At 27.8% G+C, this 51,829-nt stretch overlaps 7 protein-coding genes across 19 annotated transcripts in view; 3 read left to right on the top strand and 4 right to left on the bottom strand.

The window, feature by feature from the left end:
* The first annotated feature begins 6,033 nt into the window (after positions 1–6,033).
* On the top strand, positions 6,034–7,573 carry LOC111040325 (ubiquitin-conjugating enzyme E2-17 kDa). The gene is made up of 4 exons (XM_022324199.1): positions 6,034–6,287; positions 6,391–6,471; positions 6,534–6,738; positions 7,112–7,573. The coding sequence occupies exons 1-4, from the start codon at positions 6,244–6,246 to the stop codon at positions 7,235–7,237; spliced, it is 456 nt and encodes a 151-aa protein (XP_022179891.1). The 5' UTR covers positions 6,034–6,243; the 3' UTR covers positions 7,238–7,573.
* A 1,156-nt stretch (positions 7,574–8,729) lies between these two features.
* Positions 8,730–17,656, bottom strand: LOC111040321 (condensin-2 complex subunit H2-like). Its single transcript, XM_022324191.1, has 14 exons — positions 17,595–17,656; positions 17,394–17,521; positions 17,159–17,322; positions 14,720–14,853; positions 14,473–14,632; positions 14,292–14,403; positions 14,099–14,220; positions 13,906–14,035; positions 12,310–12,475; positions 12,212–12,235; positions 12,094–12,132; positions 9,285–9,460; positions 9,003–9,227; positions 8,730–8,931 (listed from the first exon to the last, which is right to left on the bottom strand). Exons 1-14 carry the CDS (start codon positions 17,623–17,625, stop codon positions 8,797–8,799), a joined length of 1,746 nt encoding a protein of 581 aa, XP_022179883.1. The 5' UTR covers positions 17,626–17,656; the 3' UTR covers positions 8,730–8,796.
* Positions 17,657–18,418: 762 nt separating this feature from the next.
* LOC111040324 (ADP-ribose pyrophosphatase, mitochondrial) lies at positions 18,419–23,417 on the bottom strand. Of its 4 annotated transcripts, none has more exons than XM_022324196.1 (2): positions 23,008–23,417; positions 18,419–19,393 (listed from the first exon to the last, which is right to left on the bottom strand). In XM_022324196.1, exon 2 carries the CDS (start codon positions 19,380–19,382, stop codon positions 18,528–18,530), a length of 855 nt encoding a protein of 284 aa, XP_022179888.1. In that variant the 5' UTR covers positions 19,383–19,393; positions 23,008–23,417; the 3' UTR covers positions 18,419–18,527. The 4 variants fall into 4 exon arrangements, with proteins under 4 accessions (XP_022179888.1, XP_022179887.1, XP_022179890.1 ...); XM_022324195.1 differs by lacking the exon at positions 23,008–23,417 and adding an exon at positions 22,880–22,928; XM_022324198.1 differs by lacking the exon at positions 23,008–23,417 and adding an exon at positions 19,466–20,220.
* Positions 20,402–22,813, top strand: LOC111040322 (trimethyllysine dioxygenase, mitochondrial). Of its 2 annotated transcripts, XM_022324193.1 has the most exons (7): positions 20,402–20,531; positions 20,632–20,757; positions 20,856–20,977; positions 21,061–21,269; positions 21,942–22,117; positions 22,219–22,449; positions 22,522–22,813. In XM_022324193.1, exons 2-7 carry the CDS (start codon positions 20,687–20,689, stop codon positions 22,781–22,783), a joined length of 1,071 nt encoding a protein of 356 aa, XP_022179885.1. In that variant the 5' UTR covers positions 20,402–20,531; positions 20,632–20,686; the 3' UTR covers positions 22,784–22,813. The 2 variants fall into 2 exon arrangements, with proteins under 2 accessions (XP_022179885.1, XP_022179884.1); XM_022324192.1 differs by lacking the exon at positions 20,402–20,531 and having other exon boundaries at positions 20,594–20,757.
* Positions 23,418–27,679: 4,262 nt separating the features above from the next.
* Positions 27,680–33,503, top strand: LOC111040290 (SCY1-like protein 2). Its single transcript, XM_022324143.1, has 12 exons — positions 27,680–27,975; positions 28,079–28,283; positions 28,346–28,640; positions 28,709–28,924; positions 28,979–29,092; positions 29,158–29,300; positions 29,369–29,528; positions 29,588–29,824; positions 30,262–30,394; positions 30,452–30,662; positions 30,756–30,917; positions 31,798–33,503. Exons 1-12 carry the CDS (start codon positions 27,849–27,851, stop codon positions 32,189–32,191), a joined length of 2,397 nt encoding a protein of 798 aa, XP_022179835.1. The 5' UTR covers positions 27,680–27,848; the 3' UTR covers positions 32,192–33,503.
* Positions 33,504–35,291: 1,788 nt separating this feature from the next.
* Positions 35,292–40,360, bottom strand: LOC111040291. Of its 7 annotated transcripts, none has more exons than XM_022324149.1 (2): positions 40,250–40,360; positions 35,292–37,360 (listed from the first exon to the last, which is right to left on the bottom strand). In XM_022324149.1, exon 2 carries the CDS (start codon positions 37,349–37,351, stop codon positions 35,414–35,416), a length of 1,938 nt encoding a protein of 645 aa, XP_022179841.1. In that variant the 5' UTR covers positions 37,352–37,360; positions 40,250–40,360; the 3' UTR covers positions 35,292–35,413. The 7 variants fall into 7 exon arrangements, with proteins under 7 accessions (XP_022179841.1, XP_022179842.1, XP_022179840.1 ...); XM_022324150.1 differs by having other exon boundaries at positions 40,240–40,341; XM_022324148.1 differs by lacking the exon at positions 40,250–40,360 and adding an exon at positions 38,611–38,694.
* Positions 40,361–44,837: 4,477 nt separating this feature from the next.
* Positions 44,838–51,829, bottom strand: part of LOC111040284 (monocarboxylate transporter 10) — a 31,981-nt gene continuing 24,989 nt past the window's right edge. For all 3 annotated transcript variants that reach the window (XM_022324134.1, XM_022324133.1, XM_022324132.1), the window contains exons 5-9: positions 51,375–51,585; positions 51,154–51,294; positions 49,473–49,698; positions 49,180–49,371; positions 44,838–44,966 (exon numbers count right to left, since the gene is read on the bottom strand). In XM_022324134.1, coding sequence (XP_022179826.1) covers positions 44,947–44,966; positions 49,180–49,371; positions 49,473–49,698; positions 51,154–51,294; positions 51,375–51,585 — 790 coding nt within the window. In that variant the 3' untranslated portion in view covers positions 44,838–44,946. The remainder of the gene's footprint in view (positions 44,967–49,179; positions 49,372–49,472; positions 49,699–51,153; positions 51,295–51,374; positions 51,586–51,829) is intronic.

Here is a 51,829-nt window from a genome sequence, read left to right as displayed (position 1 = left end):
ATTTACGTAGAACTGTTGAAGTTTAAATCTCTGAATAATATTTTTGAGTTGCAACAAAATAAAAAAATCGCAGTTATTTTTCGTTTAAATATTCAAATTTCACCTTCAAAGTTCAAACCTTTAAAAAAAATCTAACGTACCTATTTTTAATGCTTTTAAATAGCTATGAGAACATCTATAAGAAAACATATATTACATTTTCAAGTTATTTTCGATCAAGGGAAATGTTTTTTTTATTGTATTTATTGAAAAAAAAATTTCAAAAATCCAAATGTCTATAAATAGCTATAATAAAAAAAATGTTAGACTGATAAAAGGGAGGTTTCTATAAACTGTTTGCTGAGAGACCAGGACTGCGCGGTGGACGAAAATTCGTCGATCCCCACCACTTTTACTCGTAACGGCTACTCGCCACCTGGCATACAGTGTCATGTTTTTTTGTAGTAATTTCAATTCATATGTTCGAGGCGTTCGAGCTCGTTTCGTGTTATTTTTAAATAGTTAATAAAAAAATGTGTTGTATACTTGTATGTACTTTATAATAGAATATTATAATATTATCATTGGTATTATACGCGTAGCATATTATTATAACGGCCGACTACACGAACATTTATTTGAACTCACTACGTATGCACAATAGTTTTAATCGTAGACTGTAGAGAGGGGATATTTGACGGAGCGCCCGTATGCGCGAAACGGTCATAGTCTCTCGACGAACAGAATGTATTATTGATTTTAAATACTCTGTGTTAGCCGCTGGGCAGTAACTTAACAAAAGTAACGCATAACCGCAGTTTTGGGTACTATTTCGAATAAAGGGTAACATGATTTACGAGTACAGTGTTTTTTTTACTTTTAAAATACTTTTCTCAAAAGTATTCTGAATAACTCTTTAAAATATTTTTTAAAAGTATTTTTTTGCTATAAAAAAAAATACTTCTTATTCACAATAATAATCATTGTTTTCCTTATTTTTCTTAAAATGTTTACAATATAAAACAAGTTTTAAATCAAGTACCACTCAAATTATATGTGTAAAATGCGGTTATCAAGTATACCAATTTAAATTATATATTTAATTTTAACCTGCCGCAATTCAGTTTTCAATGATTTTGACATGTTTACTTGCTCTGTAATTATGAGTTACGTTAAGTAAATGTATTAGGTATTCAATGCGATTTCTCTAAAATACGACAATACTCGTAGGTGCACACACTGCAGTACTGCACAAAGCGTTTTCCATGAATATCTATTATTCAGGTATTCTAGTGTAGACTGTTAAGTTTTTAATTTATATACGTTCCTATTAATTATTAATTTCAATAAACTATACTTTAACACTATTGACACTACTACACTAATAATCATTTAAATGCAGTAAATACAATTTATTTTTCTTTGTTATTATTATTATACCTACTATAATATTAATTTTCTGACAAGTATATTTTTAATATGGCAGTATGTAATATGTAACTGATAAATTAAAATATTTATAGGTACATAGCAGAGTTATAAATTATATAATTAATGATTATACCCTTAGAAGAAATGATTCGTTTTTATAAGTTATTATATTATTTATAAACAATTATTATGGTTTTATTTTTACAAATAACATATCATGATTGACAACCGTAACGTTTATTCATGTATAATATTTTTTATGGATCATTTTTTTTCACATCTTTTTTAAAATTATACCTTTTAGTTTTCATAATAGTGTATTTCTAGTTAGGTTGCTTGTAGAATGACACTAAATTGGTTAGCAATTAAAAAAATAATAATTCTTTTTTGAACGAGAAAGTAACGTAATTACCTACCTCCTTTTCTATTTTAAAAGTAAAGTGAATTTTATTGAGTAAAGTAACTTTATTACTTTTTAAAAATAATTTAGGCAACACTGTAAAATACTATTTAAGTATTAAATAAATAATAATACTATTAAAGTATTTATAATCAATATTCAATGCAATTAGTCATAACAGTTACAAAAAACTGCACTGCAGTCTACAATATATGCAATATATTTCGAATTAGAACTTATTGATTTTCGAATTAATGAATATATACATGTATTATACATGCTATGATGTATATTATATAACTAATGACTAAAAGTCTATTTCATGATGCTATATTCAATATTCCTGTAATAATGTCCTAACGGCCTTTTTTCTGAGGATTATTTTTTTTTACCTATTTAAAAAAGCACACATATTCGAGCGTGGTCACTCGATTGCTACTCTTGCTCGGACATTAAAATCGAAAATATTCCTCAACTTGTGTAAAATCACACTTCACAATCGTTTTCAATGTACATTACAGCATAGGTTTCAGAAAAAAAGGCGTCCCGTAAAGTACAAATAAACCAAAAAAGAGACTTTAGCAACATATGAAACCTTGCTAATGCCTAAAAGGTAAAATTGGTGAAATAGAAAAAGAATTAAGATACTAGCAGGCATTATAAGCACCAATTTCGAAGAACTATATAAAAGTATTTTTTTTTTTTTTGTCATATTTATTTTTATTTGTACAATCTGTATAAAAAAATATTTACAATAAGTACAATGGAGATAATGATAGTATATATTGGTAATTGGACATGGTTGACTTGTTGAAGAGACTATTCATTAATAGCACTTCATGGCAGGATGGTGGACTAGTCTACTAGTCGATTAGTAGGTCACGGCACCAGCTACGCTTTAAACGTCGGCCAGGGTCGCCCGGGATTGTTCGGCAAGATAGGTTTTGGATGAGAGGGTTTCGGTGATTTGGAAGTTTAAGGTGGAAACGTTTATAGAGGGTTTTGGCGACGTTTTTTACTGTCGGAATGAGGAGGTCCCTGTGGAGGGTATCATTTGTAACATTAAAAGGGGCTTTGGTTATCTGCCTGAGGCATTTGGATTGAAATGTTTGGATTCGGTTTATGTTGGAGTCTTTGGCTGAACCCCAGAGTTGGATTCCGTAGGTCCAGATAGGTTTGAGGAGTACTTTGTACATGAGGATTTTATTGTGTAGTGAGAGATGTTTGGATGATAGGAGGAGGCGAAGTTGTCTTTGACGATTATTTAGTACAAGTCGTTTGTTACGTATGTGGGTAGCCCACGTGAGTCGACGATCTAGGCATAAGCCTAGTTAACGGACATTTTGAGCGGTCGGGAGTGGTTGGTTGTTGAGTGTGATAGAGGGACAGCTTATTGGTCTGAGAGTGAATGTGCAGTGAATGGATTTGGATTCATTGAGTTTGAACCCCCATTCTTTGTACCATGTCGAGAGGATGTCAAGGTGGGTTTGGATTCTGCTGGATGCCTCGAGAGGGTCATGGTGAAGAGCCAGGATGGCTTTATCATCGGCGAAGTCACCGGATTTAAAAGTATTAAAAGAATTAATAGTTGAGTAGGTATCGAAGATACCAACTTAAAATAGAAAAAAGGTTTGGGTGGTTTACTATGAATGAATTGCACTCTACAACCAACCCTATTGTACCTACACAATGTAACAAACATTCAAATTAAAAAAAAGCGGGTAAGTGGATGTCGCTCTGCTGTACATTATGTGTCTAAGAGGTCGCTGTAATGGATGGTATTAAATTTGAATTCAATAATGATATCAAATCATTGTATACGAAAAACGATTATGAGAGGAGATGGTATGTCAGTTTAGGATATTTTATATCGTTATTCGTTACTACTTATTATTAATATGCAGGTAGCCGGTAAGTTGAATAAATATTATTCTTACATTTTCAGTGAAAATGGAAAAATGTTAAATATACCTAAATGTAAAACTGGGCTGTTTTCGAACCGAATTACAACAAAATGATAACCGTTATTATTCTTGGTGTGAATTTGCAATTTTGTCCAAATTTGAATTTAAAAAGTATAAAAAACCTGTGTTCATATAATTTTTATATTTCTTAGTAACGGAAAAACTGCTTAAGTGGAACCTTATTTAACTTTCAATCTTTAGCTATAACAGTTGAAAATTGTATACATTTTAAACTATAAAATAGTTTTCAATTTGATAAATATTGTCCAAATTTGAACTTAAAATGCTTATAAAAAAAAATCGTGCTTATGTGTTGTTAATATTTTTCAACTGCTATTGTAAAGAGTTATCAAGAGTCTTGTATTAATTTTTCATGCTTTTTGACACAACCAATACAATTTTATTGACATTTATAGAAAAAAAATGAAAATTGAAAATGTCCGTCAACAGCTCAAAACGTGTCAAAATATTTTTTAAATTTTATCGATTATCTGAATTGATGAAATAAACATTTAGTGTAAAATTTCAAGTGTTTACAGTTATTCATTTTTGAATTACAACAAAAGAAGAAAATCGCTAAAAGAGAAATCAAGTGAATATCCAATGTCATAAAAATTTCAACTTCAAACGCTCATAAAAATTTAATGTGACTTTCCGGTAGAAATTTATTTTTTGATTAAGGTAGGCAAACCTGTAAGGAATCTTGTATTAAATTTTTAAGTCTTAGATATAAATAGAAAAATTATGATGAATTTCTAACTAAATATAATATGCTAATTTTTGTGATTTTTATGAATTTTGTCAAAATTCAAGTTTAAACGCTCATAAAAAATGACTGAAGATTAACTCTTAATTTTTTTTTAAATTTATATTAACAACAACTATTAAGGAACCTTGTACTTCATTTTCAAGTTTTTTGAAGTGACGAACATTTTTTTATCAATATTAGTTTAAAAAAAAGAAATAATATTTGAAAATTTCATATATGCCTATAAATAGTTCACACAAATCAACCACGATGACAGACACAAAAATAATAAAAATAAAAACACACATCATTGTAAAATCTATACATTCAACTCTTCGCTCAGAATCTAAATTGTTGATTATCACAAAATAAATGTGAAACCTATAAGAAAATTACTAAAATTTTGATCATACTCAAAATATTACTGTTGTAAGTTACTACCATTTATTTCTAAATCAAAGTGTATGAAATGCAGTGAATAACACACACACAATCGCCCTAAGTTTGAGAAATTAAAGCCGAAATGCGCAAACTGTTGTAAAGAATACACCGAAAATTGGAAAGTATGCTTTGCGTATACAAATGCAAAAGAAAAAGCTCATACAAAAAATCTATTGTTAATTGTGATTTATAGATTCATCACTTATTGTTTTTAGTTTTAAGTCTGAATGTAGAGAAAAAATTCGAGACGTAAGGATGAGGTGCATTTGTTAACTTTTTTAGAGCAATGTTTTGAAATGCTTCAATTACGTCATAGCTGCATACAGTATGTAAGCAGTTTGATACCTTGGAGCATAGGTGGAAATCATACCTATGAATGGACAAGCATTAAGATTTAAATAATATGGGTAATATTAGTATTACGTTTGCTTCTGCCTATATTTTTATATTTTATACACTCCAAACTTAAAATATAAATTTTATTTAATATTTTATTACAACGAGGAGAAATACAGTAGAATACAGTTGGTAGGTGATAATATATTAATACCTACCGCAGTACCGCTACTATACCTATTCTGCAAATCTAGTACTAAAACTATTAAAATGTAGATGTTTAACTTATCTACCATTGATTTTAAATACTTTATCGAAACTATATTAGTAGGTACATACAACATACTTACATACTACATAAGTTATTGAAATTTCTCCAACAAATAATCGTACCTACTAAATGATTTTTGTTAAAATAATGTCGGTAGTTTTTATAATGTTCAGTAATTTGTATTGAATGCTTTTTTACAAATATTTATAATTATAGACTTGCAATATATTATATATATCTAGTAATCATTCGTTGTAGGTAATTAAATATTAGTTAAATAATAGCTTTAATAGCTTAGAGTTTGTAAGCTGGTGGAAAGGCGGTATTTATTATTCCCTGTTATACCTACCACAGGTATCGTGGTATTTGGATGGATCACTGTCAGCTTGGCAGACTACAGTTTGCAGCACTGTAGTTGTTAGTTTCCGATTTATGATAAGTACGGGTGCGAAGTCGCGAAGATGACAATAACAACCTTGGGTCGTTTCCAAGTCTCTCATTACTTTTGTTGGGAGAAAAAAAAACGCCAGTGTTTTTAATAGACAGTTCGACAAAAGGATTGCGTAAAATGAACTTTTGGAGTTGACCGTATCGTCGCCGTTTGACCAGTGTTATTCTTCGTTAGTAATCAATTGCTCATCGTCGTACGTTTGTGTGGAAAAATCTATCAACAATGTCCACGCCAGCTAGGAGAAGATTGATGAGAGATTTCAAAAGGTAATAACTTTATAGCGACCACATCATCGGGCGACTAAAAATAATCTCTTTGTTTTTACCCGATTTGACGGTCTTACTTGTTTCTAAAACCTATTGATATTAGATTGCAGGAAGATCCGCCGACTGGTGTAAGTGGAGCACCTACTGACAATAATATTATGATTTGGAATGCAGTTATATTTGGGTAAAGCTATATCTACTGTAGTGTTGACAAAGACAAACATTCCAGCTTAAAATGTTTTCTAGGCCACATGATACACCATTTGAAGACGGTACATTTAAATTAACTATTGAGTTCACTGAAGAATATCCAAATAAAGCACCAACAGTGAGATTTGTATCAAAAATGTTTCATCCAAACGTGTATGCAGATGGTGGTATATGCTTAGATATATTACAAAATAGATGGAGCCCTACATACGATGTATCTGCCATACTAACTTCAATTCAAGTACATACTTACTAATTAAAAACCATAATTTAATATAGCTACATCTACTCTGGGCATCTTTTTTAATGTCATAAAATATATAGATTAATAATTGTAGACCATATTTTATCTTGTAACTTAAAAAAGCATGCTTTATGTTATTATCGTTATTAGTTGTGACTATTGTAGGCGAAGATAAGAAATACCATGGTTGACTTTGGTAAAAATAATAATAAATTAGTCAACAATTATTTTTAGCCATTTGATAATTTTTTACCTACTCCTAAATAATTTTAATTAATAAATCATGATTCTTATTAAAAAAAGGTGCCTAATTATGTAGATATTTATTACATAACAGTATTTGATATTTTGTATCATTTTTATTATTTAGTCATTACTCAGTGATCCAAATCCAAATTCGCCAGCCAATTCAATGGCCGCTCAGTTATACAAGGAAAACCGACGGGAATACGAAAAAAGAGTGAAGGCTTGTGTAGAACAGAGTTTCATTGATTAATTTTTTTTTGAAGTGCTTAACATTTTCATCTTTAGTATTTATCAAATATGAAGAAAAATAAATATATTTATATATATATGTATATGTATAATATGTATTTACATTTCCAAAAATTCAATATTTTTATTTTATGAATTTCATTTTTCTTTTATTTGGTAAACGATTGTTATATTTTGTGGCTTAAAACTAACATAATACATATAAATATATAATTTAATTTAAAAATAAAATGATTAAACATGTTTGAAATGATTAATCAATTAGAAACATAAAATGAATTGAGTTTAATTATTAGTTCCACAATTCTATTTACTGATATATGTCTAGTCTTGATAGAACTGTAAGTATTATTCATTTAAGATTGTTATTTACAATTATATTTTAGAATTTTTTGTTAATTAAGAACCAACTCGCCGAGTGATAATTAAAAATTATAATTAATAACACAAATGATCAGTGATCATATCGATTTTTTAATTTTTAGAATGGAACTAAACTACTTTACCTAGTGAATTTTTTTTTTGTTAGAACTTAATTTTGGACAGATTTTGATTGCTCAATTTTACTTAACTTGCTAAAATATGTAAAAAATCATAATTTGTGTTAATAGTATACTCAAGCATTGTGTGTGATCGTAACTAAAATTACAAACTTTAGAAACCTACAACTAAAAACTAGAGAGCACCTCAAATTTTCTTTTGTACTATTGTTCTTAATTCATTACTATACATTAGATCCAAATAGTAAGTTCGCTCGGTAAAGGAGTTTCATACCAAAATAATAAATTCTTCCTGTTTATTTAATATTATCTTATAGTCCAAAGTATTGACAAAGATGAGTCACAATAATTCATAATTTGTGGCTAATATAGGTTTGGTTTAAATTTTAATGAGATCATACATTTATTTAATATTTTTTATTCTCTTTGTATGTTGATGTTAATTTACTATAGTATTATTAAAAAATTACATTGGCACAGAAGTACAGGCTCTAGAGGTTCTTTTAATTATGTCATATGTCTTACATTAAATAATATTTTTCCATCCATTTTTAATTTGTGAATAGTTTCTGATCTTTAATAAGCTTATTTTTTTTTTTGAAATTGTATCATATTCTTTGATCAAAATAATACATTTTGACCCAACAATTTTATAATAGAATTTCGATTGGTAAAATACTTCTAATAGATTATATTAAATTATTCTCCAATATTTGGAATAAATACACTACCAAAGTTTGAATATAAAATATTTATTACTTATACTAATTATTAATGCAATTTGTTTTATACTTTTTGTGTATGTAAAATATTATAATATATAATTTATTTTAAGGTAAGTTCGCTCAAAATGTAGTTTCAAAAATAATAATAATTTAACAAAGCTTTCAAATATCTTATAAACAATAAGAACATAACATTGAATTTAAATAAGGTGAAAAAATGTACCACCAGTCTTTATACTTATGTGTGAAATTTGTGCTGTCTATGATTCTCGTGAAACATAAATATTTTAAGGGCAGAATTATAAAATAATTTTCATAGCATTAAATATCCATGATCAATTTTGTTCTTGATTTACTTGATTGCCAATATTAACTTGAAGTTCTTCATGATGTCTTTCTTTCTTTAAAAGTGTAATTAATAAATCGTTTTCAGAAATGTCATTAGATATTTCCAAATTATATGTATTAACCTAATTCAAAAGAATTTTATTGATTAATTTAGAAAAAAAATAATTATGAATTTATGAGTATAGGTAAGTACCATCATTAATAAAGATAAAAAATATCGAGCAACTTCTTCTTTGTCAAGTCCTCCAACTAATTCTTTGAATAATTTTTTTTCGCCTATGAATTCAAAGCAGCTCAATATACGTGTTCCATATTCATGTACATCAAACTCTGTTCTTTTTTCTTCTTCTTCTAAAATTGGACGCAGGTTATTATGCCATTCCTGTACTCGTTGTCGCATTTTAAGTTGTTCATTCATCTAAAGTATTAAAGAATAAAATAACATTTCTTTTATTAAGTGAAAAATTTAAATCACCATTTCTATTTGATTTAGTTCATGTTTCTGCATTTCTATTGCATTTCTCTGATATGATTGGAAATTTTCAATATTGGCATCCTCAATCGGTTCTTCATTTTCTGGTTGGTCAATATCTCCAAATAAATCATTGTCATCATGAATTGGACTGTCAAAGCCTATAAATCCTGGTTCATCTGCATCAGTTCAACAAACAAATTTTAACTACACACTTTTAATTGTGACAATCTACTATAAAACATATATATATATTTTTTTTTAACATTAAGATTTATTTTTATTTTTATTTAAATTAATATCGAAAGATTACTGGGCCTCACTGAGGAAAACTCGTGTGGAGGCCCAGAGAGGTCACTCCCTCACTTCGCTTGCGGACAATTTAAATTGAAAACATCGCTCGATTTTCTACGATGTAAAACCATTATAGGAAGGTCTCAAAGTAACTTAACCTAACCTTGCTTCGAGAACCTATTGAGATGAATTTACATTTGAAGTTGAAACTTTGAAAGGAAGCTTTCGATTTAAATGATCCGAGCGAGTGAGTGATCCCTGCAGAGTCTAAATGTACTATGGGGATGGTATTCACAATTTTTCTATGAAAATTTATTAATAAGATGTTAAGTTTTTTGGACAAGCAATGTTAGATAAATGAAATAATAAAAAGCAGGGACCAACCAACAAACGCATTCTTTCTTCCTTATTATTTTTGCATAATTTAAAATCTTAAACTTTTGATACAGTAGCCATAATTAAAACCAAATCTAATCTTTTTTTTCAATTATTTGTAAAAAGTGATTTTATCCGTACTATATACTATGTAGCAGCAATTCTAACCAGTGCCCAAGGACACCACAGCTCATACGAGTATTAAAAAACATTATTTACAATTTATTGTAGTTTAAGAGAAAAAATTGTTATGTTAAGTATGTGCATTCAAGAAAAAATGTATTACTGGACAGTGTATTTTTAAAAGAGTGATTGAATGTTATCTAATAATGCAGACCTTTCATCTACGAGATTTCTAAACACCTCAAACAACTGAATTTGAGCAATATTGAAATATTTCGTTACAGCTTGAAAGGTGTTGTTGAAAGACCATGATTGGGTCCATTCTCAGTTTATGAAAAACCCTCAAACTTATTTTAAATAGAATACAAAAGTTTGATCAATATCACTTTAGAGTCAATAGAAATTCATGCATTGGATTTTGGGTATCTTTGAAGAATAAACGTTTTGAAGATTTGAGACAAAAAGTAATATTATTCTCTTTCCACCATTTGCTACGACTCATTAATAATAAGCAGGATTTTCAGATGACACTGTCACTAAAACCAAATACTAGGTTTCAAACTTTGCCAAAAAGAGCAACCACAAAAATCTCATTAGTTATTAATTTTACAGATAAGTTTTTCATTGTTGAAGCAGTTTTTGTCTAGAAATATTTTTTTTTTTATATTTTCAACTACAATTTTGTGATTTGATAGTAATATGTGAAATACAATTACTTATTAAATCGGTTATTAATGAGAACTAGTTTTCATTTTTATCAGGTTCCTCATGGTATTCACAGAAAGGCACCACTAGGTAAAAAGGTTGGGAATTTATAGAATAATATATTCATACGTCCTAAAATTTTAGATTCTGAGCTGAGCAATAAATATATTGATTTAAATATTGTTTTTTTGTACACTTTCAATTTGAAAAAAAATCTGAAATTCTAAGCATGGTTGCCAAAGTTATTTTTAATTGATACTAATAACTATCAATATAAAAAAGAACATTAGAAGCTACTAGATGTAATAGTAAAAAAATAACGCTAGGCACTAAACTAATTTTGTATTCTAGCATAAATAACAATAAGGACAAAATTGTACGGAGAAAAATAACTCTTAAACTAAACAATTTTATCACATCTCATGTAAAAATATCTGGTAATTGGTTCAATTAGCTCTAAGTTTGTTGGAATATCTACTTTTTGTTTCCCAATCCTACTCACTGGAATAATCAGAACTATAAAAACCCGTAAGCAATTAATAGTTATAAATTCAATCAAAATAGTGAATGACACAGCAGGAGGGTGTCAAGCTAATAGAAAATATAATCTTAAATACACTAATAACAAAAAAAAAAACAAGTCACTCTGCTGTACATTCATGAGCTTTGTCATTAAGTAGATCGCTGTAATGGATGTTTTAAATTTGAAATCATTGCATAAATAAAATAATTTTATGCAGAGACGGATATTTTATAAATTATTTATTTATTGTACTAACATATCTTGAACTGATTTTTGCCAAAACAATGCATATTATATTATAATTATTTGAACATTATATAATTTACCATTATTATTAACTTATAACCAGTGTGAAATTAAAATGAATCTATAGATTGAAAATTGAATTATGATACCAAACAGTTATAACTAGTGAACATAACAGAGAAGTATCAATTTCTTATAAATTATATTATTTAAATTGCAATATGATAAATGAAATCATTATTTTTTGTTTCGTTTAAATATCCCAATCGCATAGAATTATGAACTTGAAATGTCTATAAGCAAAAACTTATACATTCAATTTATTTTTTGATTCCAGTAAGAACAATTAACGAGGAACCTTGTATTATATTTTCAAGCTGTTCGGTCAAACATAAAAAATTTTGACATGTCAGCCCAAAAATAAAAAAATTACTTAACATTTCGGCTCTATAAATAGATCAAAAAGAGCAAAAATATTTTAAAAATTAGGCATTATTAATATAAATGTTTAATGAAAAATTTGAATTATAACAAAATTGAACATACCACCATTTTTCAATCTTTCTTCAATTTCTTTATCATGATCTAAGAATAATTGGTAACATTATTAGTATTAATTATGATAAAAACTGGTCATGCATAAACTCAAATTTAAAAAACTTACAGCCAAATCGTTCTTTTTCTTCCTCTGCAAAACCAATGAAAAAATTTGTATCAATAAAATTTGAAGTAGGAATATTTATGAAATATTTTAACATTTACCTATAGTGCGTTTTTTTTTAAGTTTAACTATTTCAGATCTTTGGACTTCCAGTGCATCATGGACAAGTTGTCTAAATACAGTATCAGCATATAAACCAGATTTTAATCTAAACATTTGACATGTTAATTCTGCTACAGTATATGTTGGTAACCACATTCCACCATCCTAGAAATTTTTCATATCCAAAAACACGTTAAGAAATTGTAGTTTAATCAAATCTGCCTAATATTAGCCAGCCATTGTTTGAGTTGGCTTGATATAAGAGATATGTATATTTTAAGACTGATATTATAAAAGGAATTTATTTTTATTTTTTGGTATCTAGGATAATAAAAATCTTTAATATTATTAGCATTAGGATATTTATGGCATTTTTATTTTCATAGATTATCTAATCTATCAATTACAATATAATATTTATTGAGAAAATATAATACTTGAAAATATCCCAACTAACAAAACAAGAAATTATACATACATAATATACACACAAGTTGTTTGCGGTTACATAAGCAAAACCCATTATAAACTTATTTGAAAATTAAAAATAAATAAACAAAACTTTCAGGCAATGGACACTCTAAAAAAAATCAATTGGTAGAGTCGATAAATATAATAAACCAATAGTACCAGGTGAAACAATAATATTAAAGAAGCAATGAAAATAAGTCTAATCATACCAAAAAAAAAAAACTTTGAATAAGAATAAAGTTCTTTATAAAACATTGTGAAAAAAACATTATGGAATAATTACAAATCTACTCTCAATGCATAAACCAAGATTGCAGAAGCCTAAGATAAAAAACGAAGAATTAAAAGGATTAAACTGGAACCACAACATAATATTATCAACAAACAAATTAATAAAACCATACAAGCAGAAGTAAAAGATGCCCTACGTAAATTTTTACATGCAAATGTCACCAATAAAATATACAAAATAGAATTTATAAAGAAAGTTAATATTTAATGTAATAAATGGAAATGCATCAATTTGAATATTAAGCGGAGAAAATCAAGATAAAATTAGCATACACCCACCAATGATAATAGAAAAAGTAAAATATATACTCAGAAAGTGTAACAATAAAAGCTATGGTGACAGAATCACTTATAGCCTTAAACTAAAAAATAGTGAAGAATTTTTTAAGTATTTACAACTATATAACACAGAAAAAGGGAAATATAATATCTATTCTAAAGTAAGGAAAACATAAACACTCAATTGAAGGATTCAAGCCAATCATTATAAAAAAATAATTGAAAAATTGTCAACGCTTATCGAATAATATGATTTTTGAACAAAAGGAACTGGACAAATGTATTCCTAGCACTTTAGATGTGGCCTTGGGACTAAATCCAAAAAAACAACTGAGACATTTAAAAGCAAAACTAAAGTGTATGTCATAGTTATATTTATAATTGTAAAACAAACAAATAGTCTATGATGTGAATGTCACATTTATGATCAAAAAAATAAAATATACATACAAAAAATGTTGTAACACATTAAGCATTAGTGACTTTTTAAGAGTGAAATGAGCACAATGAACCAAATACTACAAAAACTATTTGTACTATAAATGTTTACATACTTCTTTTTTAGATCCTCTTTTCTTTACACAAGGTTTGTCTACAAAATTATTATCCTTGGCATTTGAAACTGGATCCCATACATCATCATTCATTTGAGGAATTTGGCTAACATTTAATATATTTTCTGGACTATAAAATAATATAAGCATTATCATAAAAGTGCAAGTTTATACTCAAAAGTATTTTATTTACTTTGGCAGCATAGCATTAGCAACACAAACTTCGTCAGTAACAGTTTGATCAAAAATTACTGGGTCGGGAGTACTCGGTAATATTTCATCGATTTCATCGACTTCCATTAAATTCACTGGCAACTAAATAGTTATAATCATCCAGTTAAAAAAAAAACATGGTTAAGCTATTTAAATTGATAATAATAATATACTGGGTCAGTGCTCTTTCGATAATTGAGAGGAGTTGCAGATTTTGGATCTTCATTAGTGGGACAATCAAATTCTTCATTTACAGCCAAATCGCGATTTAAAGGATAATTTATCCTTAAAAAAATAATTATAATCAAAAAAAATTCAATCCACATACGTTATTCTTTTCAGTAATATTCTTACATATAGTCGTATTTCTTTCCAATATTATCTCCATTTCCAATACAGATATAAGGTAATATTTTACTGTACTTATTATCTACTTTTATATTAGCATTGAGTACAATTCTTTGTACAGGTGGTTTTTTACTCAAATTTATAACTTTGCAGTCATAAATTTTTACTATGAAAGAATGTACAAGTTTATATTATTCATTGACAATTAGACAACATTTACATTGGAGGTCATAATTTTGGCAAATAAACTTACATGTTCCAAAAATGTGCTCTTTAATTGGTTCAAAAGAAGAATAAAATTTCACCTTTTTTTCTTTCTTTTTTTTTTTATTTCCTGTTTCGTTCTCAGTGTCAAAATCATCTGCATTAATATTATCATTTATTCGACTGTTATAACAAATAAATATTTATTATTATTTACATTTATAATCAAATCATAATAATGGTAAAAATATTATAATATACACCAACTAGAACTTAGATTTCAAAAAATTTAACTTATAAATCAAAACATAAAATACTAGTAATAAGGAGAAATTATTAATTTATTAAACCAATACCTAATATTGGTATAGTATTGAAAGTTAAACAGTTGTATGTATGTGGATGCTACGGCCACTTGGCTACCATTAAAAAGATAGCACAATAAGGTACACACTGGACACTTATTGTAAAAGAAGAGGACAATTAAATAGCTCATTAGGTATAGCAAAAGAAAATACTTTTGTGGCTTGGTTTAGCATAGTGTTCAGTCAGGATTCAGTCACAAACCTTTTCCAAGTGCCAGAAGCAACCACTGTCACAAGTTCCAAGATGGGTGGCCACCCTGGTTCTTGGTGACAAATCCTTTCATACACGTGTTCTGAACCAACAGTACCTTCCCCCACAGTTAAAACCATCTAATAACCATGCAGTTAATCAGATGCTATCAATAAAAATAAAATTCCAAAAATCATATTTTTACTTCCGTTTGGAGAATGGCTGTAATAAAAAGTAGGGTTTCAAAAATAGATAGTTATAATAAATTATAATATAACTCATAACTAAAGACCAAATTTAATTGATAATGCAACTTTTTTTGCAGTTAAGATAAACCAAATCTGATCAAATGTATAGCACAGGGGTGGCCACAACGAGGCTCTTAAATCAATTTTGTGCGGCTCTTGAACTAAACTTAGGTTAGGATAAAATTAATAAATAAATAACTAACTAAAATTAATAAATATATAATTTCATTAGAACCTTAAGATAGTGGTTTTTATTGCCGTCGGTTTTGTTATCATTTCAGTCGTTATTAGTTAAAGATTGTCACTGTAGCGACGGTGACAGAGCTTTTAATATGTGTAGGTAGCCAAAAATAATCACTGTGTGTTTCGACCGCGCCAGAGTTCCTCCGTTTTACAAACATTGCTTTACAATGTGGCTCACCCGAATTAATTTTAGAAATTTGCGGCTCCCAAAATTAAGGTTAGTGGCCACCCCTGGTATAGTAGATATATACTTTATGTGTTATGCCTATTCAATTTTAAAAAAGCAATTTTTTACAATTTTTTACTATTTCGTGTATTTAAATGAACAAAATATTTAACTCAGCTAAATTTATTGTATAAAAAAGCTATTAGGACATACCAAGTTTTAGTTGTAACTTGTAAGTAGATAATCTATGGTTGTACCATAAAACCATTATTAAGAGTCATAATCAATATACAAGTATATACATCATTTTATTATTATCGGTACCTATTATCCGATATGGATAATTTTAGTTTACTAGAATGTTCGGCGTAGCCACCAGTGCGTCTATCGTGTGCCGGGTACACCTTTACCTCTCAAACCTATTATTACAAGGTGGGGAACATGGTCAAATGCTGCACTTTTCTATGCAAATAACTTTGAAAAATTTCAAAATGTGATTGAAAATTTAAAAGTTGATACTATCAGTGGGGAAAAGCTGAAACAACTTGTACAAAATAAAACAGTAAAATGTGATTTAGCATTCATAAAATTACACTTATCCGAGTTATCCATTAATCTTAAAAACTTGGAACATCAAATAATGAATTACTTGAAAGCATGAATATGTTGAGAAAAACTGAAGATATTTTAACAAATATTACTGATCCAGATAGAAGAGAAGTTAAAGATAAAGAAGTTAAAGATAAATTTATGTATATAAATGAAAAAAATGAAGGCTATAAAACTATTATATCTTATTACGAAGTTATGGCACTTGTTAGGTAAAAAAGATGTAAATTTAGAAATAACGCCTACCTTATCGAATTGTTTTAAATATGTACCAATAACTAATGCAGAAGCGTAAAACATAGTTTTTCTTTGTACAAACATATTCTAAGTAATAGAAGATTTAATTTTAATGAACATAATTTGGAAATGTATCTAGTAATCAATTTTAATTAAAAAAAGTAACATTTATCTAATTTTTTTACATAACTCGAATTTCTATAGTGCAATTTATTATGCAATTCTTACTTATTTTTTTGTGCAATTATACAATTTTAATATGCAATTTGTGAGTGTTTTCAATGCAATTAAATCCAGTCTCTATTCATAACGTATATTTCCCAGGGCCGATCAATAAGGAATTAGAGAGAAAATGTATCTATGATGTTATAAAGTTGGTTGGTACAGCGAACCAGATAATATACATAGTGAACATGAAATTAAAACTTACTAAGCTCGGAATTTTCCAATAAGTTTCATCATAACATCAATTAATTCATCAACTCTTTTTTGATAAATAAGTATGACATTTTGAATCATTAATGCAGCTTCTACAAATACTAAAGAACCTCCATCAGTAGATAATCTCAAGTGATGCAAAAACGAATCCAGTTCCTGAAATGAAAACACATTATACATACCTACATGTGAAATATTATTTTCTACATACTGAGGATTAGAATTACCTTAATAAGATCATATTGAAGAGGTTCACATTGTTTTTTTTTTGTGAGTGATTCGATAGGCCGTAATAAATTTTTGAAAGCTTCATCAAAATCACTATCGTCTTGATATTTACGTACAGAAATTTCAGCTGAAAATAAAAATATTTATGATATTTACATTAATGGTTTTATTAGCAGAAAATTAATAAATTATTAAAGTACCATTTGATTCATTTTTTGAAAGATCGAACATTGTCGTATATTGTATATGTTATCCTGAAGAACTAAAATATAAATAGTACAAGTTCTGAAATTTGAAATATTATTAATAATTAGTTTATTTTTTATAAAACCTTTAAGTAATAAATTAAAACATAATATTATACAAACACTGGATAGGCATCTCACATTACTCATCTGGTTTCTGTCAATATTGTGTTATTATTTTTAGTTTGAAAGATAAAATATCCAACAACTATTTCTAGCTGTATTTTCTAGTGTATAGAATGTTTTGAAATTTAATATTTATACAAAATCTATAATCAGACATTTGTTTTTAATTATAGTATGCCTAATATGGGATAATGCTAAACAATAATTTATGATAATTTCAGTCAGAGACAACATAAGTGAGTATGGGAACTTCTTACCATTAAAATTTTTTTAAATATTTAATAATACGTAATTTAAAACAATAATAAGCAAACACTGACTTTACCTTAAGTTTTTACCTCCTTACAAATGAGTCTAATGAACTTTCACCAGTTTCCAAACTTTTTTTAAATCATCATGTGTAGTTGTTTTGTAAAAAAAAATATATCTTTTATACTAATACACTATTATGTAACTAATAATTAATATGCTTTTCTTAATTTTTTTTTTTATTTGCATATTTTATCGATTTTAACTTAAAATCTTAATAATTTCATAACTTTAATAATAGATAACAAATGTTTTGAATTGAAAAATAAAATAAAAGAAACGGCATCATTCAAGTTGTATATATAAGTTTATTAATATTTATTTATTAAAATTGTTGATTAGTATATATCTTAAATTGTACAGGAAATATTTTCAAACCATTGAATATTATTAACTATGTACCTATGTATAAGTATTAATTAATAAGAATATAAGAATATGAATTCAATTAAATCACCAATGACATTTTAATCTGGTAGCAATTGCCTCTAAAAATGATACATGATTGGCATATAATTTCAGATTTCTATCTAAATCTACCCATTTCACTCCAACTGCATCATCTCCGGCGTGAAGTTTTAACATTCCTACATGATCCCCTTTCTCATCGTGAAAAAGAGTTGCAATGGTTTCCATCCAAGCATTATCGGTGTTTCTAGGATCATCGACATATCCAGAAAAAACTTCTACACCTTCATTAAATATTTTCTCTATTTCTTTTTCTATTTTTACAACATCTTCTTTAGATTTTTGCAGCGAGTTCATAGCTTCTTCCATGAATTCTCTCTTCAAAGTAGTTGAAATAACTTCTCCAGAATCAACCATACCACCAGGTAATGCCCACTCACCAGAATCTTTTCTTTGAATAGCAACAAACTGAAGAATAGGTTTATCACTATTTTCATTAAGTACATGTTCATTTTTAGATTTTTTCCAACGAGTAACAATTGGATCAGCGGCATGATTTGGACCCCAACGACCAAGAACTCCACGGCCAATTACACCAGTTCGACCACAAGGGTTCAGGGGATAACCATTTTTAATTTCATACATTCCAGTCAAACTAATTCTATTAACATAACCATCAATGGAATTCCAATTGGGTTGGAAGTCAGATACATTCAAATCTAGATCAGCCCACGGTTGACCAACAATACATGTTGATGTAAACAATGTTGGATTATATGAGGGGTATAGAGAATGCCAACTAACTTTATCATCTGGCACATGAAATCGAACAATTTTTCCATCTGTTTTAGGATAAATGTTGTTTCTACATTTATAGTGGAACATGATTTTGGCGAGCATTTGCTTTTCTTCTAGTAACAATAAAAACAAATAACTCATTTGGAATTTATTAGTATATTTATTTATTTTATTAAAATAAATACTTCAGGGCTCAGATAAGTAAAATAAAATGCAGATGATAACCAGCTCAAAAACTAATCTACATGTCATTCAGTCATTGTATATTAATTTTTAAGAGGACGCCACACCTCCATGTGTTGTTTCTATCTTACAAACGTACAACATAACAACAACTGTTTTGAGCAGGTCAATTTTACTCCCTCTGTATTTATAGTAGCATTACCAAAATTCTACAACACTTAGGGCCAGTTGCACCGTCTACGATTAAACTATGATTAAGCTTAATCAGCTGATAACAGATATTTAACCGGACAAATTCGGACGATTAAACTCCGGTTAACTTTAATCAGAGATGATGCAACTGGCCCTTAGGGAAGAACTTCATCTGTATTATTGAGTTTTTTTTTATTTGGATAACATAAATACAATTAAAGTTATCAGTTTAAGAATATAAGTTATTTTATTGTTTTTTTCATTCAATTATTAAAAATGATTGGTTAGTGCTAAGTACCAAAATAAAAAAAACGCTATGACACAGATAAAGTTTTTCTCTATGCATTAAGGAATTTTGGTAATTCTACTATAAATACAGAGGGAGAAAAGTTGTGTGGCGCAAAACAGTTTTTGCTATGCTGTAAGTTTGTAAGACGGAGACAACACATGTGGGTGTGGTGTCCTCTTAATAGTTGTGGAATGAAATAAGTGTATTTTGAAAAATGGAAAAACATATTATGTAATATTAAATATTAAAGTTAAAACCATTAAAATTAAAACTAAGTTTTAATCTTTATTTAGATTATATTTATATAGATTATATATATAGTTTAGGTATTGAAACTATTGTAAAAAATATGAAAGAATAGTATTAAAATTAATTCAACTATGTAGGTATTTTATCTATAATTTTATTTTATTGATTATAAAGTATTTTAACCTTAGAACCTAATTATTTATTGCACATTATTACTTATCAAATGTTTAAATTAAGTGTTAACTCTACAGTAGGAACATATATTTATCTATTGTAACTACTACTACTTCACTCTGAACTAATGATAAACTCAAATAGACATGGACATTGATGATTTGGTAAATTATTATGTATACAATTAATATATTTGTATAGAGATTATACTAGTAACATTATTTATTTTTACTATAATTGTTATATATACAACTTGAACTATAGCATATTAAAACTAAATAAAGAAAATATTACTTCTACATTTTAAGTAATATATAAAATGACTGTTCAACTTAAAACTGGCAATGAAAATATTCTAATCAACATAATATGGTTACGAGACAATTGCAGGTAAAAATAATCATAAGCTAAATTCTATTAGTTTTAAATAGAAAGAAAAAATAATTCTTATAAATATAATAAACCTACTCATATCAAATTTTTTTCAGATGTTCGGAATGTTATGATCATACCAATAATAATAGAAAAATAACTACTCAAAAATTCCTTGAATCAATTAATATTAAAATCCAAGATTATACACAAGCAGATAATAATTTATTCATAAAGTGTTAGATTTTTATATTTAAAAATAATTTTAAGTATCTAGATAAAATTTAAACCATATTTAAAATATATATTTTTTTATCTTAGGGTCTGATGGTCATAAATCTAAATATCTTACTAAGTGGGTGATTGACACATGGACAGGAAATAGAATAAAAATTGAACCAAACCTTTGTTTTGGTGAAGAACTTGAGAAACTACCATCAAAAGTATCTTATAATGATCTAACTCTAAAAGAAGGTCAAAAAGAATTGATAAAATCAATTTTAAAATATGGTGTAGGAATCATAATAAATGCAAGTATATATTATTATATTATTATAACGTTTTATTTTAATAAGAGTAAGTTGGTCACTTGAATTTTATAAGTACCTACAAATTAATTTGAATAAAAAAATAAGATATTTAGTTAAATATTATTCTCTTAAAAAATAATAATAGAATTAATAATAAAAATTGAAAATCACACGTACAAATAAAGTAGTTACTAAAAAAAGTGTAAAATGTATTAAGATATTATATATTTTTTTGAATTCATGAATTGATTTGGTTTATTTTACCTAACCTAAATGGCTGATAGGTGGGTGGCATGACCACTTTGCCTCCCTCTATGGCACCTTTAATGAGTACATTTCATTGATTTTATTTTTAGTTTTTTACCTCAATAAATTATACAAAATCTAAAAAGAAACTCAATAAACAATATTAAAGAAATAGTACCACGGGTATGACTTTAACAATAAGGGAGGTAATGGGGATAGCATAATACGTGATATCAATTATGTATGACGAATGTATACATCATAATATAAAATTCTGAGATTTTCAGAGGGACACATGCTTATATGTTAAATAATGTAGGAATATTTTCTGACTATAATACTATTATGAGTACTAATTATTAATTATCATGACTTTTTATTACTTTGGAAACACACTACATTTTGTAAATTATTATATTAACTTAGGTAGAACCAACATTGGAAGCTACAGAAAAATTAGTTAGGTTCATAGCACAACCACAAGAAACCTTATTTGGAACAATGTGGACAGTTGGAATTAATGAAAATCATAATGATCCAGCATATTTAAATGGTCCATTAATAGTACACAACGATAGCACATACTTCAATGAAAGTACTGGGTAAAAATATAGAATGAATAATCTTAAAATTAATGACTCAGATTTTTCTAATTTATATAATATAAGACCTCGTAAGTACCTAACATAATTTCATATTTCAGTCTCCAAGTATTTCATATGTTGGAAAGGGACATTAACTGTGAAGGAGGTTTAAGTACCATAGTAGATGGGTTTAAAGTAGCAGAAATATTAAAAGAAGAAAGTCCATTACATTTTAAATATCTTACTGAAATTGATATAGAATCTGAATATATAGAACCTGGTTTTCACTATAAATGTACAGGACCAGTCATAAAAATTGATCCTACTACAAAAGAAGTATATCAAATAAGGTAAATATTATTATTATTTAATATTATATAAGTAATTGAGCAACAATAATTATGACAATGTTAAAAAAACAGATTCAATATATACGACCGCAGTGCACTACCACCATCACGTGTTAATGAGTTTTACGAAAGTTATGCTCATTTTATAGAAATATTAGAGAGAGAAGAAATGTATTGGAATCATTGTTTGCAGCCCGGAACTGTAATGATTTATAACAATTGGAGAGTGTTACATGGCAGAACATCTTTTACAGGGAAACGGATTTTTGGTGGATGTTATGTATCAATGACTGAATTTTTAAGCAAAGCAAGGTCATTACAATTAATATCATAATATTTATCAAAACATAATGTAGTCAAATTATTTAAACATTGACACTATTGAGTGTAACCTATAAGTAATTATTGAAATATTGGTAGATGTACTTACAGTTTTATTATTGTAATTTGTATTTTGTAATATTTTCAGAGAATTATAGCAACATAATAAACAATAATTTAATTTCTGATAACTTGTTATTACTTATTATAAATGTTTATGAATACAGTATATCTTACTTTATTTTAATCAATGACTACTTTTTAGCGGTAAAAAGTCATTATCAATATTATGATAATTTACCATTAAATAAAATAATTATCAAAAATAATTGTGAATACCGTTATTAACTCGTTAATTTTACGATACGCACTATTCAATAATATTTCGATTGTGCTTAAATTTTAAAAGTTAAAACTAAAATTTCGATCAAAAGTCAAGAGTTCGAGACGGTTATTTAAATCATTTTCAACTACAATATGGAAGTAGCTATTTCAATTTTCAGCACTGATTACAGAATGATTTCCGACGCGTATCTACCAGCCTGCTATTTTAGCGTCCTATGCTGTGATTGTACCAAATATTGATAAACATATTTCTGGCTTCGGCGGTAGTAACAAAAATATACTTCACTCCTTCAATATTGTATTATATATTTATATATACTTATAATAAATGAATTAAATAATAACAAAATGCAAACACTCGAAATCATTAACCTCTATTATCTTTGAATTAGGTTATGTCAAATACCCTAAGCAGTAAGCTCCTGAGATAACTCAAAAAATCATGTAAAAACGATTTTACAATAAATCCATTTATTATATTATGTTGCGCGTGGGTCTGACAGAGATAGTGACATATTATGATAATATACATTCATGTCTAGGAATACTGAAGCATAAACCTTTTACCTAACTAACTCTTCCACAATACCTCTTTTTAGTTTTTATTTATTAGATATTGTCGATTGTCCTAGTTATTCTCTCGGTTGGGGGTGAGGAAGGCGCAGTCTATTAGTGAATAGCACATTGTTCTGTGTTAATACTTTTAGGTCTATGGACTGAAGAGAGAAAACTAAATATATTGCGCGGGTATTCCTAATTTTTAACAAAAACCATAGACCTTATACTAATAATATATAATAATATAATATAATAATTATAAGGTCTATGACGAAAACATATTTGGCGCTTATCGTTATCACGGAGGTACATAATAATTATTTATTAGTTATTGACTTTTGATCATAATTTACAAATTGTATAATAGCATAAGACAATAATATGTATGATAGAAGGTCGTTAGTCGTTACTATTAGCATGAACCATCGAGAAATATAAATTATTGTATTGGTTATCTATCTCGATGGCATAATATCATTTAAAGCATCAACATTCTCTAATGTTCATGAATTATGACAATAACTTATTAGTGAAAACACGACTAAATAAATTAATAATTATATATCATAATATTATAGTATTAGCTATTAATCCTTTTAATTCTAAATTATCTCCTCTCGTTTTTCTTATTAAATCTTATATTGATTACCCCAACCAGTCTTACCGAACAATTCACTTATGTGACCTCCAACTTCTACTTTTTCATTGTCCATCCTTATAGACTCTAAACGCCAAAGTTTACTCAATTCCCTTAGTGCCTTCAATATCCCTCTTAACCTTACCTCCATTTTCAACACCAATTCAGAAATAGTCTTCAACAAAATAATCAATTTTATTTTAGAGGCTAGTTTTGCTATTTAGCAAATTTAGCATTTTTTCTCAATGTAATTTTTTGTTTAATTAAGTTATATACTTATATGTAATTGTTGAGTCGTAATAGTTGTTAACTGAAAGCTAATAAAAATAAAAATAAAAAATAATATTGTTTATTATTTATTTAGCCGTATTAAACACCGTGATATAAATTGCGTTCGTGCTTTTAATTGTCCCAAATCCACTTAGTTATTTTTTTCTTCAAACATTAGCATAATACTCACTTAGCCATATTGTATAATATAGTCAGTAGAATCTAAAAAATAATAATAGTCGCTAGCCAGTACTCAGTAACTAAGAGCTAAGAGCATTATGAAATATGGCTGAGAGCCTTAACAACTTGTTGAATTCTGAGTTGTACGCTGTAGCTTTATCTATTATAAAATATGATCTAGGTAAGGTTTCAGCACAGAATAGATTTAATCTATTCTGTGGCTTCAATTCACGATCGTGTGTTTCTGTGGAAAATATTTATCTCACTTTGAATTGTATACATACCTAATGTATATGTAGGTATAGCTGCATTAAGAGGACGTAACACTTATCACTTTCTCCGTCTTACAAATTCGTAACATAGATCACGTGTAGCTTCATTATAGCTTAAAAATTAGAGTGAATCAACCTTGTATGAAACTTGATGGTAAGAAACTACCTAAGAATATAATCTGAGTTTGTATATTAGTTATTTACGATAGGTAAATTTCTTAGCAAGTTCTGCGTAATATAGTGTGAATTAAAAATGCTCATAACTCATTTTAAAACTGAACTATCGTGAAAAACCAACACAGAAACGCAGATAATGTTATTACCATTAAGTCTTACAGTAGGTCAATTCAATCTAATTTTGAAACTAACTAAGCTAAACGTGATCTGCTGAGCGTACATTTCTATGTTATGCACTTGTAAGCATGTTAGCATACTTTTTCATTGAAGCAAAAAAAAATACTAAGTAAAAATTGTATTACCTGGAATAACATATTTTATTATTTTGAAATGGCTTTATCATTGATCCAATACGGCATAATAGTTTGGGGTGCTGTAACCACCTTAAAATATAATTAGTCAATTATACAAAAGAACCTAATAAAAATAATCTTAAATAAACATAAAACATTCCCTTCTTGACAATTCTTTGAAACGTTAAGCGTAGGTGTACTTGATATTAATAATTTATAAAAAAAACAATGAATAAGTTTTATTTACAAAAGCAATTTATTTAAAACTAAAAAACAAAAATATGACTTCGGAAAAAATAATCTTGAAATTTGATTCGTCTCTTTGACAAGTTGGTTTAAGATTTCAAAACGTGATCTGTTCAAATTATTCACACATTAAATATAAATTTAAAAAAATTGGTTTTATAATAATCTTTAAATACTTATTTAGGTATTTTTTATTGTATTATTAAAATTATTATTTTTATTTTTCTCTCTTCTTTATTGTTACTAAATTCAAAATTAAATAAAATAAGTATACTGTTACTTCGTGACACGAGTTCGCCTCAGTGTTGAGTAACTTCTAGTAATAATCCATTATAATAATATGTATATTTGTATATTCCTCGAACTAGAACTTTAAGTAAATAAAATAAAAAATGTATCAAAGAAAAAAACTAAAAAAATTGAAAATGTCCGTTAACAGCTCAAAACTAGTCAAAATAATATTTTGAAAATACAATCGAGGCATAGAAAATGATAAAATAAGCACACGGTCTACATTTTGAATATCTGCAGTTATTTGTTTTATTTTTATACGAATTACAACCATGGTTGCGCGGTCTACGGATAAAAAAATAAAAAAATCGCTGCATGAGAAATAGAGTTAATATCAATTATTAGGTAGGTAATGTTGTAAAAATTTGAACTTCAAATGGCATTTTGATAAAGGTAGACAAACTTATGAAGAATCTTGTAGTCAATTTTCAAATTTAAAATATAAAAAAAAATATAAGGCATTTCAGGTATATTTGCATTTCAAACTCAAAATAATTTACGAACTTACCAACCCTCAACGACTTAGCCAAATCCTATTACTCAAAATTCCACTCAACCCTCCGCGCTCACTCAAACCCTATAATTAAAAGTTTATCCTCTGCCTCTATTATTCCTAGAAGGTTAAAAAGACAATGGCCAAGAGATCTGCTCAATACCTAATTAAAAAAAAAAAAAAATAAAACAAAAATAAAATAAAAAAATAATTATGATAAAATGAATTCAAATAAAATTCAAACCGTAATTTCTTGTCAGGTGGCATTGCTGGGAGCCTTCCTTCTCTTTTAATTGTTATATTCTTTAAGTCACCACACTTACTTATTATACACTGCTGTATGTATAGATTGTAAATACACTTTTATTTAATAGAAAAAAAAAAAAAAATAATAATTTACAAATTTTAGTGATTTTTACGAATTTTGTCAGTATTCGAACTTCAGATGATAAAAAATTATCGTGGATTTTCACTCTTTTTTGACTCAACAACAAATATTCTTTCTCTAGAAATGAAACTCATAGAAATAAACTCATAAAAATGTCTTATATTTATAAACAACTCAAAATTAATTAAAAATATTTTGAAAATGTCATGCGTCTACGGGCATTGTTTTTAAAGCTACACCAGAGATCATAAAATTCCCCGTTCTTCCTTAATTTTTTTAAATATTTTTTTGGCACTTTTGTAAACTAAGCAAATACTGGGAATTTTAAATTTTGAAACTCCCGAATACACCAACTAGATTCCAAAAAAATATTGAACTACTGAAGTTGAAAATCGAAGCATTATTTCGACTAGTTATCGTGTACACAGACACAAAAATCACACATCATCATTGTAAATAAGAAAATCACTACATCCATCACTCAGCTCCATAGACATATTATATAAACTTTTTTATATGTTCAGAATCTAAAAAGGGTTTTTATTAAAACCACAGATATATACAATGATATGATTGTCTTTCTGTGGAAAAGTTCTCCTAAATCCATCACAGATTTCTACATAGGTAGCACAGAAGTAGTATAGAAAATTAGAAAATAGAAATCTGTGATACCCATTGACCATTGACTCATGATCTATATTTTAAGATACCTAGTGGGTACAGTTATCTTAAATCGTGCAAAGATTCTACATTATCTATTCTCTATCTATTCTTCGACTTGATTTCTTACTTCCATTATCACAAAAAATTTTATCAATATTTTTATCAGTTTTTAGTGTAATGATTTTTTAAAGATGTGGATGCCCAGTGCTATGTAAACCCAAGTTAAAATTTTTATTTTCAATTCTGTTTTTCAAACACCTCAAAAATGGACGTACTCAATAAATTTCGCTCTACAGTTACAAGTACAATGTCACAATTGTCAACAGTTCTACCTGGCAATCCTGTTACAAGAGAGTATGAAGCTACCAAACATATTGCAAGTGCTGGTGTTGGTATGTACTATTTATTTATTTCATTAATATCACTGTAGACTTGTTACATATTTTTTTATTTAATATTGTGGTTGGTAATGCTAAACTCTTTTTATGAAATTAGGATTACTTTGGAAAATATACAGTGGGTATAAAAAGTCAACGCAACAACCTGCATCTATTTTTGTATTAGAAAAGAGACTATTAGATAAATGGTCAAAAACTGAACGAGAACACATAATAGAGGTTGTCAAAAAAGGTGTTGCCCAACTAGCCAGACTCAAACATCCTCAAGTATTAACTGTTCAACATACTTTAGAAGAATCTAGGTTCATACGATTACAATGTATTGAATGTTAAGTTATTTATTTATATAGTCTAACATTTTCAGAGAAAGTTTGGCATTTGCTACAGAACCTGTGTTTTGTAGTTTGGCTAATGTACTTGGTAAGATGGAAAACACACCTCAGCCAGTGTCCAAAAATCTACAAGATTACAATCTATTTGATATTGATATTAAGTATGGCCTAATGCAACTTGGTCAAGGTCTTGCATTTTTACACAATGATGCTAAGCTACTACATCATAATTTGTGCCCAGAAAATGTTGTAATTAATGAACAAGGAGCATGGAAAATATTTGGATTTGATTTCTGTTCTCAAAGTATCAATCCAGTAGATCCAAATGTAAGGACCATACAATTTAGTTAGTTGATGACATTTTTTTATATATAGATACTTTGTTTATCCAACAGCCCACATGGCCCAGCTGGGAGTATAAGGTTGATGTCCATCCATGGGCACAACCAACTTTAGATTATTTAGCTCCTGAATCAGGTTGTGATCACATCCAAATTAAGGCCAATGACATGTATTCTCTGGGAGTGTTAATTTTTGCCATCTATAACAAAGGAAATGCACCATTACAGTCAAATCACGAATGGTCTATTTATAAACGCAATTTACAAGAAGTATTAAATTAGTTGTTTCTTTTTAAATTCTTTGCTAAAATTTAAATTTAATAGATGAAACATAACACACCGAAAATATCAATTGTTGATGCTGGTCTCCGAGATCCAGTGAGATTATTATTAAGTTATAGACCTGAAGACAGACCTGATGAACATGAATTTTTAAAAGTAAGATATTCATATAGAAAATCAACAGCAAGTTAACTGTTTTAATAATTTTTTAATTTTTATAGATTGAATTTTTTAATGATGTTGGAGTTAAAACATTAAATTATTTGGATTCACTTTTTCAATGGGATAATTTACAGAAATCCCAATTTTATAAAGGCTTACCTCAGATAATGGAAAAATTACCTCACAGAATTTGTCTAAACAGGTAACAATAATTTATAATAAATAATGATAAAACAATATAATATTTATTATTAATATGACATTTTTTAGGATTCTGCCTTGTCTTGTAAAAGATTGTGTTAATCCTGTTATGATACCCTTTGTCTTACCAAATATTTTTTATGTCTGTGAAAACTGCACTAAAGATGAGTTTGTTAATCATATTTTACCATGCTTAAAGCCTATAATGAAAGTGCATGAACCAGTTCAAGTATGTACTTTTTCATCATTACTAATTCAGTATTCATTATTCATGTTACAATTTTAAAGGTTCCTTTCATATTCCTCCAAAAAATGGAATTATTATTAAAATTAGCACCACTAGAAGATCTCAAATCTGATATATTACCAATGTTGTATAAAACATTGGAATTGGATTCAAAACCAGTTCAAGAAACTTGTCTATCTGTGATTCCATCATTAGCTACTCTCGTAGATGGTCCTTCCATGAAAAATGCTTTATTACCTAGGATAAAAAGATTATGTTTGTCAACTTCTGATCTTTCAGTAAGTTAAATTAATGTTATTACAAGATTCTTTATTTAATGTAAGACAATTGTGAAAATACAATAAATGTGTACATCCTTATGATAAATCAATTATCATGTTGATGGTAACACAGCAATAGGGTCTATTTGGCACCTAAGGTCCAAGCAACATGAGCAGTAACTATTGGATTTTATTTAATTTTCTTAGTTTGTTTACTTTCATATAATTAAAAATATATATTGTGAAAATGTGAATACAACTATTTTAACTATAAACTATTTAAATAGCTTTAAAAGTGAAAATTTGAAAAAGAAAAATATTTTGGAATATATTTTATTGAAAGCATAAAACAAATTTATATATACTTCTTATTTTTTTAAGATAATTCAAAAACAATATGAGAGTGCTTTAATGATGAGTTAAAATTATTATTTAATGTATATTTAACTGTTTAGGTTCGTGTAAAATGTCTTGTTTGCATTGGTAAATTAATTGAATATTTAGACAGATGGCTAGTACTTGACGATATTATTCCATTTTTACCTCAAATACCTTCCAAGGACCCAGCTGTGATTATGGGCATTTTAGGTAATTATTATTACTATTTTGTTCTATTAAAAAATAATTTAATTTTGGTATACTTAGGTGTATATAGAATTATTCTTTCTCACAAAAAAATGTATATTACAAAAGAAACTATGGCCCTCAGTATTTTACCTTTTTTAATACCAATGTGTATTGAAAATACACTAACGCTGAATCAGTTCAATGTTTTAATTTCAATTGTGAAAGAAATGATTACTAGTGTTGAAACTGATCATCGAGCTAAATTACAACAACTAAATGAACAGCACAGGTACATACAAATTTAAACTATTTTGCTATTTTTTGAGTATATATTTATATTGAATATTATCAATTAATATGAATAACCCATCACATTTTGCAGATCAATTTCGAATAGTTTAACTTTAGAAAATGGAACAACAACAAAGCCAAATGGTTTGACAAATGAATTTCAATTTGAAAGTTATGTTGAAAAATCTTCAATGCAAATATCTGGTTCCAATGATATAACAACTAATTTATCTTCCAACTATGACAAATCAAAGTATATTTACAGTTTATATTTAATTTTATTAATAATTTTACCACTTTTACATAATCTATAAACAACATATTTAGAGCAAGGAACTGTTGATTTGGTAATAATATTTATTATTTTTTATTTTGTTTTGGTAAAATGTGTTGTTATTGTGGTTAATGTACTCCTAAGTGTCACATAAATCAATTTAAAAATAATACTAATAAATTGTGTAATATTTAGCAAACCACTTACAAAAAAAAAGAATTTATAATTTTTTCAATAGCTAAATTAACAAAAAATTAATTAATTAATTCAGTTTTCTTCATTGTTAGTTATGTAAAAACTGTTTGTTTTTTCAAACCAAACAAAATGTTTAATATTCGTTTGAAATGTTTGAATATTTAACCAATAAAATTAAAATTTGTACCAAATTTGATGAAAAACTTAAGAAAAAATTAAATAGAACTATTGTTAGAGTGAATATAATATTTTTTTAATAAATTTCCATCATATTTTATCTAATTAATATTTTTTTAAAGTTAAGTTCAAGTTTAATTTACAATTTGAATAATTTTGTTGGATTTGGATGTAAATAAATAATTGCTAGTTTAGTTTGGTTCAAGTATGATCATTTTTTTGTTTTTTCATTAAATCAGGTATTATAGCTCCATTACTCATTTTGCATAATAACATTCTACTAAAATTAAATAGAGATTATTTTAATTTTGAATTAAGTCTAAATTTTGAAGACTTAAGATTTTCACAAGCTTAAAAGTAAAAAAAAAAAACATAATTGAAGATTACAAATTTACATTAATTGAAAAATTGTTTACCAAAAGTATAAGCTTGTCAAATGAGCAAAGAATTGTTGTAATTTATTTTTGTGCTATTTAATTCTTTCTAGGACAAACAAATCACAAGATGTACCATTCCGTACGTTTCAGCAAGATGTTACCCTTACTCCAAGCATAGAAAAAATCAATAAAAATAATCCAGTACCCAAGGATCTCACATCGTCTCTGATTGATTCAAATATAAATCAAATAAGTTGGTTAAATCAGATGAAACCTACCACAAGTTCATTATCTCAATCAAAATCAATGGGATTTGAAAATAAATCAATGAGTCTTCAAGGAAGACTTTCAGGACTTGATAACAATTCAGTTAACCCACAAACTAAACCAATGTCGCTTAATAATTCAGCAAGTAACTGGAACGATTTATGGATAAAACAAGAAGAAACTCAGCCACAAATTAAGCAGTTGTCTCTATCTGATATAAATGATTTATTGAGCTGAGAAATTACTTAATCCACTAAACAGTAAATGTTACCTAACTTACTTATTAACTTTATTCAAGTATTTTATATTTTAAACTTTAGTCACTATATTTATTTTTGGGAATTACTTCATTGATTCCTTAATTATTTATTTTTATATTTATTTTATTATTTTCTATTCACCATTTCAAAATAATAATATTTTTTTTTAAATTAATAAATATTCATCTAGTTGAACGTATTCAAAACCAACATTTGGAATAGAAAAAATGTAAAACCTTAAATGTACAACAAAAGTATTATTTTAAATTAAAACAAATCCACTTTTTATCTACTTGAAAAATTAAAATAAATAAAATACTAGGAGGAACAGATTCATTCAAACTATTAGTATTATTAACTTAGTTAAACAAGTAACAAATATATCGAGTAGGAAATTAATTATTTTTTTATTTATTTATTTATTCTTTAATTTGTAATATTATACATTATATTAATTAATGTTTACTAAGCAGAAAAGAATTAATTATGACTGATATTTAAATATATTTGTGATTTAACTGTAATACCAATATACCATGTCAAAGTTACTCCAGTGGGAGGATTCTTCATTCTGGGAAACTTGTCTTTTTTAATTGTATTTTTCATATATCACTTATTGCTCTGATATATATGTAACAGATTTTGTAACATCAAATTTAAAATTTAAAAAGAATTGTAATTTTATAACTATTAACATAAGTATGAAATACACAATATCTCATACATCTTGAAAACTAACTTATTTGTTAAAGAAAAATACATTTTAGTTTCTCTGCAAAATGTTTATATTCTAATCTCTCAAAGATGGATGGATACTGACCAGTAATCACAGACACTAACCATGTTTAGATCTGTGGTATACACTGAATCTCTTCTCTTAGCCCCAAAATATGTACCGGGAAATTCTACTTTTCACCCGTCCCACTTTTTTGACCTGTCACTACTATTAGTTTTTTCTGGTTTTTTATAAATTTTAATTGATATAAATTCCATAACAAAACAATTGAAATAATTTTTCTTTTATCAAGATCATCACCTCGGACTCATGGTTCAATATAGGTATGATGGTACGACCCCTTTAATACTAAGAGTCATCGAGAAAATTCTCTCTCGGTGTCCCAATGAGCTAGTTCAACCCTGCTTTTCTCTTAATTATAATATAAAATCTATTATAATACATTTTTATTATTTATTAACATAATTTTTATTTAGACTGAAATCTGTTACATGTGTTGAACAAATGAACAATAATAGTCTTGATTTATATTGTATACAATTATGATAAAAAATACACAATGAAGAGACCTCCCACTTTCCAGAAGAGGAACTTAGATGTGAAATAGTTATACTACATTTATTTATACATTTATAGTACATTACTCTCCATTTCTTTTTAATATAATTATTATATATTTAGATAAATAGATTGCAACAATGTTATCTTTGTATTATTACAACGGTAAATTAACAATTAGTAAAAATAAACTAATTACCATTTTTAATCCATTTGCTTGTCATGGAAGGTCTGAGAAGACAAAACAATATTTGTTTCACAATTTATTTTTATTCACATAGGTGTAATATGGGAGGGGGAGACTTTGGTGTTAAAAATGTTAGTCCTCCACTTCCCTGAAATTTTAATGGACTTCCGCTCATGTTTATATTACTGATGATTGATAATAATACTTAAAAATATAGTGAACTAAGTACATTAAATAAAATGTTTTGTACAATTTAATTTAAAACCGATTAATTATAGATAATGCGTTGCCATATTTCTATAACTATTCACTCATTGTTTTTCAGACATTACCATAGCCAGTTGCTGCATAGACAGTAGTATAATAATAAGTTGTCTTATTATTTTAAAATTATGATTTATATTTCCAGCTTCTATACATTTTTTTGTACAGTTATTGAGTTATTGAATACCAGTGAAATTATTGAAATAATATTATATTTATACAAAACACATATTATTGTAATTATAAATAAAAATGTCATTTTGAATAATTAGTTTTTGTTTTATTTCATTTAGGTATACTAATCAAATATTGTCAATAATTAGTAATTGGAGTAATTATTGGGTTATGACTTATGAATGATGATAAGTGACATGTGAAGGAATGAGCAGGAGGATTAAATGGTTAATGCCTTAATGTTAATCCTGCTTAAAATAATATTTTTATTACCTTAAAAAAATGTTCTGTAGGTTTATACTTTTTTTTATGAATTTTAACATAGCATGGCATAGCTAGTCCATGCATTTTCTCAACCTCATAATGTAGTTATACCTATGTGTTCATTATCCTCATACTTGAATTTTGCATTTTAATGGCATAATATATTGCAGTTGGTCGGCGGTGTATTTATGGGAAGTAGCTGGGTGAGCTTTAGCCCCCCGAAAATTAAAAAATCTAAAAATTGTTTTCTGAGTCAGCAATAATTTCAAATTGCATTTTATTGATTTCAAAAATTGTAACTTTATTTTATTAGCTTATTTCATCCCAATATTGCTCATAGAAAAAAATTTGGCCGAACACGGGAGAACGAATACTGGGAATCATAGACACTTATTGTAAACCTGTTGATAATGGCAGCCAAGAGGCTGAATATGACTTATGAATTTCTAAACGAATCTTGAAAACCGAACCGTCTAGTACAGTAAGTGGGGACAACATTTATCTCCCCTATTTATGTTTTTAATCCGTCCTTTTAATTTGCATTTGACCTCCTTGTAATTTGTACACAAGACCCTGTAAACTTTAGCTCACAAGTGGAATTGGGATATAGGATTTAATTTTAAAAAGCACTTGATTGCATGAAGGACCCCAGCTACTTATTGAGTACCAACTCAATGCAATTAGTGCTTCTGAAAATATATCATTTTTTCCATGATTGGTTGTATTATGTGATTATTTTTTAATTTACAAAAAAAAATTTTTTTAACATTAATTTACTATATTATGGGAAAGTTGGAATTGTTTGTTTTTACAATCCATACCAACATAATTTATGAATATGGTACAAATAATTTAATAATTTATACAAGACAAAATTATAATTATTATTATTGACTTAAATCACACAATATACAATTAATATAATACAATTAATAAACATTATGAAAAAATTATAAGGGTTATGTACAAATTACAATAGCAATATAAAATAAATAAGCAGAAAATAATAATTTTGTTTATTGTGTAGGGGTTGTAACAACATATTTTGTGTCTAATCCCAGAAGTATGTTTTTGTTATCGTCTGGTGAAAGACAAACAATTATATTAACTTTTGTTCTATTATTTATGAGAGATTTCATGGAATTTATAACTAATTGCCTATTATTTTGGTTTGATAAATATTCTTCAATATTCATCATTTTTATCTTTAAAATCTTTCCAATAATACGTTCAGCGTTTTTATCATAACAGCATACTTCTATAGCTTGTGAATCATTTTTTCCATAAAGGAAATTCATCATAAAAAAAAATGTAAGATGTACAATACTAAAACATGTAGGACACTTGTACTCCACTTTTGAAGATTGAGTTATAGATTTGAGGTAACATTTCTGAATAAATGCGTTGCATTTTGTACAGTATCCACTAACAATTTCATTATTATCAAATATGTTTGGTACAGTATGTATAAGTCTACAAGGACCTATACATTGTGTGGGTTCATTTACATTATTCAGTTTAAAATTATTTGATTGAGTTTCTCGATTTAATGTTGATGTTTCTGGTTGACTGTTAAAGAAACTAGGTGAACATGAACCATCTGTGGAAGAGCTTGGTGAAGTGTTTCTTTGCAAAAAGGTATCTTTATTTGATGAAGTGAGTAATGAGTTTTCATTACACTTTTGGACTTCATTATCTGATCTTAAATGTTTGATAGGTAATGAATTGTCATCAATAATATCAACTTTTTTTTTGCCAAGTGAACCAGCACTGCTGTGCACATAATTGTCCTTTTTCTTAATCTGTGTAGATGTTAAAAAATCTTGACACGGTGACAAATTAACAATATCATCATCATCATCATCATCATCATCATCATCAGACAAATTTACAAATTGTATATTATTATGTTCACATTGTTGAACATTTAAACGTTCTGTTTCCAACGGAGAAATATTTGTATTCAGCTCCTGAATATTATCAGTTAAAACTAATTTGACATCATTGGACATTTTTTTCAATTTAAGCTTAGTCGCATGTTTTAATTCACTTGGTATTGAAAAATGTCTAGTAGGAGGTCGAAGAGAATTTACAATACCAGTTTCTATTGGATCAGCTTTAATATTATGACTATATCCATTCATATGCAGTAAAAATATGTCTGAATCATTAATATTTTCAACTTTAACATCGTTTAAGCTTATTCGTTGATTAAGTGACAATGAATTAAAATCGTTACTTGGGGTTTTAACTAAAATATCAACTCTGTTTGAACAAAAATCATATTTTACCCCAGATGCTGTTTCTTTATTTATATTTTTGTATCCACTACCAAAATGAGAATATTTGAGGGTTTTTAATTTGGATTTATCACAACTTAGTAATGTTAATGATAGTACCTCATCATCATCATTAAACCTTACGATTTTTTTAATATTTCCAAATATTGAATAAACACCAGAACCAGTTAATAGTGAAAGATTTTTTTCAAGTATGGAATTCGATTTTTCTAACAAATGTTTATATTTAAATAAGATAACTGAAGAGTGGTCTTGTGGTCGGACTAAAACAGTTAATTTGTTAGAATTGCAAATAGTAAACTGTTTAAGAACAACTCCATTAATTAAAACTATTCTATCATTTTCACATAAATTATTCACTAATGAACTGAAGTATTCACCCTTATTGTTTTTGATGTTTATACAACTTACAAAATACTTTTTACTGTTTTTTCTTAACAGAGATTTTGAAGAGTTTGTTTTTTGAATTTGTAATGGAGTAAGATTTGCTTTGAGCAAAATTAAATCCATACCGGTTATAGTTCTCGTGTTAGAATTTTGAATACTTTTCCTATTAAACTCAAAAACGTTGTTAAATTCATTCTTAATGTTTAATAATATTTCATCAATATCTTCTTCATCATGCATGGAATATGTTTTCATTGTTGTCCACATTTTGTTAACCTGTTAAAGAAGATTTAACTTAGTAAATTGTCTAGATGATAAAAATATACAATTCTATTAAGTATTTATTACAAATATTTTCCATAAACCCAATCAATTTTTGGGTTATTGCTTTTTTTTTTATTATACAACTAAGCTCTGATTAACATAAGAAGTAACCTCAACCTTTTACACAAGGGCATTAAGTGTGGCTTTACTATACAGATGCACAATTGGTTCACTTGGTGGTGGGATCTAACTTGACCCTTGCCCAACAAAAACTGGTCAATTGTATAGTTTCACTGTATTCAAGCTTTTGATTCCAAACTTCATTTAAAACTATCATCAATTTATCGTTGGAAATTTTATAAGAAGAGTTTGAGTTAGAACTTTTTAGAAATGCCTCTATGGGGAAAAATTTGAAAATGTGAAATGAAACTTAGGTACCAAAGGAGTTTTTTTTTATTTTAATAATATATTTTTTTAACTCGTTCATATTATTTTATTGTAGTGCTTGTACAAAAGAAAAAAAATAGTTTGTTTAACATTATGGAACAAAATATAACATTTTTTTATTTTACTAACTTGATGTCAATACCTTTTGAAATGAATGTTTGAGATATATTATAAATATTATTGTCTTAAACCTTATTATCCGAAATAATTCCATAATATTACATGGTATAAAGATGATACAAATACTAGTCATCAGTACTTACGGTATGTAGATAATTCACTTATAGCTTATAGAGTATAGACACTCTGTTGTACGCCACAATCAGGACCAAATCGTAAAAAGAACATTAACTGGGAACTGAGCTCTGGAGTATTTATCTACTGCCAGAAATACGTCAACACAAAGGTTACAATATTAAACAGGAGTATCATCAAATACTTAAAAATTAATTTTAACAGGCAACATGTTACAGGCCTTCATACTACAACAGAAGTTATAATGAGTACATTTATTTTGTCACGACTCACAGGCAGGTTGCCGAAAAATGATAAGGAGAAGGTCTAAGATCATAATAAAATACAATTAATGGAGGCTTGGAGCGGAACAAATTCACTTTAGCTAGGTATGCTACGCGGCCATTATGCTATTCATTTATCACTGTGAATATGAAATTACCCGCGTTTATTTTATCATTGCTTAAAATATATTGATTAATGAGTTGCAAAATGGTGGCATAACCATAGCCTTATATTATAAAATAGAACCTTACTTTACCTAGGTAGTAGGTACCTTGCATTATTTTTCTGAAACATACGTTTTTCGATGAGTTAAGAACGATGGCGTAGAATATATTTTGCTGAAATCATCATTTTGGAAGTTAAATGTTTTCAGTTTGCGATTTTACGTTTATATACGACATAATAATACGCATGCGCTCAACACCTAACTCTGCTACCACGCCCAGCGTTTATAACGAATTTTTATTTTTTTTTTACGTATTTTTAAAGGATTCTACACCCATGGCCACATGTATTGTCTCCACTCTCCGTCTAACAAAATGTACAGCATAGCAACAATTATTTTACGGAGGATAGAACATAGAACTCGAGGTGTAGTTATAATTTTACTATTTACAATGTAATTGAGAAAATTATCTGTGAAATTACGTTTTTATATTTTTGATATTTTTCATACGAAAAAGTTCACACTGTTTCAAAATCCATTATTTTTGTGTTTTTCAAACTCGAATAACTTTTTCACGGCCTCCTTGGTTCTTTCCCGCGCCAAACAGTTTTTACTATGTAGTAGGTACCTATGTTTTAAATTTGTAAGACTGAGAAAACTATATAGGTACATGCGAGTGTAGCGTTTTTCTTAACGAGTTAAGAATGATGATGAAATCAGAATTTGGAATATGCACAATCGTCAAACAGGCATCAGATAAGCATCTTGTTTCTACAACACACATAAATTAGGATATTAAAAAAGTAAACACATTTCTGTCTTCTGACTTAATCAAAATGTTAGGTATTTATTTACATATTACTCATCGTAATCAGTACTATCTTGTTTTAAACTTTTGAAGTATATGTAGTTAAGAATTGCAAAATCGATGGTGAAGTCAGAATTTGGTAAAACTAGTTTTAAGGTCACAGCTAATTTAAATTTAGTGTTTTTTTACACATCCGCCCATGGGCTTTCATTTATTGCGACCACTTATTGACGACTTCAATTTATGTATAAGTATTAAATACAATATCCTAAAAAAATTTTCTTGCAACGATCAAAATATAGATAGATTGGAACATTTTAAAGTTTTTGAATCTAAAATTTTATTTTAAAATGTATGAGGTTTTATATGACTTTTAGGTACCTATATAAATTTAACAAACTTCATATTTCTATGCATAAGTAAATAAATATATGATCTAAATCGCTAAATATAAAAAGAAACAATGCATATTTCAGATTAAAGAAGTTCAAAACTTTCAATTTTGTCACTAAATATTTTTACAACCCTTTCACAGATTAAAATGTGTATATTATCATTTATTAATAATTTACATTTAACTTATAGGTTTCGATATTATAAAAAATAAAAATAATTTAGTGCATTATTCAAAATGTTGCGGCTTTTTTGAGTTTTTTTAGTATATAATTATAATAATATTGACCTAAAAAAAGCTAAAGGGAGACGGGCACTGCTCCCACTTGCATTCATACGCGGAAGCCTTTTATCATGCTACCTATATTATATTGACATTAATATGGCATAAATACACAGGTATATATAGGCATCTGGTTATAGTTGAATCAATAACTTTTCCGTTTTAAATATGAAAAACGAAATAATATGTTAAATAATATATGTTGGACCATGGTAACGATATTTGTTTATTTAAATACCAAAGTTTAAAAAATGAATCATGTACATTGTACCTACGTATACTCACTAATCGGACACTGCATGAGATGAGAAACGTTGGCTGTGTTGTAGATCATAGGGGAATGTCCATTGAACGGTAGTGGAGCTTAATCAGACATATTGAACTAAGGACGATGACGAGAGGACCATACCGGCGGGTCGTCGAACCGGGATGTTGGTGGGCCTCTGCGGTGATCGGGCAACATTCTCGTTGGGGCCACGACTTAGCGCACAGTGTACTACAACAACCAGATGCGGCCGAACTCGAATCAACCGGAGGAGTAGGAGGATGTGAGCTCGATGGTGATAAAAATAAAATATGGCATGCAGGCGCAGACAAAGGACCAGGATCGGCAGGACGAGTTTTAAGTTCAGCCACCTGCGAAGGATCACCCAATGTAAATGCTGAGAGGGAAACCGGCCCAGCCCGTGTTCGCTCTATGTGGTCGGGAAAGTGGCCGGGCGAATCGGACGAGAAAGCAAGGTTGCAGATTGAGGTGCTTGTGCCTGAGAGGGAGTCGAAACCACGGAGGCGGTGACATGATCGAGGAGGAACTAACTGAAGTGACGACGGTGAAACTGAAGGGGGTAAAAAGCGATTTGGCAAATCCAAGGAAGTATTGGCAGTTCACTTAGAAGCGCGACAACAAGTGTACCTATTTGAGCACAATATAATATAGTACCAAATAGAATATCCTTATAAGTGAGTTATAAGTTTATACTTACATCATTATGAATTAAGAGTGTTACAACATATTATAACAATATGTAGAAGAATCGTGAAAAAAAAATCAAAATTGATGATTTCGTTTCATATTTTCAGCATACAAATGCAACCGACAAGTTTTCAATATACTAGCAGGGATTCTTGAAAATGTATCGCGCTTCTTGGAACTGCCACCTCCACTCTCCTTACCCTTCCATCAGTTTCACAGTCACCAAGTTCCTCCAGTCACCGTCTCCGGGGCCGACGCACAAGGCGCACCTAGGTCTGCAGCCAAAAGTTTTCTAGTCCGAACCGCCCGGCTGACCGCACAAAACGAACACGGGTCGGTTTCCAGGAGGTGGGCGGCATTTCCGGTGATTGTAGTCCTTCGGGAAAGGTTGGTTTTCAGACTCGTCTGTAGTTGCTCCTGCTCCTGTGGTTGCCGCATGCCATAACCACCGTCGAGTACCACATCCTCTTGCTCCGTCGAGAGTATTGCTGACTGAGTCGCAGTCGGCCGTAAGTTGTGGTGCACTGCGCGGTCGGCCCAAAGAGAACCCAACCTGCAGGCTCGGTTGTCGCCGACGTCGCCCTAAATCCTCTATTGTTGTCTTTGGTGCAATATGTCTGTAAAACGGCTATAATGGACACATTCTCTGATTCTGTACCAGCGTTTCTTCCCTCAATTATTTGTCCGGTTTCCTTCAGTGATCGTGACCAAAAGTTACACACTAAAAGTTGAACAATTTCAATGTTAATGAAAAAAATTGTAAAGATTAATATTGTTAATATTTTTTTTTTTTTGTTCAAAACTTATAACAAGCAGGTGTACAATTAAATGTTAATAAAAAAAATGTATAGACTAATACTGATTATATTATTTAATTTTTTTGTTCTTAACTTAAAATATTATACCTATTCCTATTATAACTAAAATGGCTATACACTGACACACCGTTAATAATTATAATTTGTACTAAATAAAAACTCAATAAACGTGAAGTGTGTAGGTTAGGTTAGTAAGTATAGGTATGTGAACACTTTTTCAAGAAATATCGATAGGTATATTATTAATGATGCCTATTGATTTTAAGTTCTATAATAATGGTCATAATTATATACCTAATACTAATAATTACAAAACTATGAGTTCGACTCCCAAATCAAATTAATGGGCTATTGGAATCCTAGTTGGAATAAATGATTTTCGTACATTTTTTTTGTTACACTAGGTATCGTTCTTAACTCATTAGTCATTGAAATACGTATGCTAATATTATAAAAACGCTGGGTAGTTAAAATGAATACTGAATGCCGGTAGATATATATAATGGATAATATTATTTTTTATAATATCCACATGTAATCTATAACGGTGAATCATGTTATGGATTATGGATAGATCTAAGGGCGTTTTGTTGTGGTGGGGTGGAGGTTAGGGTTCGATCTCAAATATATTATATTAACTGTTAATCAATTTAATTTACGAAACTCAATTAATTATAATACGTAATTTAACATTTACCGTAAGATCCAAAAGGAGGTTACCATTTGAGGCAGCTTGGAACTTGAACATTATTATTATACCTATCTATTTCTCAGTAAAGAATCATCGTATGGGAATGGAAATTCAGAAAAATTCGGAAAACATGAACAAATTGGAGAATATTAAAATAATATATTTCCGAAAAAAACAGTATTTTTGGAAAATTAAAAATTGTATTTAAGCTTAAAGTAATCGAATTATAAGAAAACATAGTTAAAAAAAATAGACAAAGAAACCTATCATTATTATTATTTATTTCACATATTTTGTCAATAGTAAAGTATATAGTCTCTCATTACACAACACACCAACAAGTAACAACCAATGGGTACTGCATGTCTGCATAGGTTAATTTGATGATATGTCTCTCTTTAAAAGAAATTTCAGTCCGTTTAGAAGTAGGTTTTTTAAAAATATGTCCTTCCGCCAGGTGGAAAAAAATATGACTTATTCTGCGTGAGGTATTTCGATTTTCGAGGATTACTAGTAAAAAATTCCTAGTACTTTTTTTTAACAATCTGGAGAAACTATCAAAAAACTTCTGGTAGCAGAAATATTTATGCAACATTGCAACACCAATCGTGACAAAATCTATTTTAATCTTCCTTTAGATATTTTCACACTATTACCTATACGCTATACACATTTGACCAATTGTAATGCTGAAATACTAAAACAATTAATAAACATTTTCACCACGATCATACAAATATTAAATAATAAATACCAAGGTACCTGGTTATACAGTTTTTACTGACTGCATTATGCGAATCATTATAACAAATAGATAGAGTAGTAACACAGTTGTGACCGAACAATCAGTGGTGTGCCCAGGAAATTTCAATGGGGGGGGGATATAAGTTATAAATGTTTAAAAGTAATATCCATAGACATATATAAATGTTTATATATGTCTATGGTAAAATCTAATAAGTTGAAGTCAACAAAAAAAAGTCAATGGGGGGGGGGGGGATATAACCCCTAATCTCCCCCCCCCCTAGAGCATGCCACTGCGTACAACAATGTAATAATGCATATTAGCTATAATTCATATACCATTTTAGGATTAATTCATAATTGATAGTTTCAACTTATGACCAGGTAACATTAAAAAGCTTATTAGTTAAGCACTAAATTCGTGAACTCCTAAATACTTAGAAAACTGTAATTGGTTGTTTAAAATCAATCACGTGTGTCATATACTAAACACGCGCTGTCATTAAGCCGCCACTCATAGTTTTTACGAAAATAACAACTTCAAAGGACACCACAAGGACGTTGGCCAAAGCCCTTGAGCTCGGCCCAAGACAAGTAAACAGAAACCATTTGTTAGGGAGCCCGGACCCAGGGGAAAGGAGCACTGGAACACCTCTCGTTTACAAAACAAACATTTTTCATTAGTTATTAAAAATCATAGCATCGTAAAAATATTTTTAATTTAAGTGCCTTCTCTGTACAGAGACTTTGGATCCGATAGAAATTAACTGCCATTGCAATTATTATTCTTGAATTTTTTTTCAACCATTCAATCAAAAACCCATCAATCCGGATCCCTGGCAGTCCGCAACATACATCACAGTGTTAATCATTATTTTCTTAATAACTAATAATATAAATCATATTGTAAGAAAAGTAAATCATTAAATGTATCAACAATTTAAATATAGGTAGGTGCATCAAATGTATCAACAATTTAAATATAGGTAGGTGCATCAAATGTTATTTTTGAAGAACCTATTTGATAATATTTTATGGAACTCAATTCATACTTGAGGTGAAGAATCTCCAAAAAAAAAAAAAAGCTAATACAAATAATAATTATGCAACAAATTTTTATTTTATTGTCAATAATTATTGATAATCCTTCACCTAGTTTTTTTTTCAAATACAGTCAAACTAAAATATAAAATAAGTCTTAGTTCAATTTGTATTATAAAATGTATTGTTTTTCAATTTGTTGTATTCAATTTCAATTTGGTTTTAAATTTACAAACAGTTATAGAAAATAAACAATAGATACATACAAAATTAAATTATTAGTCAACTGTTTTTTAATATGTGATAAAAAAAAAACGTACAGTATAAAAATGTACTTCTAAATTATTTACAAAAATATAATTATATGACATGTTGACTTTAGATTTTTATGTTCATAAAAAATAATAATGCTACAGTATTTTAATACTATAACATTGGTATATTATTATTGTAAGAAATAATACAAAATATTATATCGATAAATTCTTTAAATATTAGATAGGTACATTATTGTAATGATCATATTATATACAATTAAGTAGTTATTAGATATGGAGTTCAACAACTAAAAAAATGTTTTAAGTCAATTTGATTTGTTTTGTTTTGTAAAAACTTTATGTTCAGAAACATAAAGGGACAAAAGAGAGATGGTAGCGGCATTATATGGTATGTACTTGTCTGCAAAATAATGTCGGGTCTGACGGGTCTTGGGTGATCAACAAACTTCTTCAGGGTCTAAAAAAACAAAATTTATAATTATATGCATGTATATTATTTAAAAGAATAATAATTCTTAATTTATTGCAGAGTTACAAAAATTTGAAAAATCAGAAAAAATCAACAGATAAATTATTATTATTAATGATTTTATTCAACAAAATTTAATTTAATTTTTCAATTAAAAACTGAGAGTTTTTTTTAATATAAAATGTTGTAAAAAGGTAGATAGTAATATAATGGTAGTATACGCATTATACATATTATTATCCAATAAAGTTATTAAAATGTTCCATATGTTATTAAAGTCTTAACTTTATGTAACTCTGAATATATCAAACTTTGAATTACATATAAATAATGTGGATTAAAATTGATAATAACTTATACAAAAATAATCAGTTTGCATAATAACACCAACACAGCAACACAAACAAGCAAAAATTATAAATTTTAATGATAAAAATGAATTTAGTCCAAATAAAAAGACTCAATGTAGTAACAACAATTTTAAATATAAACAAATTTGACTTTATGGTAGTTACTTAGTATATATTTTTTATTTCAGAAAAGCGTAAAATATTAATAATCCTATGTATGATAATAGGACAATCCCTTATATTAATATTAGTTAGCAGTTCACACCTTTCATAGGAAACTTATATAGTTAGTAATGGACTAAAGAGTACCTATAAAATTGAATTTTAATCATCAAAGATGTGTTTATAATTGTCAGTAAATGATAAATTGATGAACCTAAAGTACCTATTTAATCATGTTTAATATTTTTAACCTATTAACATTATGCACTCATATATATATATATAAATGATATAAATTGCACAATAATAAACAAGACAATGTAGATAAGAAACTGATTAAGTTCATTGACACATCACTAATATATTTTATTACAATTTATAAATATGTAAAACTATAACTATACCTACAGAGTTAAGCTTCTACTATAAACCTTTATTGTCGTATATTAATCTACCCCTGCTCCATTGATAAATAATATAAAATCTGTTATTTAATGAAATTAATTGTAATTATGCAATATTTGAGAGAAGTAATTTGGTCTACTGTGGTCCGGTCTGTGGGTCACATCTATGCATCAGCAATATTATATATAAGTTCCAATTTAAAATATAAAAATACTCCTATGACATAATATAAAAAAAAATGATAAATTTAAGAAACAATTATTGATATACCTAGACTAAAAAAACAAAAAGTCTGGGAACATACTTAGGAATTAAACAATGATATTAATATACTATTTAACCAATAAACAAGTATGTATTATGTTTTATACTATTGCAATTACTACAATTACTTTGCGCCATGCTCCTTAGCCTAATTATAATCTATTCATCACTTATCTATTGGTCAGGCACTAGTTATAAATTTCTATCACATTAGATATCATGCAATTAATTTATGTATTGAATAAAATTATATTACATAACTTTACAAGCGATGGTAATGACTAATGACTAATGAAAGGCATGATATGAATTATACAGGTATTATAATGATGTACAGTTGTATGATTTTTTGCATATTATTTATCATTAATATGCTATAAGTTGTCCAAGTAATAAAGACATTTTTGTGGCAGAGAATATTAAGATTAAATCAATAGCGTTTCATTCATGAGGCCCATAGTTCATATTCTTAGCATGAATAACTTACTTGCTATAATAGGGATCCAACATTGTAAACTTATTCATCATCATAGAATACATAATAAATATGATATGCACATATATGTAAATGTCATATATATTTATCATAAAAATAGTTAAAATGTGCGTATTATTGTTTAATATGTTTGGGTAGAGAAAAAATGAGGAAGCAAAACAACATTTACTGTCTTAAGGATAATAATTTTTTTTGATATCATTACAGTAGTAAAATAAAAAAAATGTAGTACTGTGTTAGTACCTTGGTATAATATACAATATTACAATACAAATTTTTAAAAAATGAATCTGTTTGGTACAACAAATTCCTAAGCCTTGGAATTATTCATTTGATTTTTTTTTTAATAACATGTTATAAATGATAAAATACCAATTGCAATGACTTCTTGGCAACGATTAACCCATAATATAGGTACCTACACTGTATTTTAGAAAATCACTACACTTCATTGTTTTTTTTTTAATTTACATTAACACAAATGACAATGAAATAATATTAAACAAATACCCTGTTATTGATATAGGTACTTAAAGTAGTTTGGAGCTTAAGTATTTCTCAATATAATATGGTAATTGATATGCTTTATGCAAAAACATAGGTGAAATTAGGGTTACAATTTTTGGGTGGCTATAGCTCAACTAATAATTTAAAATAACCCATAGACTTATATCTAAATCAATAAAATTTTTTTTTTTTTTTTGGAGTGTGGGGAGGGGGAGTGGCGGCTAAGGCCCCTAGCTGTGCCATTGTGCAGCAAGCAATACAAAGTACAATATTACACACTATAATGGTGGAAAGAACATGGTCTTTGAGAAGTGATTGCTTCTATATAATTTTTTTAATATTTAGGAGTGGGTGAGTGGTGATTCAATACCTATGTAATTAAAAATTAATTACTAAATTATATCAGTAAACGGTAATAGTATTTGTGTTATAAATTGTTATGGGTGGGTGGGTGGTGGTTCATTTTTAAGTTGCTTAAGTTGCTTATGGGTTATTTTAGGTTTGTTTCGCTACTGTACATACACAGAAAAAATAAATCATATCAAGTTATAAACTTATAAAGTATCGAAGAAACCTGTATTTTTAAATTAGGAAGCTAAGCACTAATTTTGCCTTCCTTTTACAGTAGTTCTCAAGCATTCTTTGTTCTTACAGCTCTTGCCTGATTTTTTGACAATTGTACAACATATATAATATAGTTAATTTTGTTTAATTTTAAGTTTTTAATAGTTATTTACTGGATTATGTTAGTATTACTGTGGTAATTATTATTATATTTAACTTAAGATAAAGAATATAATACACAATAGGTTTATTTAAATATAAATAATGTTTAGTGATTGAGTTTTTAATAATTATTTAAATATTTCAATAAACTATTTTTTCTTTCAGAGTGATTTATAAATTATATTATCCAATAATCATGTGCGTAACTAGAGAACTAAAAAACCAAAGTTCAACACAAACAGTAAGGGGCAAAGCCCCATCCACACTCCCTGTCATGAGTGCCATTTGACTACTGGAATTAAATAGTTACAAGGAGCCCTATTAGATCAGAGTTAAAAACCATAGAGTAAAAGCTACACTCTCCCCACCATTAAAATATAATGTACACAAAAAAATAAGTATAAAATATATTTTATAGCTATATATGACTATAATTAGATATAAATATTTATAAAATTAAAATACCATCATCAATAATCTTATTGGATAATTCTCTTTCAATGTTTATTATTGCCAGGTCACGGAATCTGTTTGGGTTAAAGTCGGGTCAATGTGTGTTTTGATTCTCCTCATACATCTATAGAATTATTTGCTTTACTCGTATACATTTCATTATGATTTAATGAATACTGAATTGATAAAAACATATTTGGACAAATGTTTTGCATGGATATTCTGATTTCAAAAATTATTAAATGATATTGCCTGATAGATTACTTAATTTTATACTTTTTGATTATATGTAAATATTTTAATTTAATTTCTAAACATGTTTTATATAATATATTTTAATTTTATTAATAACATCACAATGAAACATTTAAAACATAAATTAAATAACAAAACTTAAAAAATAGCATAAGTACTATGACTGCATAATTTAACGTCTAATGAAACAATTATAATATCAAATAATAGAATATAGAATAATAAGTCCTAAGTAATATAAAAACGTACAATAAATAAGTATTTTTCAACTCAGTGGTTTATCAATAGTAGTAAGTAAATTAAATCTTATGGTTATTATTAAATAGGTATTATTTTAATTATTTAATATTAATTTATATTATATCATGTGGTAATAAATAATATTCAACAACATTATTTGACTTTTTCATAAAATTTAAGTAATTACTTACATACTTTTGTTCTAGTATTTTTACAATTTAATAATAAGTACAGTAGGTACTTTAACTATGTAAAAAACAATTCTAACGTGTGTAATTTGGATTAATAGTTTTTGATAGTAGTAATGGATGTCCAGCAGTGGGAATAATAGTTGAATTCTTACCTTCTTTCCTATAGGACTCAGGCATTGGGTCAAGTAGTTTAGGTTCATTTGGATCCTTATCTTCTATGTCCATTTCCATATTCCTTTTCCTTACACACCGTGTAGTAGTTAATAGTATTCCAAAAATCATGGGCGGTAGTCCAGCAATTAAAAATGCACCAATATAAGATTTGTACTTATCGTACATCCAACCTGAGTAGAAACAAGTGAAACAGTGTAAAATAATTGTGAATAAAATAATCAAATTAGTTTAACTTTTGCTAAAATGATTCCACATTTCATAGGTTATTTACCAGCAACAGGTGGGCCGACTGTCAATGGTATAGAACATAGACCAAGAATGCAACCAATTGCTTGGGCAGCACCTTTTTGACCAACTAAATCAAAAGCGATTGGACCCATGACACTAACAAAACATCCATCAGCAAGTCCCATTATTAATGTAATAATCAATAGAATGGAAAAGTATGGTACAGTAATGATAAACATAGTCATTAATCCAATAACAAACAGAGACATCTATAAAAAAATAATTAAATAAGACCAAGTGTTAAAATCAAAGATAAAATTGTACTAGTTTTCAATCATGCTTAAGAGTGGACATTTTTTTTTTTTAAGTTTAAACTTCAACTGCATGGTTATTAGCCGGTTTTTACTGTCAGGGGTGGAAGAAGTACAGTTGGTTTGGAACACCAAACATTATGTGCATATGGGATGAGGATTTGTCACTAAAAACTCGGGTGATCACCCATCCAGGAACTAGGGACACCGTTCAATGCTTGACCTTAAAACATGTTGGTGACAGAGGCCAACCACCGAGTCACACCAGACCTCAATAAAAATTGCAATTTTTTGTACCATAATGATAATACATATACTAAATTTAACTTTGAAGGTAAATTATGGTAGTTATATATAACGTATATTGAATAATATAAATCAAACAGTTGTCTAAAAGGAAAAAAACGATATTGATTGTTCTGTTGCTGCCTTAATATATATTGATGTTTGAACATAAATATAATTTTAGTACAAACTCAAAAAATATATTTCAAATATATTTATTGTATTTTATACTACTTTTGTTGTTAGAAGGATAGGAAAGGGATCATTATACATAAATGATTTTTAAAAATAACAAATTAAATAAATATTTTTAAATGCATAAACAATTCCATGTTAGTTGTTCTATCTCTGATCTATGGCAAATTAGATAGAAACTTATTATACCATACAATTAAGTTTGGCGTGGGAAGGAAGTAACAACCATGTATACATCTAAAGAAACCACAAATTATCACATGAGATAGATGAGAACTAAATCTGTATAATTTCAACGTACAATTTTTATAGGAATACAAATAACATAACATTGTTTGTGAGAAATTTAATTCATACCAGTTTTAATAATTTTACTATTTATTTTAAAATTAAGGTATCAAAAATAAAAAAAGGTGGGCAAGCGGATACCGCTGTATATTAATTATCGTGTGGGGTGCAGGTCACTGTAATGGACGTGTTAAATTTAAATTTAATGATATAAAATCATTATATATTAAAAACCATGCATGGAAAATGGTAATATAAATATTTGGTAAAAATGTCAAGTGTTTCGGTTATTTCATATTTGTTTTTAAATAACAACAAAATAAGAAAATCAATCGAAGAAATCGTTAACTACTAACGCTCGTAACAATGTAATTTGACTTTCCGGTAAACATTTTTTTTTTTGTTAAAATTAAGATGAAAATCGAAGAATTATTTCGACTATTTATCGTATATACAGACACACAAAAATAGAATAACGCATTTATCTCACTCCACCCAGAATCTAAAAAAGGACTTTTTTTATACATTTTAACTTTCAACAAATTTACCAGTAAACATGTTATTCTTTTGACAACTATACGGCGTATGATTATTATTAATAAAATCGAAGATACTTTATTTAAATTAATAATTCAATATACGTACCTGTTGCATAACGATTCTATTAACTCCTTTATAATCAGATATTGGTCCTGAAATTAATCTACCGATTCCCGATGAAATGCCTATACACGTGACTAATATTTTACCATCGTTTTTTGGAAAACGGTCATCAACGAATTTCACCTGTATAACAACAGCATTGATAAAAATTATAAAATAAATACTGTGAAATTGGAATCGGCTGAAAAAAATTTAAGTCTTACCAAATGAACGTAAGGGACAAAGTATCCGAAGAGAGCGAGTGGAATCATTGTGGCCCAAATAACGTATTTAGGGTTCTTCCAAATGTCAATATTGACCATTGTTCGAAGTTCTTCAGCCAGGGATTTATGCATATCCGATTTGTCCACTTTGTATGTAGGCTTGAATGCCAAAGCGCATACCATTAGCAAGGCTGATAACGCTGCTTCCCATCTATAATATAGATTATCGTTGAAATACATGGTCAAAATATAAACAAATATAAAAGCAAGAATTATTTGAATTTTATATGTAATTAAACTATTGCATTATTGAATATTTTATAATATACCCATTGATTATTATTTACCTACATAGGTATGTATTTAGGTATATTTTACACTACACAGTATACATGGCAATCAAAATGTATAGAAAGATTCTAGATGAATCGTTAATCTGGCTTTTATAAAATCCA

This window comes from Myzus persicae, unplaced genomic scaffold (assembly GCF_001856785.1).
Source record: "Myzus persicae strain clone G006 unplaced genomic scaffold, MPER_G0061.0, whole genome shotgun sequence".
Lineage (NCBI taxonomy): Eukaryota > Metazoa > Arthropoda > Insecta > Hemiptera > Aphididae > Myzus > Myzus persicae.
Note: the sequence above shows the minus strand (reverse complement) of the source record. Positions and strands in the feature narration are given on the sequence as shown.

Coding starts and splice junctions, on each gene's coding strand:
- LOC111040322 (XM_022324193.1), top strand. CDS start 20,687: ATGACTGTTCAACTTAAAACTGGCAATGAAAATATTCTAATCAACATA. Junction 20,978..21,060: donor TAATAATTTATTCATAAAGT/GTTAGATTTTTA, acceptor TTTTTATCTTAG/GGTCTGATGGTCATAAATCT. Junction 21,270..21,941: donor GTGTAGGAATCATAATAAAT/GCAAGTATATAT, acceptor ATATTAACTTAG/GTAGAACCAACATTGGAAGC.
- LOC111040321 (XM_022324191.1), bottom strand. CDS start 17,625: ATGTTCGATCTTTCAAAAAATGAATCAAATG. Junction 14,854..17,158: donor ATTGGAAAATTCCGAGCTTA/GTAAGTTTTAAT, acceptor TTGTTATAACAG/TCGAATAAATGATAATATTA. Junction 14,221..14,291: donor ATCGAAAGAGCACTGACCCA/GTATATTATTAT, acceptor ATAACTATTTAG/TTGCCAGTGAATTTAATGGA.
- LOC111040325 (XM_022324199.1), top strand. CDS start 6,244: ATGTCCACGCCAGCTAGGAGAAGATTGATGAGAGATTTCAAAAG. Junction 6,288..6,390: donor TTGATGAGAGATTTCAAAAG/GTAATAACTTTA, acceptor TATTGATATTAG/ATTGCAGGAAGATCCGCCGA. Junction 6,472..6,533: donor TGGAATGCAGTTATATTTGG/GTAAAGCTATAT, acceptor AATGTTTTCTAG/GCCACATGATACACCATTTG.
- LOC111040291 (XM_022324144.1), bottom strand. CDS start 38,592: ATGCAAGGTACCTACTACCTAGGTAAA. Junction 37,361..38,565: donor GTACCTACTACCTAGGTAAA/GTAAGGTTCTAT, acceptor CTTCTTTAACAG/GTTAACAAAATGTGGACAAC.
- LOC111040324 (XM_022324194.1), bottom strand. CDS start 19,421: ATGAGTTATTTGTTTTTATTGTTACTAGAAGAAAAGCAAATGCTCGCC.
- LOC111040290 (XM_022324143.1), top strand. CDS start 27,849: ATGGACGTACTCAATAAATTTCGCTCTACAGTTACAAGTACAATGTCA. Junction 29,301..29,368: donor CACAGAATTTGTCTAAACAG/GTAACAATAATT, acceptor GACATTTTTTAG/GATTCTGCCTTGTCTTGTAA. Junction 29,529..29,587: donor AAGTGCATGAACCAGTTCAA/GTATGTACTTTT, acceptor ACAATTTTAAAG/GTTCCTTTCATATTCCTCCA.